The sequence below is a fragment of the Malus sylvestris genome, chromosome 17, assembly GCF_916048215.2.
Source record: "Malus sylvestris chromosome 17, drMalSylv7.2, whole genome shotgun sequence".
NCBI classification, from domain to species: domain Eukaryota; kingdom Viridiplantae; phylum Streptophyta; class Magnoliopsida; order Rosales; family Rosaceae; genus Malus; species Malus sylvestris.
This window is the reverse complement of record NC_062276.1, coordinates 8847391-8917094: the sequence shown is the minus strand read 5'-3', so window position 1 is coordinate 8917094 and position 69704 is coordinate 8847391. Positions and strand designations below refer to the sequence as shown.

At 38.2% G+C, this 69704-nt stretch overlaps 7 protein-coding genes, 1 long non-coding RNA gene and 4 other non-coding genes across 13 annotated transcripts; 7 read left to right on the top strand and 5 right to left on the bottom strand.

Annotated features, from left to right (window-relative positions):
- The first annotated feature begins 3466 nt into the window (after positions 1 to 3466).
- On the top strand, positions 3467 to 4303 carry LOC126612356 (uncharacterized). Its single transcript, XR_007619011.1, has 3 exons — positions 3467 to 3644; positions 3729 to 3826; positions 4002 to 4303. It is a non-coding gene; the product is annotated as an uncharacterized LOC126612356 (long non-coding RNA).
- A 12109-nt stretch (positions 4304 to 16412) lies between these two features.
- LOC126611755 (glucan endo-1,3-beta-D-glucosidase-like) lies at positions 16413 to 19545 on the bottom strand (the record flags this gene model as incomplete). Its single annotated transcript, XM_050280124.1, has 3 exons — positions 16413 to 16757; positions 17836 to 19158; positions 19263 to 19545. Coding segments are annotated over 3 exons (1647 nt in total), but the record flags the coding sequence as incomplete, so codon positions are not given.
- Positions 19546 to 21357: 1812 nt separating this feature from the next.
- Positions 21358 to 23157, top strand: LOC126612352 (small ubiquitin-related modifier 1-like). Its single transcript, XM_050280743.1, has 3 exons — positions 21358 to 21565; positions 22410 to 22559; positions 22755 to 23157. Exons 1-3 carry the CDS (start codon positions 21488 to 21490, stop codon positions 22821 to 22823), a joined length of 297 nt encoding a protein of 98 aa, XP_050136700.1. The 5' UTR covers positions 21358 to 21487; the 3' UTR covers positions 22824 to 23157.
- A 779-nt stretch (positions 23158 to 23936) lies between these two features.
- Positions 23937 to 29633, bottom strand: LOC126612351 (uncharacterized). Its single transcript, XM_050280742.1, has 10 exons — positions 28987 to 29633; positions 28749 to 28840; positions 28267 to 28408; positions 27898 to 28167; positions 27665 to 27812; positions 25794 to 26966; positions 25440 to 25678; positions 25271 to 25344; positions 24475 to 24581; positions 23937 to 24303 (listed from the first exon to the last, which is right to left on the bottom strand). The coding sequence occupies exons 2-10, from the start codon at positions 28811 to 28813 to the stop codon at positions 24275 to 24277; spliced, it is 2247 nt and encodes a 748-aa protein (XP_050136699.1). The 5' UTR covers positions 28814 to 28840; positions 28987 to 29633; the 3' UTR covers positions 23937 to 24274.
- A 5730-nt stretch (positions 29634 to 35363) lies between these two features.
- On the bottom strand, positions 35364 to 38553 carry LOC126612350 (AUGMIN subunit 2-like). The gene is made up of 6 exons (XM_050280741.1): positions 38314 to 38553; positions 37923 to 38048; positions 37730 to 37834; positions 36614 to 36682; positions 36224 to 36337; positions 35364 to 35897 (listed from the first exon to the last, which is right to left on the bottom strand). The coding sequence occupies exons 1-6, from the start codon at positions 38434 to 38436 to the stop codon at positions 35547 to 35549; spliced, it is 888 nt and encodes a 295-aa protein (XP_050136698.1). The 5' UTR covers positions 38437 to 38553; the 3' UTR covers positions 35364 to 35546.
- Positions 38554 to 38879: 326 nt separating this feature from the next.
- LOC126612745 (small nucleolar RNA U49) lies at positions 38880 to 38946 on the top strand. Its single transcript, XR_007619307.1, has one exon. It is a non-coding gene; the product is annotated as a small nucleolar RNA U49 (small nucleolar RNA).
- Positions 38947 to 39138: 192 nt separating this feature from the next.
- LOC126612743 (small nucleolar RNA snoR2/U65) lies at positions 39139 to 39292 on the top strand. The gene has a single exon (XR_007619305.1). It is a non-coding gene; the product is annotated as a small nucleolar RNA snoR2/U65 (small nucleolar RNA).
- A 72-nt stretch (positions 39293 to 39364) lies between these two features.
- On the top strand, positions 39365 to 39446 carry LOC126612738 (small nucleolar RNA snoR77Y). Its single transcript, XR_007619299.1, has one exon. It is a non-coding gene; the product is annotated as a small nucleolar RNA snoR77Y (small nucleolar RNA).
- A 54-nt stretch (positions 39447 to 39500) lies between these two features.
- LOC126612691 (small nucleolar RNA SNORD14) lies at positions 39501 to 39626 on the top strand. The gene has a single exon (XR_007619260.1). It is a non-coding gene; the product is annotated as a small nucleolar RNA SNORD14 (small nucleolar RNA).
- A 201-nt stretch (positions 39627 to 39827) lies between these two features.
- LOC126612349 (uncharacterized) lies at positions 39828 to 43938 on the bottom strand. 2 transcript variants are annotated; one of them, XM_050280740.1, is made up of 10 exons: positions 43449 to 43938; positions 42869 to 43022; positions 42566 to 42740; positions 42110 to 42225; positions 41881 to 41940; positions 41182 to 41320; positions 40736 to 40805; positions 40436 to 40619; positions 40255 to 40320; positions 39828 to 40113 (listed from the first exon to the last, which is right to left on the bottom strand). In XM_050280740.1, the coding sequence occupies exons 1-9, from the start codon at positions 43629 to 43631 to the stop codon at positions 40292 to 40294; spliced, it is 1110 nt and encodes a 369-aa protein (XP_050136697.1). In that variant the 5' UTR covers positions 43632 to 43938; the 3' UTR covers positions 39828 to 40113; positions 40255 to 40291. The 2 variants fall into 2 exon arrangements, with proteins under 2 accessions (XP_050136697.1, XP_050136696.1); XM_050280739.1 differs by having other exon boundaries at positions 40436 to 40507; positions 43449 to 43933.
- A 919-nt stretch (positions 43939 to 44857) lies between these two features.
- Positions 44858 to 48750, bottom strand: LOC126612348 (probable plastidic glucose transporter 1). Its single transcript, XM_050280738.1, has 12 exons — positions 48490 to 48750; positions 48250 to 48388; positions 47958 to 48158; positions 47727 to 47826; positions 47179 to 47291; positions 46950 to 47043; positions 46709 to 46865; positions 46278 to 46424; positions 46121 to 46194; positions 45867 to 45955; positions 45558 to 45672; positions 44858 to 45354 (listed from the first exon to the last, which is right to left on the bottom strand). Exons 1-12 carry the CDS (start codon positions 48731 to 48733, stop codon positions 45157 to 45159), a joined length of 1671 nt encoding a protein of 556 aa, XP_050136695.1. The 5' UTR covers positions 48734 to 48750; the 3' UTR covers positions 44858 to 45156.
- Positions 48751 to 55943: 7193 nt separating this feature from the next.
- LOC126612347 (endoglucanase 11-like) lies at positions 55944 to 59962 on the top strand. The gene is made up of 5 exons (XM_050280737.1): positions 55944 to 56362; positions 56454 to 56666; positions 56790 to 56990; positions 57148 to 57402; positions 59127 to 59962. Exons 1-5 carry the CDS (start codon positions 56150 to 56152, stop codon positions 59793 to 59795), a joined length of 1551 nt encoding a protein of 516 aa, XP_050136694.1. The 5' UTR covers positions 55944 to 56149; the 3' UTR covers positions 59796 to 59962.
- The last annotated feature ends 9742 nt before the right edge of the window (positions 59963 to 69704 follow it).

Below are 69704 nucleotides of genomic sequence, written 5' to 3'. Positions count from 1 at the left end.
CCCCTAAGTTCCCGAGTGAGGGAAACTCCTCGGTTGGGGACTTGCAAGATCCAATCCCTTGAGTAATCACGAAACTTCTAAGTACCGAAGTGTGGTCTGATCTTCATCTGCCCTTCTCTGGAAGTACCTTTCCTCCATCCGGGAATGGTGTATTTAGCTGATGAAGATGCACAAGGTAATGTATCAATTTCACTTTGAAGCTTACTTGTAGTTTCGGGCTTGGTCAAGTGCGATACAAACCCTATAGTAGGAGTCCCCCAAGTCGCCGAGCTAGGAGATCTGCCGAAAGAGGTGACAGACAAGGTAAGCAGTCAAACATCCAAGTAAGCAACCCAGGATCAGAGGTTTGACTTCGGCTTCCGGTTGATTGTTCTCCTTCTCCTTGTCTCTCATTCAACTGCCAGGATAAGGAGAAGCAAATGGATAAGAGATGATATGAGATACTTTTGCTTTTGAAGAAGTAACTTTCCACAGGCTTATTCTTGAACTGTGCTGGAGGGTTTTCTGGTGCCCTTCAGAGTATAAGGCCGACTCAAAAATTTGAGGGTCAAAACAAGTCCATCAAATCTAGAGTACGTTCGACCTTGATGATATGGGATACTTTTGCTGTTGACGGAATAATGAATGTGGTATGGAAAGGTGTCGTGCTGTAGTGATCTGTTTCAGCTCACCGTTGAACCTTCTGCTTCAATCTTTTGCATGGCAGAAGTGGTGTGCAACCTTTGCATTTAAATGGTCCTTCAGAACATTCCTTCATAGTGACTCATCCACGCTTGGCAGCTTCAGTGTAAAGAGCCAATATCTGATCAACTGTCATGAGGTATTTGCCGGTGGAATTCGTGACCTTGACAGCAGTTGAGGATGAGTACTCGAGAGCAATGCTAAGTAAGCAACCAGGCAAAGGCTCCAGGCAGTCAGTTCCAAATTGGAGGTTTGATTTCAGGTTCCGACTGACTGCTCTCTTTCTCCTTGTCCTGCAGGTGTGGACAAGGACAAAGACAAAGACAGGGAGAAAGCATGATATGGGATACTCTTGCTTTCGACCCTGATGATATGAGATACTCTTGTTCTTGGTGTGGCTTATTTGCTGAGGTATTATCGGGGGGAAATAAAGCTGAGTATTTCGAGAGGTTATGTTGAGGGTGCCTTTTTGAATGCGAGAAAGGGTTGAGCATTTTTGCAGGTTTGCCTGTCCGTTGAGGAGGGAGGTCAATGTATATAGGGATTTCCCAATAACAAGTAGTAATGCTATTCCTTTACCCTTCTTGGTCACAGCAATGTAGTGGGAGCTGCCAGCTTCACGTGTTTTAATTTTGTCAGAGCACTTTGAAAAAGTGGTATGTGGTATCTGGAAAGCTGATGTTACGTGTGAAGATTACAGACAAGCTTTATCTAAGGAAATCTGGCTCTCGAAGTTCTGAGAGTTGTGCCTCTTCGGTTTTCGAACAAGCAATCCCGTCGAGGATCTGACTCTCGAGATTCGGAAAGCGGTGCTACTCCGGTTTTTGATAAAGTAATTATGTTGGGAGTCTTTTCTCGAATGTGAGTAAAGGTTGGACGTTCTTGCCAACCTGTCTTGCCGCAAAACACGGAGGTCGACACACATAGGGACTTTCCAGTTGTCAAGCAGTGGTGCTGTTCCTTTACCCTTATGGGTAATAGTAGGGTAGCTGGAACTTCGAAATTCTCGTGCCTAAACTTTGTCAGAGATCTTTGACAAAGTTATATGTGGTACCCGAGGAGTTGATGGTGCATATGGAGAGCGGTGATTGAACAGTAAGATTCACGTGTTTTCTACTTCACCAGAAATCTTCGACAGATTGCCCGTAATTTCCGCAAAGCTGAGTGTGCATGTGACAGGTGCTGACGAGGCTGAAAAAGCAGGTGTTTCTTCGATTTCTGAGATCGGCCCTCGTGGTCTCTGAGCAGCCCAGCTTTTGAGAAAGCAAACGCCTCTTCGATTTCTGAAGCTCCGTCGAGTGCAGATTTTTATAGAGGCTGGCATTAAGTTCCACATCACACTTGAATCTCTACCAGTAGAAGCTCATTTCTTGCACTTCTAAGATCTTGATTTGTCTGACCTCTTCCCTCTTCAACACATTTGAAAATGTCTGGACCCTCCGACCGTCGTTTTGACTTGAACCTTGGAGAAGAGACAGCCACGCCTTCTCCAGACAACATATGGCGCCCATCCTTCATATCCCCTACTGGTCCTCTTACCGTTGAGGATTCTGTGATGAAGAATGATATGACCGCTGCAGTGGTGGCCAGGAACCTTCTCACTCCCAAAGATAACAGACTACTTTCCAAACGGTCTGATGAGTTGGCTGTTAAGGACTCTCTGGCTCTTAGTGTTCAGTGTGCAGGCTCTGTGTCTAATATGGCCCAACGCCTATTTGCTAGAACCCGCCAAGTTGAATCATTGGCTGCTGAAGTGATGAGTCTCAAACAGGAGATTAGAGGGCTCAAGCATGAGAATAAGCAGTTGCACCGGCTCGCCCATGACTATGCTACAAACATGAAGAGGAAGCTTGACCAGATGAAGGAATCTGATGGTAAGGTTTTACTTGATCATCAGCGGTTTGTGGGTTTGTTCCAAAGGCATTTATTGCCTTCGTCCTCTGGGGCTGTACCTGGTAATGAAGCTTCAAATGATGAACCTCCAATGCCTCCTCCTTCTGGGGTTTTGTCAAGTACTGAGGCTCCGGATAACCACCCTCCAGTGCTTTCTCTTTCTGGGGCTCTACCGACTGCTGAGACTTCCCCTAAGCAACCTTTGTGAAGGCTCCCTTTTGTTTGTTTATTTTGACTCATGTATATGTACATATTTGTGGCTTATCGAAAATATTAATAAATAAGCTTTGCTTCATTTCAACATATTGTGTTAAATACACCAAAGCCTTCTTCATAAAGTTCTTTGAATTTTTGCTTTTGTTGAAACCTATATTGTTGAAGCTTTGTGAGTGAAGCATGTAGTTTGAGGTAGTGTTCCCTTAATTTCCCGAGTGAGGAAAACTTCTCGGTTGGAGACTTGAAAAATCCAAGTCACTGAGTGGTTGTGAGACTGCCGAGTATCAAGGTGCAGTAGCATATAGTGGGAGTCCCCCAAGTCTTCAGGCGAAGAGAGTTGCCGAATGAGGTGTCTAGCTAGTAGTCAATGTCATGAGTAGGAAAACTTCACTTGTTTCTTTTCGAAGTGGTAACCCAGGGCTCTTTCTTCATATATTATTTTTTTGTTATGAAGATGTGTTAGGCCCAAAGAAGTGGAGGCCTAGGCCCTTTTTTTTTTTTTTTTTTTTTTTTTTTTTTTTTTTGACTCCCTCCCTTTTTCTTTGGAATGTTTGTACAGATATCTATAATGTGGCCTTTGTCATGATTTTGGAGGATGGGTGTATTCGAATCCAATGAGGGGTAGGGTATGACTCATTATCATGTGCCATGATTTTGTCTTCCTTTAGCTTTTCTTTTGCTTTGCTTTACCATTTTTGCTTTCCTTTAGTCTGCCTTTAGCTTTTCTTCAATATAACACCATTTTCTGTGGCTCAGATCGCAAAACCATCTTCATGAAAGTTGTTCCTTAGCTCGTGAACTACAACATATCCGAATTGGAGATCCATCGGAGCAGTACAACTCCAGAAATTCAGGTATGATGAGTGATTGTTCGTCATTTGTATATCAACGCGTCAGACTTGTTGTGAGCTTCCAAAACTCCATTTTCTCTTGCTCAGATCAACATACTTTCTTCATCGAAGTTGTTCCTTAACTTGTGAACTACAACATATCCAAAATTGAGATCCCTCGGAGCTGTATAACTCAAGAAATTCAGGTATGATGAATGACTGGTTATTATTTTTCTGTCAACCCGTCAGATTTGTTGTGAGCTTCGAAACTCCATTTTCTATTGTTTAGATCAGCATGCTTTCTTCATTGAAGTTGTTCCTCATCGTCTCTTTCATAACATATAAAAAATTCAGAATGAACTAATGGTTAAATATTTCCAGATCTTCGAAACATCACAGCAGCTTCGAAATCTGCAAGAATCCGACTGTCATGTTTGGAGCTTCAACACTTTAATTTCCGTCGCTCAAACAGAAATGGTTCCTTCTTGAAAGTTGTTCATATGCTCAAAAACTATAGGGTGTCCAAAATTCAGCTCCATTGGAGAAGAGCAGAGGTTGCAGAAATTTGATAGATGAAAGGAGGCGGAAGAGGGAGAGAGAGAAAAAGTCTCTTGGGTTGGATTTCTATTTTGGGGCAGATTCCAATTTTTGTAGCACCTTCATTATTGATGAATTGCTTGTAATTTTGTCCATTATGAAACCTGGGACTTTGGCTTGTTGTTGGATCTATTATAATATGTTTGGGAACATATATAAGTGAATAAATAAGAAGGAAGATTTTGGGCCCTTGTGGGTGTAAAACAAAAAATGTTTATGTTTACCCAAGTGTTTTTGTACAAGTTCAAGGGCATCTTGGGTTTTGTGAACAAAATTTGTTTATTTGGAGCAAGGTTTTGTGTTGAAGCTTTGTAGGTGAAGCTTTGGTGTTGAAGCTTTCTAGGTGAAGCTTTCTGGGTGAAGCTTTGATGGTGAAGCTTTGTAGATGAAGCTTTCTAGGTGAAGCTTTGATGGTGAAGCTTTGTAGATGAAGCTTTCTGGGTGAAGCTATGTAGGTGAAGCTTTGTAGGTGAAGTTTTTTGGCTGTGTATGAATAGATCTATTGTTTGGATATAAGCCATTGTTTGGTTGTTCCTTTCTTTGTATAGTCTTGTCGACACATACTTAGATTTTGTTTTGTGTTGGATATATCTGCTTTGAGGTTTCAACACTTGAGTGTTCCATTGCTATGAATGTAAAAGAGTGAGGGCCGAGTTGGCTAAATTACCTCTTTATTGAATTCATTACCAAATGGTCTTCATTACATAGGATGCCGAACGGCTGTAGCTTAACACTTGTACAATGTGAGTCTTATTTGTAATAGTACTTCAAGTGGTCAGCATTCCATGGATGGCCAAGGGTCTTGCCGTCGGAGTTTCTGAGCTTGTAGGAGCCAGGGCGACTGATGCCGACGACCTCGAACGGTCCGTCCCAGTTAGGACTGAGTGTTCCTTCACTCGGGACTCTATCACAGAGTAATCTTTTCTTCAGTACCCAGTCTCCCACTTTGAAAGAGCGAGGTTTGACCCTTGAGTCGTAGTAGTTGGAGATGCGCTGCTTGTAGGCGACATTCCTCAGGTGAGCCTGATTTCTGTGTTCCTCGACTAGATCCAGGTTGAGGGTGAGTTGCTTGTCGTTCTCACTCTGTATGTAGTTCTGGATTCGGTATGTTGCTTGCTCAAGCTCAACTAGGACAACTGCTTCTGTACCAAAAGCAAGTGAGAATGAAGTTTCTCCTGTAGAAGTCCGATATGAAGTGCGGTATGACCAAAGGACTTGGGGTACGAATTCTGACCAACAACCTTTAGCTTTGTCTAAGCTAGTTTTCAGAGTGCGCTTGATTATTTTGTTAACGGCCTCGACTTGTCCGTTAGACTGGGGATGGGCTGGAGAGGCAAAACATAAGTTGATGTTGAACTTAGAGCAGAACATCTTGAACTTCTTGTTGTCGAACTGCCGCCCATTGTCCGTGACTATCGCATTGGGAATGCCGAATCTGCAGAGGATGTTCTTCCATACGAAGTCTTCTATTTTTCCCTCAGTAATGGTTGCCAAGGGTTCTACTTCAGCCCACTTTGTGAAGTAGTCAACTGCAACGATTGCATAGCGGACCTTGCCTTTCCCTGCAGGCATTGGGCCGATCAAATCAAGTCCCCATTGGGCGAAGGGCCAAGGGCTGATCATAGGAGTGAGCGGCTCGGGAGGGGAGTGAGGGATAGTTGCGTAGCGTTGACACTTATCACATGAGCGAGATATTCTAATGGCATCTTGGTGGAGTGTTGGCCAATAGTATCCTTGGCGAAAAGTCTTGTGAGCTAGGGATCGAGACCCAGCATGATCTCCGCAGACTCCTTCATGTATTTCCCGAAGGACAATTTCCGCCTCCGCAGGTGTAAGGCATCTTAGGTATGGCAGGGTGAAACCGCGCTTGTAGAGTTGGTCATTAATGATCAGGTAGCGGGCAGACTTGTATCGAATCTGCTTAGCTTGGACTTTGTCAATTGGGAGGGTGCCATGAGCAAGGAATTTATAAATTGGGGTGATCCAACTATCTTCTTGTTGTAAATTGTACACCTCCGCGACCATGGTGCTTGGTTCTGCCAACAATTCGACATGAATTTTTCTCCCAATCTTGTCTTCCACTGCCGAGGCGAGGCGAGCCAAAGCGTCTGCATGACTGTTTGCCGCTCGAGGAACTTGGGTGATCTGGTAGTGGAAGTGCTTGAGCAAAAGTCGCGTTTGCGCAAGATATGCTGCCATGGAGCTATCCTTAGCATCAAAGTTGTTTGTGACTTGGTTGACCACTAATTGGGAGTCACTGAAGATATCAATTCGTTTAACCCCAAGGTGTTTGGCCAAACGCAAGCCTGCTAGAAGGGCTTCGTATTCGGCCTCGTTGTTCGATGCCTTGAATTTGAAACGAAGAGCGTATTCCATCGCCACTTTGTCGGGGGTAGTGAGGACTAATCCTGCTCTGCAGCCCTGTTGGTTGGATGAGCCATCAACATACAGACTCCATGCTGAGGTCGTTGATTCTACTTTCTGAGCTTCCGATGGTAATGAAGCTACTGCTTCAGGTGTAGAAGCAATGTCAACAGGATATGTGAAGTCGGCGATGAAATCTGCTACTGCTTGACCTTTTTCGGCTGGTTTTGGTTGGTAGGAGATGTCAAACTCACCCAATGCTATCGCCCATTTGATCATTCGTCCAGACGTGTCAGGACTCTGGAGTATCTGTCGAAGAGGGTGATTGGTAAGCACGATGATGGCGTGTGCTTGGAAATAAGGGCGAAGTTTCCGAGCAGACATGACCAATGCTAGAGCTAATTTCTCAATGTTGGAGTATCGTGTCTCCGCATCTTGTAGGGCCTTGCTAGCGTAGTAGACGGGCCGTTCGACACCACTGTCCATTCGAATAAGAACAGAACTGACTGCTGAAGCCGAAACCGATAGATAGATGATGAGAGTGTCACCAACTTCTGGTTTGGAGAGCAGAGGGGCTTTACCCATGTACTCTTTGAGGTTCCTGAATGCCTTGGCACATTCCTCCGTCCATGTAATGTACTTCTTATTTCCCTTGAGTGCTTTGAAGAAATGAGCACATCTGTCTGTGGCCTTAGAGATGAATCTGGTTAAGGCTGCCACCTTGCCAGTAAGGCTTTGGATGTCTTTTGAAGTTATTGGCTCTTTCATGTCGAGGATTGCTTTGATCTTTTCAGGGTTAGCTTCAATGCCTCGTTGGCTAATCATGAAGCCTAAGAATTTGCCAGAGCCCACGCCGAAGGCACATTTGTTGGGGTTCAACCTCATTCGATACCTCTTTAGAATGGTGAAAGTTTCAGATAGGTTGGTGATGTGTTGGTCAGCATGTTTGCTTTTGACTAGCATATCATCAACGTAAACTTCCATGTTCTTCCCAATTTGTTCGGCGAACATTGAATTGACCAGTCTCTGATAAGTTGCTCCTGCATTCTTTAGGCCGAAAGGCATGACTTTATAGCAATATAGTCCCCTGTCAGTAGTGAAGGCCGTGTGTTCTTGGTCTGAGGGGTTCATGAGGATTTGGTTGTATCCTGAATAAGCGTCCATAAAGCTCAAGAGCTCACACCCTGCCGTAGAGTCTATAAGCCTGTCAATAAGAGGAAGAGGGAAACTATCTTTCGGACACCCTTTGTTTAGGTCGGTGTAGTCAACACACATCCTCCACAAGACCTTTTGAAGCAAAAGACTTTCTTTGGTCGGATTTTTCCTAACAAGGACCACATTTGCTACCCATGTCGGGTAATTGACTTCGCGGACAATGCCTATGCCTTTGAGTTTTTCAACTTCTGCTTTCATTGCCTCGTATCGTTCAGCGTCATAAGATCTTCGCTTCTGTCTCACCGGCTTGATCTTGGGGTCAATACTCAAACGATGACAGATGACATCGGGAGAGATGCCTGGCATGTCCTCGTATGACCAGGCGAAGACTTCAGTGTTCTCTTTCAAAAAAGATATCAATGCTAACCGAAGGGGTGGTGACAATGTGGTGCCAATATTCACCATGCGGTCTGGATGATCTCTTGAGATAGGTACCTTCTCCAACTCTTCAGCAGGTTGGGCTTGCTGGGTGAAAGAGTCATCTCGAGGATCATCGGGTTGATTGTTGTTATCAGGAAGATCCAAGTTCGCTTCATCTAGGCTGGTCTTTGTGACTTGGTCATGTACAGACAGGGTTTCCTTGGGTCCGGGCAAGTATTGTTGCTTAACTGAAGTGTTGTAACATGATCGTGCACTAAGCTGATCTCCTCTGATGTAGCCGTTGCCATGGGGGGTTGGAAATTTCATCAACAGCATATGCGTGGATACCATAGCCTTGAGATCATTGATGCCTGTGCGCCCAAAGATGACATTGTATGCCGTTGGGCAGTCAACCACTAGGAAGTTAGTGGTAATGGTAGCCGTGTAAGGGCCTGTACCAATAGTAAAGGGTAAATGTATGCTCCCTAAGGGTTGCACGATATCACCGGAGAAGCTTATCAGAGGAGAAATCGAGCGATCGAGCAAGTGTTCAGCTACACTGAGTGCCCTGAAAGCTTCGGCAAACATGATATTGACCGAAGCCCCTGTGTCTACGAGGATTCGTCGAACATCAAAGTTGGCTATGTGAGCCTCCACGATCAATGGGTCGTTATGAGGGTAGATGATGCCTCTTTCTTCCTCAGGGTAGAAACATATCGGATCCCAGTTAGGCTTTTGATACTTCCCTCCCCTGATGTCTTCCACGTGAAACACTTGGTGACCAGGCCTCAGAATTCGTTCACTGTTTTTCATGGCCCTATTGGAAGATTCAGATATGGGTGTGCCGCCGCTTATGGAATATATGACATTCACCTGGCGTTGGTTACGGTTATCCCTTTGAGGGTGAAGAAGGAATTGATCAATTTTTCCTTCTCGTGCCAAAGCTTCAATACGATCACGGAGGATGATACATTTCTCGCTATCATGGCCGTTATGCTCATGGTAGCAACAAAACATGCCCGCGTTATTCGGGGGCGTGTAATCTGGGTGCCTCGGCTTTGGCTTTGGTATCAGGTGAGCTATGCTGGGGTAAATGGCCGCGCATGTGGCATTCAAGGGCGTGTATGTCTCATACCTTGGGGTAGGGGGTATCTTGACGCGGGTTTGACCCACTGCATTGACTGCCTGGGGGCGAGCGTTATTGTGGCGATACCCTTGGTTATCGGGATAGTGTCCCTTATTCTTTTTACTGAAAGGAGAGTGGTGAGGATGGAAATCCTTCCTCTTGCCTTGAAATTGATATGTCTGTTGATTCGGTGAAGCATTATGCAAGGCATGGGGAGGTGCCACTGCTGTTTGGAAAGTCGAGGTCTTCTCATTTAGGTGAGTCTGGCTTCCACCTCCCACTTGTTGATAAAGGATGGTTGTAGGGGGTTTTTCCTGATATGTCTTTGCCTCGGCGGAGGCATGGTTATAAGCCTGCGCCATCACCTCAGAGTAAGTCTTCCAAGTATTGGCATTGATCATGTATTTAAAGAAACAATCACGTAGGCCTGCCGTGAAGGCTTTGAGGGCAGTCTTGTCGTCTGCCTCGGCACACCGGGAGTATTCATGGCTGAAGCGGCCAGCATACATACGTAATGACTCGTCTGGCTTCTGGCGGATAGTGTACAAGTCATCTGCAGAGTGCAAGCGATCGGTTTGGAAAATGTGTTGGGAAACAAATAGTTTCCTCAATTCCTCAAATGAGTCTATCGTCTCAGGTGTAAGACGACAATACCAATTTAGAGCTCCACCAGAGAGGGTGGAGGGGAAGAGAAGACATCGCTCTTCGTCGGTGTGCATCCGGTATGCCATGGTGGACTCAAAGAGGTTAAGGTGCTCAATCGGGTCCTCTTTTCCAGTATAAAGTTGCAAGCCAAGCTTTTGCTTTGTCTTTGCTTGAAGGTGGGTGTTGAGGATCCTCCTTGTAAGAAGGCCAGGCCTGGGTTGGTTCCAGTCAGGTATTTCAGCCTGACGTTCAGCCTTCAACTTGTTTACTTCCTCAAGAAGTTGTAGGACAAGGGGGTCCTGAGCGGAGTTATGTGTCACTGGAGCTTTCTTTCGTAAATCTCCATCTCCTATTGGAATTAGGAAGGTTTGATCAAGGGCATGTGATTTTTCCCTGGACTAGCTGTACTGGCTTCCAGGGTATGTCTGTCGGAACACCTCTGAGTCCCCTGTACCCTCATGTCTCTCTAGGACTTGTTGCCCCTTCCCCAAATTGGTGGCCGGCTTGGGCCGTGGCAGGGGACCGAGTCTCTCAGAAATCCTTGGGTCATTAATCTTTGAGCTTATATGGATGAAATTCTCTCGACGTTGCTTCAGGAAATCCCGACAATCGCGAAAGACGGCTTTCGATCCTTCTGCCCCTTCAGCAAAGAGGTGTCTCCCTCCACTTCTCATGGTTCGGGTCGAAGCAACTGGGTTAAGAGAAGCCTCATGTTGATTATCAAGTCGAGGGGTAATCTGTTCCCTATCAGGGATATCTATGTCGAATGCATGTGACCCTCCATGTTGGAGGGCACCCAGTTGATGGTTGACTTCCACGGGGGCAACAAGCTCGCGTGTCTGAGCTTGCCTAGCTTCGTGGAGTGTCTCGAAGAGCTTCTCATATTGCTCCTGGAGGACCTCATTCCTCATTGCTATCTTGTTGTTCTGAGCTTCCAACTCATCGACTTTAGCTTGAAGAAGAACTCGTTTTCCTTCCTTCTTTCGTTGTTTCGCACTATGTGCAAGGGGGGTGTCATTCTGTGTGCTGTGGCTTCCTTCGCTTCCCATGTTGGAGAGGGATGCCTGATCAAAAGAAAGTGTACGAATGATAGAAACCAGCTTGACACAGCTGAAGAGAATAGGAATAAGTGTCGTTTCCCACAGACGGCGCCAAATGTTGATGCACAAAATCAGCGAAGACTTTGGTACAACAGAAAGTGTCAGGTTTTGTGACCTTCGCTTGGTTGCTTCGGTCACTAGTGAGGATAAGTACGTAAATGAATAGAGACAGAGAAGCAAACACAGGATGTACGTGGTTCACCCAGATTGGCTACGTCCACGGAGTAGAGGAGTTCTTATTAGTAGTGAAGGGCTTACACAAGTACAAAGGATCAAGCTCTCAATTTAGTGAGTTCTTGTGAATGATTTAACACAAATGGCATTAGGCCATATTGTGGGGGAATGACCCCTATTTATAGAAAAACTTGTAGCTTTGTCACATTGACATGTGTCATGTTATGATTGGTTCTTGATGTCGACACGTGCTGCGCTCTGATTGGCTTCTAATCTTGACACGTGTCGAGTAGTGATTGGCCTCCTGGTCGGAGGGGAACTCTTCTGGGTCCTTGACAGTATAGCGTTGGCCGGTGCTCGGTAGTTTCGGGATTAGTCAAGTATGGTACAAACAATTGTCGAATATTAAGCAAAATCCGACAGAAAATGATGCAGTGGCGAATAATAACCGTCATAAAGTAAAATAATAAAACAGTCAATTTCTGTCGGTTATAACCGCCACCATTAACTTAAAAACCACTAGAATATGTAAAAAATATTAAAAAAAAAAGATTCAAAAATACCGCCAGTAAATATCCGCTAGTATTTTCTTGATATCCGCCAGGAATTTATGTCGGATATAACCGACATGATTTTTCTAATATCCGCCAGTAATTAAATGATGTGTCGGATATAATTTATCCGACATAATTTTTTAATATCCGCCACCATCATCCGTTACTAAGGCTAATATTGTAGTAGTGTGATAGCCGATCCCACAGGTTCTATACATTACTTTATTCATCACTGTTATTTTATAGGAAGAATTTGTTACTCTTTTTTTCTTTTCAGATGCAGAGAAGTGCACTTGAATGGGCGAGCATACACCGTACTCACCACCAATTTACAGACACGTTGAAAGACCCTCATAGTCCCGTTAGAGGATTTTGGTGTAGACACATCGGTTGGATCTTCAATTATCGTTCTCGGTTTGAAAGTGTACCCAAATTCTTTATCTCTCACAAGTTGTTTGTATTTATCTTTCTTATCACGTAATTTGTCAAGGTGACGAGAGGTATCATCACATTGCACATCTTGTAAGAATAAACTAGAGACATCAAGAACAAGAATAATCTCTTCCCATGAACCAAAAGATCAAGCAATTAATTAAATCACAGTATTGACAAACACAAGAAGAACAAAGTATAAAACACACCTGATAGGAAACTAACCTACAGACATATTTATTGATGAAGAAGCCATTCCAGTACTCGCACAAACCTTATCCTCTCTGCAAATCTCAATGCTCTCCCAAGAATAGGTTATTGGTGCAAAAAAAAGTGTTACTTGTAAGCAATTATAATGTATATATCGCATACTTTTATTTATCTTGTATTTTATATTTATAAAATGTGACATGTGAGGTCAGTAATTTTTCTTCACACAATTCATTGCCACACTTGGGGACAAGAAATATGGGATACTGGTTATTTGTCGGGAAACAATTGGTACTGTATTGCAATTTGTAGCTTAAGTGCATTATCTTATTTAATTAAATAGGCAACAGTAAAGTTAATAAATATGTTTAATAGGTTAATTGGATTGCTGGCGTATGAAGAAGGTTGGCAGAGCACTCACCATGCATTCGAACTCTCAGTTCGGCATGGCTTGGAATGGTGGGCAGATTGAGCTGGTGAAGTGCTGTTTATGTAGCCTGTTTTGAAGGTCATGAATAATAAACGTTGTTCACATTGACGCAGTGTTTCATGAATTGGGGAACTCCTAATTAATATTTGTGCTGCCACGTTGTACTTTGATTTCAACTGACAAATGTTAAGGAGACTCTCAAAGTGGGATTTTTTTATAGATTTTCTATCACATCATAGTTTAACATTAATTCTTATGCTAAAATTATAAAATATTATGCTAAAACCATGAGGTGGCAAATCCAAAGAGTTCATGGAGAGTTTAGTATGGTGGTTTACTTCTCTTATCATGAGGATCTCGCAACATTTTTATTTAAACTTTCTCGTTCTCTCTTTTCAACTCTTCTTCTTATCATGTAATGTTGTACATTAATACGAAACGTCTATTTTTAAATTCACTCTTTAAAAATCAATTTTGGGTAAACCAACCTAATCTGACATCATTTAGTCATCTAAACTATTATCCAACATATATATACAAAGCATGTTATTTAGTTAAATACTAAAATTATAACAACATCAATTGTACAATTAAATGATTTATAATTTAATTACTTTTCGCAAAGTTGATCTTTAAGGTTGAACTAAAAAGTGAACATATTTGATTATTGTGCAACGTTGTCGAATGAGTATGAAAGTCAATATGATAGAAATAAAGAAGGTTGATAGCATCCTTCTTATTATCATCTATAACTATTTATACACCCAAAACTGGAGCGCTTACTAACACACATCCAATATAAACATGCCTTACCATTTATATGAATCTCAATATGTGTGTCCAAATTGCATCATTCATAAAAATTTCAGGCAAATATTCAATATTTACTAATTTTAATTTATATAACTTAGCATCCATGTGTAATCCATGCGGTGGGAACTTTTTGTATGCAACCTTACTTGAACAAAAGAGCCTAGCTAAACATGGAAACAACAATCATTTTACATGAAAGACCAAAACTTTTAATTAAGCACAAAACTGAAGCAAATTGTACATTTGACCAAAATTGATAAAATTAAAACTTCATTTTTTTATATATAATAACAAAACCCAAACTTGGATCCAATTTCATACTCCGTATCATTAACTTATACTATTTTCAATGTCGTTAATTTAAAGTCCTCTAATCCGATCTTCAATTCATACCATATGGAGTATGGAAGAAAAGTGCCCCAAGGGGGTCTTCATCAACCATGCGTGTGATTATTGCCAACAATAAGAGAATGCATTGTATCCTAGTGAGATCGGATGCAATCGAGTTGGGGGTGGCCCCTTGGCACATGGATCGATGTAAGAAAAATTGGTCACTTTTTGGGTTGTGTGAAAGGCAATCGTCGTTTGGGATATGTGCAACGTTTTGAGTAGCATGCATTCTGCAATTTTGTTGTCATGCTACAAATAAAAGCCGTGTGGAAAGGAGTGGATTGTCTGCCCTCTCATTTCTCTACTCTTCTTATCTCTTTCTATTTATATGATCAAAATTAAGTCACGTTAATATTTTATATTAATTTTTTTATAAAAATAATAAAACAAAAAGTAATATAAATATAAAGCGTTGATGTAGCTTAATCGAGACCACACAAAACAGGAAGGGATGAGAAGAGTATGGAAATAGGAGGGTAGACAATCCTCCTCCGTGTGGAAATGGTTTCACATGTGTTTATTCTCTATGGCTTTTATTTAAAGAAAACTAATGAAAAATATTTGAAAATTTTGAGTTTTTGAGTTTTAACGATAAGGATAAAATAAAAGGAAAACTAATGAAAATGTTTGAAAACTTTGAATTTTAACGATAAGAACAAAATAAGGGGTAAATCGAATAGTACCACGATTGACTTTTTAGTGTAAAAATGCGGTTTTTCGTTAAAGTGAACAGTCCCGAGAGCTTTTCGTTAAAGTTCCCTAAAATAAAAGTTAAAGTGAATAGTATCATGATTAACTTTTTAATATAAAAATATGATTTTTTTTGTTAAAATAAACAGTATAGGAAACTTTACGTTAAAGTTCGATTTTATTTATTTCGGGCCATCGCTAGGCCAGCTCATTCTACTATTTGTCTAACAATTAAACAAGTAAAAGTTTGAGTACTGCGCCATGCACATTGCTCCCACTGAACCAATGTATACAGCTAATTAGCTGTAAAATATTTATGGTTACTACAATAATCTTGTAATGCATATGTTACACGTGTTGTAAGACCGACCAAATACAAAGATTAAGTACTTAAAACTCACTAACGTTTTATTGTCATTATAAATTGGTGTCAACTTCTTTAAATGTTTCAAGTAAATACCTAACCGATTGAAATGTCACATCTAGTAAGTCCCGGTTAAGTTTTTGTTAAATTAATTAGAGCTTACTTTGTCTTCAAAATCAATAAAATGTCATGAAAGCATTGTCTCCATCAACTGACAGTCACCACCACCCCTTCAGGCTATCACCTCCAAAACCTAATGCACAATCACCAACTCCACCTACAACTCAAGCCACCAACATCGAAAGGGTCATGGAAGTTGCTAAAATAGTATGGATTACCATGATGCATCCACCACCATCTTCACAGCCCTACAAGAAGAACTTGAAGCTTCACGGGCTGAGAATCAGCGAATGAGGAAATCACATAACCAGAAACAAGTTCCTTGAAACCTTAATTGAATTCTTAACCCTCTTCTTTGTTAGGAGATTGCCCTCCTGATGTAATTTCAATTTGTGCCCATTTTCAATTCAATTCAATACCCGTTTGATGATTGAGTTACATATTATATAACGTATGTTTAAAATTAAGATTTTGAGGCAACCAATAGTAATGTTAACTATGATATACCCGATTGTCGAGTTTTGAATATAAACATTGGGATTAGGTTTCAGTGATCGTAGGTTGAGCTTGAAAGTGGCGAGAGCTTAATGTTTCCCGATATTCATTTTTGTTTTCTATTTTATTAGTGAATTTGTTCGTTTTCTTTCTTTTCATTTTTTCATCTTCATGCCTTTTATAAAGTTATTTTTATTATTATTTTATTGTCCATGTAAGCGAAAAAGCAAGATCTATTGTTGCCACATGTACATTTAACGAAAAAATAATCAGCGCTTAATGAATATGATATTTTTAATATGTTAGGTTACTTGTTTAAAATGTTTAATCAAATACAAATACTTGGTGTATTTAACATAGTTGGAGATTGTGAAATATGAAGAGAAATTTCACACAACGGTAATTTAAAGCAATTTCATGTTCACATAATATTGTACTGTTGATTTGAAATACCGCTACAATAACATACGTAAGCGAGTGAAATAAGTCATTCCCCCGAAAGACAAGACGAGAAACTGTACTTCCCAATAATGAATTCACGATCCCTATTCATCCAACCATACATTTGGAAGAATCCAAATCCAAATTATGTATCAGATGAACACATCCAATTATTCTTCACGTGACACACTGCCACACACAATTATCATATGCATGCAGAGTTCTCCATCATATTACTGTCCAACTCACGTCTCACTCTATTACTCCAATCATTAAATCCAAAAATAATAAGATTCTTGGAAGATTTAATTAGTCAAGATCCACAAGGTACATCGCCACTGGAATTAAACCAGGAAACTACTAAGTGTGTAATTATTAACATAATGGTTGACTTAAAACCCCTAAAACAGAAATTAACAAGTAGCCAAGCAACTAGTCCAACCAACAAATACGTACAAAAGCAAGGACCTCCCAAAAAATAAATTATAAACTAAACCCACAACTGCAATTAGGCTAAGTTTGGCCACAAAATTGCTAAACCATAGAGTTCATCGTACCCCCCCCCCCCTGCATTCTTCAGTTTCCGTATCCAGTGGGCAGCTCACATTTCCCAAACTCTGCAACAAAAAAACAAAGACCAAATTTTTTTTATATTAGTAAATAATAAGAGGAATTTACCAAACAAAAAGGGTTTTTAAACTTTAATTCTTAAAAAAAGAATTGAAACTTTAACTCCTAAACCCTAAACCCTACATATTCATTCTAGTCATTTTGTTTATTTTTACGGCTCGCGCACTTTCAATTTATGACCATCGACTGAATGATTTGAAAAAAGTTAATGTACAAAAATTAACAAAAGCGAGTGTAAAGTAAAATGAAATTTATAAATAAAATTACTCTATTTTTAATTACAATTCATATATTTTATTTAAAATTTGAATTTATTTATAAACATATTCCACAAGTGTACCAAAAATATGTTAAAATAAATTGATGACATAATCATTTATATCGAAATATATTTTGCAATTGACCAATATACCCAAAAGTTTGTAACAAAATATTTTTATATTAAATTAATCTATCAAAATATATTATATTAAATTAATGTATTTAAATGTCTGAAGAACACAGTATTGATAAAAATTATTTTACCTAACTACCCAAATAAAATAGAAAAGAAAAACTTCCGGTTCTGTTTATTTTAACGAAAAATCATATTTTTATACAAAAAAAAAAATCAATTCTAATGCTATTCATTTTATCATTATAATTAAAATTTTAAAGTTTTCAAACACTTTTAGATTAAAGGTAATTATTTATTAAATTAGAAAAAAAAATTAAACATCAAAATTTAACAAATAAATCAGGTGATACATGTATAAAGAACTAAAATTTGATTTAAAATTTTAATTCATTTTAATCTAAAAGCCTTTTTTTTTTAAGGTAATGTAAAACTAGAAACAACACAACCAAAAAATGGTCACGCGACCACCACTTGATGTCCTTTGACCTCACGTGCTGCACCACTTTCCAACATTTCGTGGACCAGAGTCAAGCTTTCACACGGAACTCAAAGGACTACAGTGTCCCCTTCCATCCGGCGTATTTTAGCAACGCCGCATATTAAAACTATAAAATGCGCCGGTATTTATATTAATTAAAAATACGAGAGGGAGATGATAAGATACGTACTGGGTGGTTGAGAGACCACGTAGGCTGCCCCGCCAAAATAGCACGTGCCGACCCCACGTGCCTTCTTCTGGTAGTAACTGTTGAAGGCGTACGAGGCGTGGGCCTCGAGGGTGTTAGGATCGTAACACGCAGACCCCGGCTGGATCTGATGGCAGTCCGCCCCGCCCTCACCGCAAGCGTAGTCTATACCCGCCTGCAGCTTCTCCTTCCCCGCCTCACCATTCGCCACGCACCACGTGTTTCCGGTTAAGCTCTTCGACAAGTCTCCTCCCCCGTTGACCGGAGCAGTCACCTGCTGGTTTCCTGATACCGGCGACCGGCTGTCGTGATAGTTCTTTAGTCCCTCGACGGTAAACGGTATGTCGTATACCTTGCGCTCGTTGGGGAAGAAGAGACCGTAGTTTCTCTCCGATGTGGGCCCGAATTTCTTGTCCTCGTTGAAGAGCGCGAAGAGATAGACGGTCAATTCTGCTTTAGGCCTCAACGGGGTCCCACCGCCGGTCAAGATCCGACGGACGAGGTTGCCGTTGTAGGCGGCTGCGTTCTCCACGCTCGCGCCTACTTCAACCGAGTCGCCTTTCGAAGGCCAGCCCGTTTCCGACACGACCATGTTGATGTCGTCGTACTTCAACGCCGACATGGCGGCGAAAACGGCGTCGATCTGGGCGTCAAAGAGGTTGAAGTAACGGAGACCGTTGCCGGCGTCTACGACTCCGGGGTTTTGGTGGAATAGGGCGTAGTCCAAGGGGATGACGTCGGAGTTTGACTCGTAAGCGAAGTAAGGGTAGCAGTTGACCATGAGGTAGGACCCGGTTTGACGGAGAAACTCAAGCATGGGCTTGAAAACGGGTTCCACGAGTTCAGGTCGGAATGACCCGGCGGAGGACGGGTAGGAGTTTTGAAGGGCGCTGAGGGCAATGGGCGAGGAGACTTTGATGGAGGACTCAAGCTTGAAGTGGACAAGGGCAGCGTGGATGTTTTTCATGGCGGAGATGAGGAACTTGGTGGTGTCGTGGGTGTCGACGAAGACCTCATTACCGACGCCGATGGCTTCGATCTGGGTGTTGGGGTGGTAAGCGACGACATTTCGCTGGACCCAGTTGGTGGCGTACGACTGCGACTTGGCGGCGGCTGAGAGGAGCTCATTGGGGAGGTCGACGGTGACTTTAATGTCAGATCCTGACAGGGCCCGGAGCACGGCCGGGTCGGAGTCGAAGACCTTCACCCGCTCCAAGCCTTGGGATTTCAGAAGCTGCACCACCTTGTACGCCGACGGCAGGTTGTCTGCGATTCTGCCATAGTTCACTCCCACCGAGCCCGCATCTGCACAAATGTAGCACAAAACGACACAATATCAGAACCCAAAACACCATTACAAGATGAAGATACAAAGAGAAAAAAAAATGTAATTTTCCTCGGTATTTTACCTGCTAGAGATGAAAAGACGGAAAGGAGAAGCACGACGGCGATGACGTGGCGTTCCATACTCTGGTTCTTGGAGAAGCAGAGCATTGTGAAAGGTGGGAGAGCTTCTTCTTCTTCTTCTTTCCTCTTCTGTTGATCTCTTCTAATTTTCTGTGGCGGAGGTTGTGAGTGACAGTGAGCGGAGCGAGGGGAGCGAGTGGATTTTATGGTGTTAGCGGAATAACGTGCGGATCGAGATGGCGGGACCCACGCGTTTGACGCAAGAGACCCTACGTGATGGAGAAATTTTTATTTGCGATAAGAATATGGATGATACGTAAGTAACAGGGTAAATTTTATTTTTTAAGTTATTAATTTTTTAATATATATATCTTATTATTTATATAAAAACACGTGATATATCATCTTGTGTGATGGTTATACTGAAAAATCTCTACTACGTGATGGGTCTTCCTCTCACATTGTCCCACAAACTCGACCGTTTTAAGCTTCACCGAATTAGGAGGGGGATTCTCTCCCCTTTTATTCTTATCTTCATTCATTTCTCTTCCTCCTCTCACATATTATTTTTTATTTTATTATCTTTATAAAAAAAATTAATACAAGATATTAACTTAATTAAATTGTAATCATTCAAATAGAAGAATAGAGAATCCACCTCTACCTAATTAACTCTGCCGCTGCGTATGCAGATATTAAATGGTTTGCTTGCTACTAATGTGCGTAGTACGCTCCTAGGGTTCGTCTAATTTTATTTATTTTGTTGTTAAATAAATGGTTGTGTCAGCTTGTTAAATAAATAGCTGGAATTTTGGATCAGAAAGACGAGAAATGATAGCTACATTCTTTATTTACTACAACATCATATTTAGATTTCCATCTCTTTAAAGAGGAGAAAACAATTAACGAACTAGGGTTATTTATTTTTTTCAAATCCGAAGAAAACTAGTTAAAAATTACACTTTATTTATGTCCACAATCAAACAGATTCATAATTTATAAAATATTGAACCTATAACCTCCCGTTTTAGGTCTCCATTTTCATTGTAACGGAAATAATGAAGAGTGTTGAATCATGATTCATAATAACATAGGATGCAATGCAATGGGGTCCATGGGGATTGGGGGAATCGATGTTTGGGGAAAATGAAAAAAATAAAAGAAGAGATGATCTCATCATGTTTTCCGAACGTTGGATGGTACAAGCAAAATGAGCAGTGCTTAACGGGAAAGGCAAGCAACAAGCCAACAACTAGTTCATCACTTTTTATGATTAAAACATTTATGCCGTTGTGAACCGACGACTTTTTGGGTTTGTGTTCGTGGCAGAATTCATTGCGTAAAAGTTTGATTTGTGAGCAATGTCAAATTGAGGACATTCGCGATAGCTAAATATGCAAATGGTTTAATTTGTAATTTTTATAGAATATTGAAAGAGCTGAAGAGGGATCATATCTCACCTTTTAAATTGACAAATTGAAATCAATTTTATTTAGCGTTCTCTCTAACTTGAGTTCCATGCCTAGCGATGCATCAAAATCCACTTGAGGAAATATCAGTTGAACCAATTTCTAAGTCGACATTTTTTATACAACATGTATACTTAAATTATGGGTGGAAATTTTAGACTAAGTTACACAATGAACAAAAATAGTACATTAGTATCGAACTTATGATTTCTCAATTACAAGTAGATATACCAAACAATTTGAATTTATGATAGAGTTTATTCGAACCCTGATACACGAGTACGAACTTTGTACCATGAACAACTGACCAACAATCACAGCAAATGGCCCAATGGTAAGGGAGCAAACTGCTATGACTCCTAATAAATAAATAAAAATTGGATGTCTCGAGTTCTATACTCCGAACTAACGAGTTTGCTTAATTGTCGTCATGAGCTGGTGAGTCTGCTTGACCAACCAACTTACTTGTTAACAAGATTGATGATCCTTGAACCAAAAGATTATCGGGCCTCGTGGATCTCGAAGGCCCTATTTAAATAATAACTTGGGCGTTTGAACTTCAAAAGGCCCATCAGCAACCAATCAAACTCTAACACGTATACGACCTCTATTGCGCGGGGTCACTGAAAAGAACCGTCGGTGGTAGCGCCGCAGCGGGTACAAAAATCACGGAGAGGAACCCTAATTTTGCTTTGTTTTAGAGCGAGAGAGATACAGACTGCAGAGGAGAGAGGGAGAAGAAGAAGAAGAAGAAGAGGATGTCGACTCCGCAGCAAGAAGAGGACAAGAAGCCCAACGACCAGGCCGCCCACATCAACCTCAAAGTCAAAGGACAGGTCTCTATTTTTCACCATCGTACTTTACCCATCTGTATACAATTTAGATTTTTTTTTTAATTTTTAACGTTTCTGGTTTTGATTGTGATATTCGATTCGCATGGGTTTTTTAATTTTTGGGTTCTGAAAAAAAATTGGGGTTTTCCCAAATATGCCTGATTTTTCCCCTATTTTTTTGTTCTAAGAAATCAGTTTAATTGCTCCGATTAGAGTTTTACTGCTTTTTTTTGGAAAATTAATGGATAAATTAATTGGTGTTAATCAATTTGAACAGGGATTAGTGAATTAGGCTGTGTTTGCTGCCTTTTTATTCGTATATTTGGTGTCTGCCATCTGCTCTTGTGATTGTGTCGATATCTTATTACCTTTTGTTCTTGTTAAACTAAAGTTGGGTTTTTTCTATGATCATGACGGTTTCGCCCAGAAATCAATTGGTTTTGTGGTCTTATGATTTTGCAATATGCTTTTCATTATTTTATGCAATCGTTTGTGATGATAATGGAGATGTATTTAGTTCAATCTCTGTTGTTTGTTTTTCTGTGCGATTGACGATTTAGTGCGCAAACTGCTTATTTTGCATGATGGGTTTATAACATCACCGTTGAACGCTTGCTGTTGCATTCAGTACCTTATTTATTCGTCCTTCCGATGAGCATTCACTTCATTGTATTTTGTTCATTTCACTCCGTAGTTGTGACAGAGTTTGAGGCTTCCTTGCTGTTGATTCCGAAGTCATTGAATCATAATCTTCAGATGTTTTGTTTGAGTGGTATATTTTCAAAACAGTTTGTAGTCACGAAAAGTGTGATGAGCAGATGAGTGATAGTTTTGTATTTCGTTGCAGGATGGGAATGAAGTGTTTTTCAGGATCAAGCGAAGTACTCAACTGAAGAAGCTTATGAACGCATATTGTGATCGCCAATCTGTGGAGATGAACTCAATCGCCTTCTTGTTTGATGGCCGTCGTCTACGAGCAGAGCAGACCCCTGATGAGGTTCCCCTCTCCCCTCTCTCACATACGCACCTGCTCTTCCAATCTCACGATTGCAAACACTTGTGCATTTTGTGCTCAGTTGCTCATTTTCTGCATATATTATAAACTTACGATTGCAAACACTTGAACGCGCATTTGCACTTATGTTTTTCTTATTCACATGCTAAATTGTTTGTGGTTTTTTTCTTGTTCCAGTTGGAAATGGAGGACGGTGATGAGATCGACGCCATGCTGCACCAAACTGGGGGAGCCGTACAGATTTGATACTACCATGCTCTTAGTGGAAGGTAGATATTATTATCTATGATTGGAAATGAAGTTGTTCTATGAATCTTCGGTTGTCAAGTATTACGAGTGAGTTTAGTTTTGTACAAGACCTTTCGTAGTTGTTAATCAACTTTGATTATGTTGTATGTGGGATTTGGCGTCGAAGTTTTTAGTTTTCTTTTAAATTTGGATCCAGATTATAATTTTAAGTTGGTATGTCATTGTCCCAATGAACAGACATGATTGCGAGATTGTTAAAACACATAACATCGTGTTATTGGTCGGGATGCAATGCTATCGTACCTGGATGCGAGACTATTAAATGATTGAATTTAGTCCAATTTGAATTTTTATCTCCCATCTTTGAATTGGTAAATAGATTTTTAATGGTTTCGACCTGTATCTAACTAATATTGATTAGTTTCGAATTTATAATCCGATTAGGATCCTTAGATTTAAGATTAGTTTGATTATGAACCAGCTACATTTTCTATACCGGAATGAGAATCAATTCACTTCTAAACTTTTTCTTGTGTACCCATAAGTTTCATAAGGATTCGACGTAACCAAAGAGTGCCGGTTGTCGACTACCTGACGTCCTTCCCCTCCTCCTTTATCCGGGCTTGGGACCGGCAATGTAAGATAAACTTACACAGGCGGAGTTTGTGTACCCATAAGTAATCGGAAAAATATTTTCCCCTTGGACCTGTCCTTACTTTTCCTATTTCTAAGTTTTCCATTCCTTCCTTACTGAGGGCAAATGTTGCTTTACTGCAGTAGCGGAAAGCAATCAAGCATGTGCAACCTGATGCAAATTTAATTGATCGATTTTTCTTTTTCCTAACAACTAACCATTTAAGAGTATCTCCAAAGAGTCAAAAAAGTCCACATCAGCAATAACAAAAAAAAAGAAAAGATAGCTTTCGTGTTTTTGAACCGAAACGTCAATTTCTACTTGGCATGCCGGGAATTGACAATAACGATGGTTGTCAAATTTAATAGCAACTTCAAGTCTATTTTTAGCAATTTTTACCATTATGATTATTTTTTGTTCTATCGCTCTACGAAAAATATTTATCCATTCCTCATTCTATTTCTATCAAGTAAACATGCCCTAAGATTAGTTTTGATTACAAACCAATTCAGATTCAAACATGAATTAATCGAATGAACATTATATACACTGAACTAATAGTTTGCCCCCTACAATTCACATGTAGAAACAAGACCGCAAAGAATTAAGAATAAAAAAGAAACCGAGCTCTTCCTATGGTATGTATTCAGACATAGGTGCTACATGCACACAACAGAAGCACCCGCATCAACTCCTACACTTTACACTATGCCGCCGTCTTTATGTTCTCTTGTTTGGCCGAAAGCATTTCACACATTGTCGAAGGTGGTGCCCCTTTGATAGTGTTATCCTCCAAAAGCCGTGGAAAAACTATTCAAGGTTGTTTTTCCTTCTTACTTCGAACTGCAAAGCCAAAACCATGATAATCGGTTAAGGAAATTTAGAACATGTGCAATTGTTCGTGCGTAGTAATATCAGCAGCAATTATTGGTGCAGCAATTCTCTCTCTGCGCTCCAAACTTGTGCAGGGACGTGAAATTCATCATCTAAAGTTTCCCACATTAGAAAACTAACCAAATTCCGAGTCTCTGCTGCGCCTATAACGTCTTGAAACTTCACGCTGTGATCTCTGGGTTCGGTCCAGGAATCTTTGGGTGAACTCTTGTATATGATTATAAATGCTGTAACCATCACAAAATAATCATAAGCACGACACAATCTTACATAGGTCTACAAATAGTTATCATGCTGAATTATCAGTGACTACATAGGCAAACCACCTAGTTACTCGCACAGGTTTTCCAAATGAATAGAGTTGAAATCTCCCCTCGGGATCTCCTATCTAGACTTCGTTTCCATATTGTTACCTAACCTTTAGGTCAAAACTATTGCGAACATAATGAATCAGAATTGGGGTGGTCAGCTCCGTTAAGAGTGGCAGATACGAGAGATCACCTCCTCAAAGGGTTGTTCAATTGGGAAGCTTGGTACCATGGAGAAGACTACTTTTGCAATATCCAAGGATTGAGGATAACAACAGAAGTTTCCCCATGACTACTGCACAAATAATCTTGAAATCTTACATTTGACTTCTTCCCAGGTAAGAAAGCTAATATTTAGCATAACCCCAGAATCTGGAAGGACAGGAACAATGCCTGAGGAGCATGGATCGGAGTTTTACATTTGACTTGGTAGTTTTATTGTCTCTCAAACAACTAGTAACTTAACGACAACACTGTTCTTAAAGGAACTTTGTACTGATTAGGTCTAATGATGGCCTAAGAAACCACGGCAAATGTGTATGCATCCCAGAGCAGAAAAATGAAGATCACTAAACAAGATATTCACGCTAAAGAAAAGAACAGCATACCTAAGGCGATGCCTGTTACAAGCTGCGAAGAATGCAACAAAACCATTTAATATACTCCTGACAGCTCGGAAAACCTGAAGCCCAAAAAGAAGAGAATGGTGATCAATAAAACCATCTAGCTGACATTGTTAAAAAGTAGAAACAACATTTATACTTTTTAACTTCCAACCTGAGAAAAGAGGTCATTCCAAAGTGAACGCCATATGGAAACTTCAACCGTTTTCACAGTTGCCTGGGAAGCTGAAGCAAACTTGAATATGCTGCAAATAACTTGCCAGATATCTCGAAGTGTATCATATATGCATGCACCAATAAAAACTATAACATTGGCTAGTGAAAGGACCATGCGAACCGGAGCATAGAGTACTTCCCATAGAATCCAAAATATAGGATATACAATGGAAGTTCCTGCAACAAAACGCAAACAAGAGTACATGCACTTAATAGAAGATTTTTAAAATTGTACAACGCCATTGACTATTTGAATCAATAGATGGGTAATCCAAAGAATTGCATGACCTACCAATGCTCCAGATGGCTGACAGGAGAAACCATATTGGAAACACTAAAACCTCAATCAGATTCCCGACTAGACTGCATGAAGATCCAATCAGAATCCAAATGACTGAAAAGAGGCTCTCTAATACATCAATAAGCATGTTCCATACTGGAAGGAGGAATCCAAAACACTCCACAAGAGGTTCTACCAATGGCTGAGCTAGAACTGAAAAAAAGGATCGCGTGGTACTCCTGATTGCCAGAAACCACTGAACAACTTTCTGAGAGTGGTGTAGAAATAGCATTGTTCCCAAGTACTTAATCCTTGATATCATCGACCAGGTCTCTATCCAATCAAATAGAGGCCCACAAAGACGAGATGCAGTTGCCTTGAGAACTGGAACATTTTTGTATAGGTCATAAAATCCAATTAAAACAGTGACAACTGAGATCAGCACATACAATGCTCTTGCCAGAGGGCACATCCATGGGCGATAGATATGGCAAAACCCAGGGTATGACTGAAGGAAGATAACCCAAGATGGAAGCCCAGCCTCAAGCAAAGTCAGCAACCGGAGATCAGACATTATTATTTCTCTTAGTTTAAATGGGAGGTCACGGTGATTGAACCTGAACAAAATCAGCACATCCCTGTACTGGGTAGATTCAACAGCATCTTGACAATCACTAGTATAGGTATTGACAGTTACAGGTATAGCTTCTTTGCTGAACGGAGTAGCTTTAACAGCACCTTCAGAATCACTGATATAGGCCCTCGCAGTCACCGGTATCTCATCTTCAGAATCACAGGTATTGGTCTCAGAGTTTTGCATTTCATCTCCACAGTAACAGGAATAAGTCTCAGAGTTTTGCATTTCTTCTTCAAAGTAACATTTATACGTCTCAGAACTTTCAGAGTCACAGGCAGGGCTTTGCACTTCCTCTGAATAAGTATCTACTTCAACTCCAGCACTAATACACGCTGTTATTTTCCTTCTCTTATAGGGTCCAGTAGGTGGAGGCGATGAATGCGGTACACCGGCCCTATTTTCACAGATATCAGAATGAACACTAAAGTTGCGACTAAGGCAGTGGAGAGAATCTTCCCCAGTGGGCAGATTATTGTGACAGATATTGTCATCAACAACCGCCATAGTTTCTGTCTCTGGAAACTCTTCAGCATCATAGAAAACTTCTCCTGGAAATGTTAATAAAAATTAAATGAAATCATAGAATCCTCATTTCAACTGGTAGTAGAAGAAACACAGTAGTTTCAGCAGCCATCACGTAGCACAGTACAACACTTTGTGCAGATACAGAAATTCTCCAAATATATGTTTATCCAAATTTCCTAATAAACCAACAAAGGAAAAATGTTCAAAAAGAACTTCTCGAACTTCTCCTTGTGAGCTTCAATGGATCCCAAGTCCCTATGCTATAAGAAGATTATCCATGTAAATTAAACAGTGTCTCTAGATCATCTCACATTCTAGTGGCTTCCATTCCTGCTGGTGTTAGAATTTTATAACCTTTAAATCATCATGCATATCACAGAATTTCACTCTCAAGCAAAATCATACAGATTCAAGCAAAGATGAATACTTCACGCCTTGCGGTTCAGTGCACGGCAGAGTTATAATATTTTTTTCTTTAAAGGAACATATATCGCGAAACAATTAAGCTATAGCAGCCCCAAATAAATTTCCAAATTTTTACCATTTTCAATGCTGCACTATTTGTTTTGACTAACCAAACATGACCACTAAAGACATCCCCACATTCCGACTACAGGTACAGAAATCTCATGCTCATATGCCAAAAGAAAAAAAGCCCATGTCATAAAGTTATTAACATGAAGACCACAAAAATAGGAATCATGAGGGCAAAGAATACTACCTAAGGAAGAATTCAGATGCTCTTTCAATTGTAGCTGCTCAGAGATTGTTCCTGAGAACCACGAAGATATGCAGCTTGCAGCTTGAGCAATACTGTCAAATTCCCATCTTTGCATGGATTTAGCCTCTATAGCCAGCGACGTATCAGTCTGCAAAGAACACATGAACCATAGAACACGGGCACTTACAAAGGACTACAAACAACTGTTCAAGGATATAGAAAGGGGGTGATACCTGAAGCTCATTGATGTAATTGATACCTCGAACATTGCTCCATGCAACTTCGAATACAATAAAACCATACAAGGTCCTATGTAACTCCCTTCTTAGAAGCAAAGATCTCTGCAGCTTCTTTACAGGTAACAACACCTTCTTCTGATGCTTGATTAATGAGAACCACCTAGCAAGCTTCTTTGGTTTTGCAGTCTTTGGTCTGGGGCAAGCATCATTTCCTTCTGTTCTCACCTTCCGCGCCTTAGTGTTTGCAAAAGGAGACAACCTTGACTGAAAAATCAAACCAATATAAACTTTGATTCTCCGTAAAGTAGAATTGAAAAACAAATAAGTTGAACATCAATAAGAGTGTGGTGACTATAGATTGACCTTGGTAACCATCAATTGCCACAAGTGTGCTGACCGCGAACCTAGGTCGCCCAGCCATGGCCGATTGTCCACCAAGATATAGAATTTCTTGCTTTCGAGGGCCAGGAAAAGGCTAAGATCCGAAAGATAAGACTGCAAGTCTCTGCAATCACAAAGCACAAACCACATCACTTCATTATTCACACAAAAAGAACAAAAAAAACCCGAAACAATGTTTCAGAACATGAAAAAGCATAAGGTTTTCTCTGTATTTAGCAATACTAAACTACAATCTTAACAAATAAACACTCACCAGAGCTGAAAATTTAAAGAAAAAAGATTGTCATGCAATTAAATTTCTCATAAAACCCAATTCTCGCACAGAAAAACTGTGCATGTAGGATCAAAACAAAAAGGGCATTTGAGAATTTAAACAAATTAATTAAATTAAAACCAAAGAATAAAAATTGAAGTAGTAAATGCTGAATTTTGAAGAAAGTTACCCAATTTGCAAACCGGTGAGGGGGAAAATGCAGCGGGCAGCGTCACCTTTCCCCATCAAGTTCATGCTTTCTGCCCAATTCTTCACCAATCACTGCTTCCCACAATTCACAAATGATTAACAACCCAGAATCCAACATACAAATACACAAGGTTATATGTCTATGCTTCTTATATGGAAGCATGCACTGAATGCATTTTAGAGAGAGAAAAAGGGTAGAGTGAGAGAGAAATGAGGACCTTGTTGATAAAGAAGGAAATTCCGTGGAAAGAAGAGAAAGCAATCACCGGCGAACTTCATAACAGAGGGCAAAGGCACGCCGGAAGAGAGAGAGAGAATGGGGGAGTCAACGTGGACGAATCAACGGCGGAGGGAAGAAAAACCCTTTACCCTCCGGAGATTTTCAGAGCAAAGATTTCATCTTTTTTTTAAATTATTAAATTTCATTTTTTTTTTCTTCTTTTTTGGGGAGATTTATGAGTTGCTTGGATTCGAAGGCGACGAGGACGGTGTCGTGTCCGAAGGAGGAGAGGAGGCGGGTCGACTCGGCAGGGACACGTCCGTTGGGGGGAGTTTATGAGGAGGATGACGGGAGCAGCCGGGGAGATGGGTACAATGGTAAATTCGACCCTCCTGCGGATCTCATGTGCTTCCCGCCACCATTATCTCTCTCTTCAGTAGCTGTCGTTTGGTGGAAGAGAGAGATAGAGAGAGAGAGAGACAGACAGACAGACAGAGGACAGAGAGTCAGAGAAATTTCTAAAAGTGAAGAGAACGGGATAAGAGGTGCCGGAACTTCGAGGAAACCTGGGAAATAACCGCGCGAGCTGTTATCGCCTGCGTAAGTTGTTTCTCACTTTGGCCCTTGAATTTTTATGAGTTTTAATTTTGTCTCACTTTGGTCCTTTTGTGAAAGTTCATTTGATTTTATACCCAAAATTAAGGCATCTGTCATTTCGACTTTAAAACAATGATATGACGCCAAATGGCATCATCTTGATTGTCCACGTGCCAATTGTTTGTAACATATTGGTTGAGTTGTTGAGTTTGTTGCTTAATTAGTTGTATTAATTATTATTATAAATAAGAGCTTAAAGAAAAATGTGTTGTCGTTGTTGTAATAGTTGTCAATAAGTAATATAATACTTGTTGTACATTAATTGAAAGTCGAAGTGTGAGTTCCTATCAACATATGGTGTGAACGGACATACTAATTGAACTTAAAAACTAGTATACATTGACAGAGAAACCAAAGTGACATAACAATAAAAGTTTGGGGGTTATAAAGTTAAAAAGAGCTAAATGGAAGGACGGAAATGGGAATGGCTGCAATACAAAGGACTAATACAGAATTTGGGACTGAAAATTGGGAGTCAGACGATTGGACTCATAGGAGAGAGAAGTAAAAGCGCGTATACGGCGGTCGTAGTTGTTTTTTGCTGGTAAAGTTGTGTACGTGGGCGTACCGTGGTGGTCCTATATAAAAGAAAAGAATCCATATCTATATGTGAGTAGGGTGCCTTCGTATATTCTCTCAATTTCAGCTCTTATCTCATAGAAATTTTTAGTTGTGACAGGAATATGAATGGTACACCATATGTTTTTATGTAAGTGGTGGAAAATTTTAATTTTTAAGTTATTAACATTTTAACACATATATGTTATCATTTATATGAAAACACGTGGTATACTATCTCGTGTGACAGTCATCCTAAAAAATCTATCCTTATCTCATCCATCATAATTGTTTGTTTGCATGCTTCACCATCAATTTTAATGAAAGCTCCCTTTCCCAAAATTAAAGCTTTAATTGCGTGTAGTAAAGACTTTATTTTTCAAAGTAATTTACAATTCAAGGGAAAATCTGAACTCAAATCTTATATAGATTTTCGACCATTTGAGTTTCAATACGAAATTTAAGTTCAAGAAAAATGTTATTCAACTAAGTAAATAATAAGATTTGAGTTTTAACTTCAACAATCTCCGATACACATTTAAATTGTCAAAACTCAAACTTCAGTGAAAATATCCAAATTTTAAAAGCCAAAATATACTAATATAAAGTCTTTGAATTGGATGAGAAAACCAAAAATACTCAACTTCACCACCCTTTTTGGAATCAAACACAATGCGATAGGTCTTGAAGATTGTCATAGGTTAAGATAGTGTGTCATCTCAAGTTTGTATCCTCCCTCCCATGAATTAGAGAAACTTAAAATTGAATATCGCATTGAAAAGTATAAGGAAAAAAAACTTTGCTCTTAAGGCAAGAGAAGGCACACTTACCAACAAAAAATGCAAGTCAAGATTTCCGAGTAAGGTAGTTGTTGATGCATAAAATCACCAAGGATTGAATATTACGCCTTTCACTTAATTCTTTGAGAGATGAAGGAGGACCGGATCTCGGAAATGAGGAGCGCCGGTGCGGTGGTTCCGGCTATGTACGCTTTGATGCTTAAGTCAGTCTAAGCATGAAATTGTAGCCTGAACTTGTAGCCTTAAAGATGCATATATCCGAAGTTGATCACAAGTCTATTGCTATGTCCTTGTTTGTTACAAACTGTTGTGGAATTGTTTTTACGCTGAAATTGAGTTCTTTCCATTCTAGGACTCTTAAGTGATTTCTGTAGCCACATCCATTTGGTCCAACGATGAGCTCCTAGAATTTGTCCGGCCAACTTAATTAATTAGTGGATGTCTACGAGATTAATTTATATGATATGAATATATTGTCGTGCATGGTATCATTTTAAGCCAATTATACAATGTCATAGCGTAATTTCTCTTTATACACCATTATGTGATCGATAGAATACGCCATTAATCTACCCGGTAATGTAAGTGTGCCACATCTACAACCCTTGTACTTTGGTTAGTGCTTAAAATTTATTCTATATGATACATATGAAAAATGGGAGTGAAGTTTACTTCACCACATATCAGAGAAATTCTTGAATTTTTGTTAAAATCAACAAAATGTATCGATACATCCGACATATAGATATATTTGGAGAAACTCTCATATTTGTTTAAACTAATGTTTTTTTTTTTGTTGATGTCTAAAGTTAAACTAGTGTTTAATATTCTCTAAAATTTTATTTTAAGTTTTTATGTTTAAGCAAATTTTTACTAATGAAAACCAATATCAATATCAACATTTTTACAAATTTACAAATCAATATTTTTATCAATACCGATATTTTAAACACTGGTTATATCATAAAGTGTTTTCACCTTTAACTTTTGGCTTAGGCATGCGGCCTTTCTTGGCTAACGTATGGGTCGTGGCACCTTAAACTATCCTTTGATGGTGCATGACCCCACCATGATCAGGAATTTCAATGATTAACAGCAGGATCCGGAAACTCCTTGGCCTCATTTGAACGGAGGATTCTTTATTTTCCTAATCTCTCAACCTTTCTATTCTCTCTTATTTAAACAGTTACGGTTACGTTATGTCAACATCTTATATTACTTTTTTTATACAAATAATAAGACAAAAAACAATATGTGAGAGGAGAGGATGAAAGGGGATGAGAATAGGAGGGTAGAGAATCCTCCTTCCATCTGAACCGAACAATCTGTGATTTCGTGGTACGGACAAACCAATAAGGATCCTCTCTGAATATTTTTTTGTAAGAATTCTGGAGATCCGTGTATTGTATTCGTTCATCGTATATCGTGCGGTCAAAAATTATTTTAAATTTTATTATTTAAAATTGACTATAAAAAATATCTGACAAAAACTGATCGCATAATATACAATAAACGAACACAATTTATTGAGGATCAGGAGAGGATCCAAATTCGGAACGAACAATCTGAGGTTTAGTTGTAGGGCCCAGGCAGGAGTTTGAACCTAACCGTTGATTTGTTTAGGTAAAATAATAGAGCAAGGACAGAGATGCAGTGTGTACACAAATCGTGTGAAGTTCGTGTGCGGGGGATGTCGATAGTTTCGTAGATGGGGAGGCAAGTGGCTCTATAAATCCTCAATTTCTTGAAGAAAAAAAATATACATCAAAGGCAATGCATGATGCATGTTATTGGAAGTTGGATGATGATTCATCATTTCTGTAACTTGATCTGTGTTCGCAAAACTAAGGAACTTATCTACATTTGGAATGTACTCGAAGTGTGAACTTATCAGAGTAAGATATGTGTCAGTGTGTTATTGGTTTGAATACTGTTAAGATGTATGTAAGTCTTTCTTCAATTTAAAATGGACATTAGGCTTTTTAATCATCGTGAATGATATTTTGTATGAAAAGGGTATGTTCATGTGTGCTGGTGCATCTTTTTGCTTTCTGGTTGTCAAGTCAAACAGATAACATGATGAAAGAGATATTAAAAGAGGTTCACGACAAGAAATGAGTAATTTAATGCAATATTTAAAAAAAATATGTTCATGCTACGGAGTATATACTCTCTTGGTTGTCTGTCTAAATACGTGACGAGTCATGTGCAAGGCCCTTTCATGTTTGGTTGGGTCATCTTTTGATATAATAATTTCATTATATAAATTTAGTTATTTAAAACATTTAATATTTGAGGGTCAGTTTAAGAATCCGTTTTAACAATGATGTATAGAAGTTGCAATTGCAATCAAATCTGAGCCGGTAAAATGTAATTTACTCATTAATATGGATTAGTAATTGAAAAATATCATAAAAATTCAGACTCTATGATAACTCTAACTCTAAGCAAGTTTGGTGGTGGCACTTTGTTATGGTAATTACGTTTCGATTGGGTAGTGGGCAGGTTGTTTTGATGATTTGATTGGCTGTCATATTTCGCACACTTGGTTAATCTAATATTATGGGAATCTTGAACGCTGGGAAGTTCATTTCTTAGCTGCGAAGGCAACAATATTAATACTGTTAGATGACATTGATATAATCTACATCGTTTTCAATTGTTTTGAGTAGAGCGATAGAGTTAATGAGTTGGATAATTAATTGTTAAGGGAGGAAGAGTCAGTGGAACCCGTATTAAAATGTATAGATATAATTACTTTCAATCATTGCAGTAAAACGCATCTGCACAATTTTATTTCAACATGTTGACTACTTGAGCATAATAAATTTGGCTTCAATATTGCCAGAGCTTGCATTTTATTACACGACACATTATACAACTCTGAATTTATATAAATGGAAGACAGATGTGTACACAACACCTCATGCTATTAGAACTGTGGCAACGTATATTGGGATCAAGGTCATCTCAAGACCACTCAGAGTCCAAGAAATATACATGTAAATGTGTTCCGATGAGCCTTTGAATGTTTGGTACTAGTCTTTTTGTACTTATCGAGTGTTTTATGTAATGTTTGCTAGGTATATCTCGACAATTTTCATGGACATTACTCGACAAATTCTTTCAATATCACTCATCAGATTGCTTCAGCATATGTCGATATTTGTTGACATGTATACAATATGATTTGGCTGACGACTACAAGTCCACCAAGTATTTGACAAAATTCTTCATCGGTAAAATGTAATTTCTCTTATTAATATGGATCAGTAACTGAAAAATATCATAAAAATCCAAACTTTATGATAACTCTAAGCAAGTTTGGTGGTGGCACTTTCTTATGGTAATTACGTTTCGATTGGGTGGAGGGCAGGTTGTTTTGTTAATTTGATTGGTAGAAATATTTCACGCACTTGGTTAGTCTAATAATACTGGAATGTTGAATGTTGGGAAGTTCATTTCTTAGCTGCGAAGGCAATAACATTAATACTGTTGGATGACGTTGATATAATCTACATGGTCCTTTTATTGTTTTGAGTAGAGCGATAGCGTTAAAGTTAGTTAGATAGTTAATTGTTAAGGAGAGAAGAGTCGGTGTATATCGAAATGGTACGAAGGTACATATTCATGATTGTTTTTCGTCACTGCAATAAAGCACTATCTGCACAATAATCATATCTACTTGTATGATGACATATGACGTATGTGTCCTAAAAATTCTCTCTTTTGAGGATCGTAGATGTGAAAGGTGCATGCAAAGTTGGCAACATTTAACGCGGTGGAGTTATGTTCAGTTGTTGCTACAGCCTAGACCACATTGTCATTGAGATGTTGATCTTTTAATTTTCACAAACAAACTGCCATTTGTATTGTAAGTAATCAAAATAAAATGTGTACTTTTCCTCCCTATTGAAAAAAATATTGCATGTATAAGAGAAGCGTTTAGGAAAGGCATTACTCGATTGCTAAGAATAACCACTTCCGTTTACGCAATGTTTAAATTCTCTAACAATTTCTTTTACATAATAATAACGTGATCAGTTATTATGAATAGAAATGGTAGACGACATTATCTGCGTTATTTAAGTAGTAAATTCAACAACGGAACTTTGCTCTTACCCAACACAGGTAGCAAAACTATAGTGCCTAAAAAGAGAGAGGGGCCACGAGGACGTTCCGGAGTCTCACTGGCTCTACTGTTGAGAGTTGACTGAATAGAGCCGCTGAGAACTTGCTGGTGTCTTCTTAAAAGTCCTATATGGCATGGTCAAAGTATAACGAAATTTAGACATGATCATTTGATTTAACGACATTCTGTGACGGCCCAACAAGAGTAGGGGCAATAAAAGAATACAAATTTGAAGGCATAACTCAAAACATTTCGATATAATAGAAAACATATGTATTGCTGCACAAACTAAGTTACTGTTTCAAGGCGTAAAATAATTTTACGGGAATTGTTTTTGCTGATGCCTATACAATTACCATATCACACAAACACATACAGAGAGTCGCAAGAAACGAATGTCAGTTATTTTGACTAAACACCGTTCTTTTTAACTGATGGAGGCCATGACAATCTCCGGTGGCTAGTTCCATCTACCTCACTGTGTTCATCCTCGGCTTCTTGGTGCTCAACTTCAGCCTTCCTTGAGCTTCTGATAGCTAAGTCATCAAAGCTTGGTTCAGTTCTCCAAGGAGGTGGAGTTACACATTCAGAATCACCTGGTATTCTTCGGGAGGATTGCTTGCCTGGTGTTATAGGCGAAGGCGCATCAGTATGACCAACTCTGAGATGCTGAAGTGTTGAAAACGATTCCCTCATGGCAGACATTGCTTCAAAGAACCGTGTGCATGATGCTAATGCCACAGGAATTGGACGAAGCATTTCCTGCATCAGTTAAACAAAATGAAGATCACATCATGCATACATAATTTCCCCACGTAAAAAGTTTTACAACATCTGCATTATTAATTCGCACGTTCTGCTAACAGTACACGGTAGATCAGATATCTAAACAACTCCTTCGGTGCTATTATCAGCAAATTGCAACAGTATCATACCCCGCAGTTGCCAACAATTAAATGTCTTATAGCTTATAAACCAAGCAACATCAGGAATATTATCAAAATTGAAGCAAATAATGTGGAAAAAGAACTATTGCTACATGCATTCTCAGTAATTTAGAAACAAACGAAAAGCTCCTGCAAACATACCCCCCAAACCGAAGGAGGCTCCTTAAATGTCTGACTCCACTGGAAATCTGCAACTGATGCTGTCAAGGCCCCATAATCACTAGCAGCCTTCATCAATAATTCGGAGAATTGTTTCTGCACAGGCCCAAGCAAAAGATTCCAGAAACATTAAGAAAACAGTTCTTTCACATGAAATACAAATAGCCCTGTAGTGATTAATTTTTTCCCAACAATTGTTTTGAATCTTTTGATCAATCTAAACTCCCATAAAATATGACTTGGATTTAGCAACAAACACTCTTAGACTGGTCGAAACAAAATGGCTCATGTATAATCATAGCATAGAATGTAAAATACAAGACAACCTACATGAGTTCAAACCTAAGAGATTTTATACTGCTGAATTCAAACCTGATACTCTGCTTCTACTGGAATGCAATCGAGTGAATAAGGTTGTTGAAGACGGGCTATGATCCGATCCTGCCAGTGATTTGAAACAAAATAAATAAGGAGGTATTATTCAGACACAAAAATAAAGGGGGTGTTACTGAGAATTAAACATGCATATGAATGATGACAACTGCATATGTAAGTGGCATAAAAAAGAAACTCAATGAATGATAGACTGTAAATTTGCTCTTCTATGCCACCAAAATTCAATTTTCAAAGAACATGATAACCAAAGCATCAGTCTACAACATTACATGCCTGGAATATATCTACTAAAGCATATTCTTGATAGGAAAACCAGAAATCGCTTCGAAAGAGATGCTATAGTCCATTTCTGGCCAGGAGGACAGTGGCGGAGCCAGAATTCTGAATGAGGAGGGGCCTTTCACAAATATGTGTGTGTGTATATATATATACATGAGTGTGTGTAAAAAGTTGAATTCATAACATGTTGACATATGCAATTTGTGTAATCCTCACAAAACTGAAAAAATTCTTTTAAATTCAATACTAAGAAGAAAAAATGTAAAACCCCAAACAACCAAGTAAGAGGTAGGTTGTGGAAGGCTAAAGAAAATACAAAGAAGTAGAAAAAGGACAAGGGGGAGAGGTCTGCAAATAAAGAAGGTGGGTTGCTTTAGAAAATTATAGGGTGTATATTACTGTTAGGTTAGAGAATCGAACCAGAAGTGGTGTTGCTTTTTCCATTTAAAATTGCACATCTCTTTTAAAACTCCCCTACCAAACTTATCGTTTCATTAGACAGTCGAAAAAATTTAAAATCAAAACTTAACGATGTCGTTTGCTTCATTTTCTTCTATAAGGTTCACACCTCATATGAAGTCAGGATGGGCCAGGGACTACCCTAGTCCCTTGGTGGCTCCGCCCCTGCAGGAGGACTTTGCAACTATTACAGACATTGTATGATTTGACAAAGAATGCACAGTGGACAGAATATGCAAATGATAATGAATCTTAAATCATTGTATGATTTAACAAAGACAAACCAATCCAATCATAACCCCAATGTACAACAAGAACAAAGCAACACACAATGATGTACCACAACAGATTTACCTTATTCTGAATCACATCTTTCAGTATGGTAGTAATCCTGGCCAAAGTTTCACACTTCTTTTCCATTTCACTCACATGTGTCAAATGCGCTACGTTTTTATCATCCTACAGACAATATAATCCCAATTCAGTGAAAACAGATAAGATAATCTCACAAACTCAAAACACGAAAAAAGGGACTCCAACAGCTCACCTTTCTCCCTTGGAGTTCAACTTGCAGATCTGCTATTTTTCTCTGAACAGAGGTAAGGTCCCTCAAAACCTTTATCAAGTCATCACCCTTTTCACCAGTACTACTGGACAAGTTCTGAAGCTCTTCCTGCATCACAAAAAATTATTCAACTTTTCTGAAATTCAAAGCAAGAAGCTTCCACATTACAAAATTAACCAAGTAATCAGCTTTCCTCTTCCACCAACATATAACAATTTAATTACAACTGGGTTTTCAAAATTAAGCTCATAAATCTGAAAAATGTACGAAAGCTAAAACATGGGGAGTAAAAGCTCATAAGTCCAAACGAGCCAAACACTGAAATTGAACATGGAGGACATAGAAATGTGCAAAAAGGAGGGCGAGGGTTTACCTGGGTAGGAGGAGCGGCGACGGAGAAGCCGAGATCCGAAGCGATGGCGAGGGCGTCGGCCATGCCGCCGATGCGCCGCAGCGGCTTCTTCCCCACCCAAGTGCTGTCAGTCCCCATCGACATTGCCTCACCACCCAAACAACCGCCTTACGGCAACCACCACAATTTGGTTTGGCTGGTCTTCTCTCTCCACTAAGTTCTTGCTTTCAGAGACAGCAATGCGCTGAAAATTTTCAAACCTGTTTGCAACATATGCTCTCTGGCCGGCCGGGTGGACCCAACTGCAGGACCCGTTCTTCAGCCCAATTATGAGGCCCAATAGTTATATCGGTCGTATTAGCCCAAATAGAGCCCAACCCGCTAAAACAAAGCCCATACAGGGCAATTAGGGTTTTACAAACATCTTCACCTTCCCTATATAAACCCCTCTCGTCCTATCAATTCACAAATTGCTCTGGTGGTTCTCTCTCTTCCCGCAGTCGCGCCTCTCTTCCCGAATCCCAAATTTGTGTTTCGGTCAATTTCTAGGGTTTTAGGGTTTTTTATTTTTGCTTCTTTCCGATCGATCTCAATGAGGAAGAATGCCCAAAGTGATAGGAAGTGCCGTATGACACTTTATACAGCGGCGGCCACACGCTAACGGAGCCCGCCTCGTTCTCATCCCCCAATGATTGGTTCGTTGGCCGGGAACAGGCGTGCGGCTCCGGTGTGCCGCCGCCGTGTGTGATTTGGAACGGGATTCTGAGGGTCTTGAATTTTTCCGATTACTGCAATTAATATTTAGTTTTAATTATTTTTATTTATTTTGTTTGATTATTTTGAAAAGGTTCGATGCCACGACGACGGTAGCTAAAATGGCCTTGACCGACGTTGCTATGATTGAACCGAGAGCGAGGATCTTCTGTTTCGCATTCTGATAGGAACCTGTGGATCCTAATCTTTTACCGGTCCACGGAGCCGATTTACTGCGATTACATTTTTAATTTTCTTGAATTTTTGTTAGATTTTGATTAAAAAAAAATTATTATGTTATTTTAGAAAATAATTTGTTGAGCCTATGAGGATTGTTATTTTAGTTGGAATTACCGACTGAATTTTATTGATGTCAAATAACTGGCTTTCTGAGGCTTAAAAGTTTTTAATTAAATGGTTGATAATTTATTTAAGAAATATAAGAGTATTTGATTGGTCAGTGATGATAAATCCGAAGGCTTGTTTCTCAAGAACATTCGCAGTGGCCGCCTAAGAGCTTTCGCCTTTCGCCGGGCTTGAGAGCTTGTGCTGTTTTTATCCTTCCTTGGATGTCTGAGATCATAAATTCTAAAATAATTTTACTTGTATTTCACATTAGGTGAAAAGTGGTCGTAGGAAGTGGTTCCTAAATCTGAAAACCCTTGTAGAAAAATCGTTTGGTAAGAAGTTTTTTAGGGACCCGGCCTCTTTGCCCCTCCAGTCCCATATACTCTTAAGTCAAGTTAATATTTTATATTAAATTTTTTATAAAGATAATAAGATAAAAAATAATGATGATATAAAATATTGACGTGATTTAATTGTGTCAATGAGTTGCAAATGAAGATATTTGCTTTTGCTAACTTGTGCTTAACTATTTAAGCGAACAAATGGGTGTCAGGCGTACAGTTTAAGAATGAATAGGAAGACCCGTCATTCCGTATCTTTATCGGGTCCAAAATACATGGTGCAACTGACAGAAATGAAAATAAGCAGACATCCGATAATTCGACCAAAGGATGGAGCTATCCTTGATGAACCAATGCCCCATAACTGTGACAGGGCAGCCTGAAACAAAGCAAAACAAGACTGCATTGCGTGAATGAATCGTCGGGGGTGGTTGAACCAAAATTTCTTCACACTTTCAATGATTTCTCAATTAGTAATCAAATCATGCGAGTGGTAATTACATTCAAACAGGGAACGTACCTCCATGTATATAACATTTGCAACTTTGCCGGTTTTCTCAAGCTGCAATCCGCGTGCCAAGAATACCTGAAATCGAGCACAAAAGTTCACACAAGTCCACAACTGCTGGAGCATTATCGGATAAATAGAATTCCATTAACCAGAGCAGCACAACGGGTAAAAAGAGAGTTCAAAACAGCACCTCTGCAAAAAAGGCCAGAACACCAAGTAGAATCATAACTGAAAAGGAATGCAAATCTGGGAAAACAAAATCCTGAAAAAAGGAAAGGATAAATATTTAGCACAACCCAAAATGTACATAACATGTAAAAGCAATAACCTGAAAGCACTGAAGCTACATATGACTCCCGGGCCGTGATGAACTCCTAGGTTTAAGTTGCTAGACTATCAGTGATAAGTGATGCATTTAACATGGAGTGTGGTAGAATTGAAATGATGAAAAAAAGAAAGAACAGTACAGCAACCATGACATCAACCTTACCTCAAGGGTAAACAAACAAATTGCTGCTGAAGCAGGACTCGCGAGTAAACCAAATGAAAAGACTGTCAACCTGAAAATTGAACAGAGTATTCATCTAGGTAATTTTATCTCACAAAACTTCTATATAGCTCCCGGATGCAATGAAATGTTTTTCTCCCACTGGATTATACTATTATCTTCATTTTAGCGATGCAACGTAACAACATGGAACCTAAACAGTTATAAACATCTTCATTAAAGGCTATCCTCTTTGTATAAAACCATCAGGAACTGAAAAGTGAATCAAGCTACATAAAGGGTCTTGAACACAATGGGACAGTATCAGTATGGCCAGTGTCAATAGTTTGGCAGATAAAAGAGAGCACATTACCAACCATTTCATAATTTCATGAAGTTTGAATAATTAATCAAGTGAAGGATAATAGATAAATGCAGAGAATACTTACAGTGGCTGATCAGATGCCTTTGATCCAGCCTTTGTAAGGCAGTAGCTGATTCCACCAGTTATGGACGAAAGTAAACCGGCCAAGACTGCAAAGATATAGCTGCTTCCCCTTACACTTGTATTCTCTCCTCCATTTTTATCTAATTCTCATGCATAATTCAAAAGTTAGTATTCCACAATGCAAGGAAGACTGAGAGCAATAGGAGGAAACACCAAAAATTTACATTACTGTATACAAAAAGCCCATTTGATTAGATTTTGTAACATTATGCTGTGAGCAGGGGCCATAACTGAAGAAATGTAAGTAACCAATATAGTTGTTGTACTAGAGGCTTTTACATGACCATTTCTTATACAAACATTCATCTAAAGACATGCATTAAAATCTCTTGATCACACATATGAGCTTAAACTTTTTTTGTCAAAATATAGGAGGATTGAGAAACAAAACTCACACACACTTTCTTCCTCATGTATAAGAAATTATATATGCCCTTGGTGGACTACTATATCAGAGTAGTTTTCTTGCAGAAAAGTGAAGAGACATGATAAGCTGGGCAACAGCATATACATCCGTGTGATACACCCAAAATTTTTTTCTTTACCTTTAGACAGACAGAAGAGTTATTAAACTGTTACTACATATGAAAGCATCCACATCCAGTGTATAATATAAGATTATATTAACCCATTTTTGTACCTTGTGCGGTCAGCATTTGTCGATAAATGAAGAGCACACCAAAGAAACTGCATGCAAGACCTGGAAAATGAATGACAATTGACAAAGACATCACTCCCTGACTATCAAAAGGTAGTCTAAGGAACTTTTCTAGAAGCTAAAATCTTCACATGAAAAAAAACATATATATGCAACATTATCTCCAAACTAGAGTGAAAGGCAATGATTATAAACATTATTTACTACATACCTCCAACATCTGAAATTTTATACTTCTCATGTAGAATGATTCTTGCCACAACCGAAGCCATTATTGGAGTTGTGAAGCTCAAAACAATAGCCTGAGGCAAAGGTAGCCTTTGAATGCTGAAATGAAAAATGAGCCAACTTCTGGTTATTTATGCGGTGTTTTCCCATCACGAATCAAGTTGTAAAGGGCAGAGCTCACAAGCTGCCTAAAAAGAATTTCAAACATACTGTAGTGGACAAGAATAACATCTCACAGATAACAAACTTAAAATACAAGTTAGCCAAATATGTGTACATTTATATGGGTAAAGAACATGCCATTTTCACTCGGGCAGAATGCAGCATGGAAACTGTTAATGTCAACGAGGCAGGTATCATGCCATGAATACATTGACATCAATGAGTGAGTAAATAATCCTACCAAAGAAACATAAAAAAAACACACAAGGTGACATACCAATAAATGAAACACATCAGTGAGAGATATCCAGTAAGGGCTCTGGAAATCAAAAGATTTTTTACATTTGCCAGCCCAGATATTGGCTGTCCACACTTTCTCAGCCACACAAATGACAATACCAAGATAATCGTACACCTTGTAAATGCAGCCTCAAGCAAAGGAATGGACTGAACTGCCATGATAAAACAGATATATAAAATATAAACGAAAAGGAAGACAAGTGAAAGAGAGAGGAGACATACAGCGAAAAAATGTTGCGACTTGCAATTCAGTGATGAATAGAATGCAGAACTTACTAACCAGAAAAAACATCTGCAAAAACTTCCATGACAAAGTAGATGGTAGATGAGATGGCCATACACATTAGACCAGAGTATCTCGATCCACTCCATACCCACAAAACAAATTGAGCTACTGCGGACGTCTCCGTTTCAAGTGCTTTCCGTACTGTATCCTGTACACAGATACACAATATCAACTATCAATCAAATCAACCAAAAACCACCATTGCAGAATTTAATATTACTGTACTTTCCCTCCAAAATGACAACACAATCATTAGATTATTAAGACGGAACCAAAACCGATCAATCGCTCTCAATCACTGAGGCATTAAACTACATAACGATCACCAGCATTTTCAAATTTTCACTGCTTTTGGATTTGGAGTACTAGAAAACTAAAAGTGCAAAATTTCAAATTTTAAGTATATCATAGTTTCACTTCCTCAATTTTCAGAGCAACCAAACAGGGAAAGATATTGAAACCCTAGAAATGTTAACATCCGTATACAATTCAAAATCATCCTAATCATCAAAATTTGAAATTTAAAAAAAAAAAAGAAGAAATTTTGGAATAAATTAAAGTGAGGGAATCGTACCTTAGATGTTTTTCGAGGATAAGAGAGGGTGAAAATATTGATTTTGGCCTTCTCCGGCTGCGTCAAGAGCGGGGCAATCTCGTCAGCGACGGCCGCGCCACCGTCATCCCCCGATGGTGATGCGTCGTGCACGATCAGCTCCACCTCGTGCTCTCCGTCACTGGTCTCCGCCGACGACGACATTCGCTTGCGCCCGAAATCTCCAGAAACCCTAGAAAAATTTGGCGGCTTCCGTGGCGAAGAAACTCCAATCTCGGCCGGACGCAGAATAAGAAGAAATGCCGAATGCTAAAGTCTAATGCAGTGTGCGTTCGTTCGTTGGAAAGCGACGCGTAAACGGTCAAGTTGGTCCCAACGTACACGTGGCACGACCGGAGTGGGCCCAGTGGGGGAGCTGAACTCTCACGCTGACTTGGACGTGATCGACAGTTGGAATTTTCCCGGGCATCGCCCGCCATCGGCCTTTTTTCTTTTTCTTTTTTTTTCCTTTTTAAAAAATTAAATAATTAGAGCATCCTTTTTAGAAAGATTCTTTTTAGGTCAATATCGTGTTTATAAAGGCTAATCTCAAATTTAATATTGGTGAAAACGGAATTTTTAATTTGAACATAAATTCTAACAAAATTCATTACAGAGGCTTAAATTTTTTTTTTTTTTTTTAACCCACGAACTATCTTCTAACTGTTATATCACCATGAGGATTATTAATCTAATTAAGCCATTATTTTAAATTAGGAACTCGAACTTGAGTTTAAAGAGATGAGTAAATAACAGAGAGTGTGACATGAACACGATCCGATACACTAAATATATAAGCGATTCGATACTTAAAAAAAAAAAATTGACCACTTATATTATGGTAGTACTAAATTCATGTTCCCAGCACAATAACAAATCTCCTAAATTACAATCATAATTCACAATTGTATACTGACTCGGTCGTGAACAAACTTAAATGCTTTTCGGTAAACTTATTCTCCTGTCATGGAATGAGTAAGAATTCGAACTCAAGATATTTTCCAATATCAATTCCACATTAAAATAACTTGTTTAGAAGTACTTTTAAAATGATTAAAAGTATTTTTAGTGAAAATACTTTTGGATTTTAAAAGCGCTTAAAATGCTTCATGCAATAAGCAAATATCTGGTGCTTCTTGGATGAAAAACTTTATATACTTTTTGGGGACTCGCTTGCATCTTACTAAGGATTGGTTTCAAAAATATTTTCACCAAAAACGCTTTCAATCATTTTAAAAACATTTTCAAACAAGCTCTAACTCAATGAGATGTGGTATCTTCCTGGTTTGGAGACCATATATAAGAATAAGACAATGACTCTTTCACTTTCTCAGGGTTACTGGTGGTCTGTGGAAGCGATATAGCCATATTAGGTATATGCACATATCACATTCAGTTCAAAAATGTCAATGTGTAAACCATGAAAATTGACTTCCAATCAACACCAAACCGAAATATTCGACTGAATAATTTGACGCGTACTAAGTATTCGCCATACAGAAATTAGCGGGAACCGAACTAGTATGAAATCGAGTAAAATGGCCAGCTTTAACAGCATGTATGTGTAGTGTGATGTACAATATCAGATCCTAGAATCCTACACACCTTGCCCGGAGATTGGAGACTGAAACATCAAGAGTTACCGCCTGAAAAACTCCATCGTGGAAACTTCAACGTGATCTTCGATCTCTCACTTGTCTCTAGCCCTGAAATCGGAGGTTAGTGACATTTCTATTTCCTCAAGGGAGCGGCCTTTAGTTTCAACGATAAAGTAGTTTGCAAAAATTGCTGTCAACAAGGAGACTCCACCGAAGGTACCATAAACTGGAGCAACGCCGAGTTTCTCCACTAAGTCGAGGAAAAACAGACCCACCAAAAAGTTGCAAACCTGAATCACAAATTTAGCATGAATTAGAAGAAGAAAAAAAGTAAACATTTAAAGGAGGACCAAATGCAAAACATGATTTGGAAAAGTAGGGAAATAACCTGGCGCTCTTAACCGTGAGAACACATTAATAAATCATAGAACAAAAAGAAAAAACAGGACATTTATTTTAAATATTAACCAAGGAACAAAATTCAAGGGCTCACCCAATGCGCAGAAAAGCTGAATCCCATAATCTTCCCGCGTGACCTGTTGCTGCTAAGTTCTGGTATGATAAGGCCTGTCACTGGGCCAGCTCCTATTGCAAAGGTGAATATGTACCTACAAAATTGTGCGACGAGAAAAAAAAAAAGTAGAGTTCTCTTAAGAGCACAAAATGTGCCTATCCGAAAGCATAAACAGAGGAGGCGGACATCAGCAAATGAACTCTTCATAGTATTTTGATGAGTTAAATGTACCTGACTACTGGTTTATGGAAACTATTATGTGTGGAATCATACAAACTGCATACTTACATGACTGTTCCAAGTATCGATAAGTTGTGACTTAGTTGCTCATCTAACGGAAAACTGATGGCATAGACCACAAGAAACATCGAAAGTGCCTGCACAGACACAGAATTTCTTACTTAGTCATGGGTTTGCTAATATGATTCCGTGTTTGCATTTCCAACTCATGAAACACAGAATCGCCCTCCTATTAATGTTAAGGACTATATGCATGGTAACTTTCTAATCGTCTCCAAGCATTAATTCCAAATACAGCTCACCATTCCCAAGTAACTTCCAATCAAAAGCTTCTGCCTTCCCTGCTTATCAATCAAGTACAAAGCACAAAGTGCCCCTGCCATGACCACAATTGATGTGGGTGAGAGGTTCTTCAAGAAACAACCATCATTCTACAAATACGTAGAGCCTATCTCAAACCTGCAAAGTTCGTAACTCCGATCAACAAACTTGCCAAAGCGCTACTTGTGATTCCAACATCTTTGAAAGTCAATGATGAAAAGTAAAGAACTCCGTTTATGCCTGCAAACTGTTGAAGTACAAAAAGGGCGCCTCCAATGAATGCAACTGCAACCATGCAAAAATTTGTCGATAAGTGAGGATTTCTACAGTTTGAAAGGAATGATTTGAAAGCCAGCATATAATTCAGAGAAAAATATTGCATGTACAAATCAAAGGAGTTTCCAAACATAAAACTTCTTATATTTACCAATCACCCTCTAATTAAGAAAAGGCCATTTTTTATCATGTACAGAAGGTGATGCTAAATGCAAGTGCCGCAAGTTTTATACGATGTTCGACACAAAGATGCCGTTAATGCTGACATCCTAAGTCCGCCACCTTGATACAACCTCTTGAGTTTGGCTCCTTCAAAAGTTCAAACCAGCTGCTGTCCAAATCACTACCATCATTCTTGATAACTGACTGAAATTCTTCAATCGCCTTTTCAACTTCAGATGCTCCCCAAACATTTTTGATAACTTCTTTAGCATTGTCCAGTCTCCCTACCTGCACAAACAACATATTAAAGCTTGAGGAACAACACACCTGAAAATAAATTCCATACTTCTACAATAAGAGAGAGAGTCTTGCCTTGCATAGCCAACGGGGGCTATCTACAGCAAACTGCATTCCAAGAGCGAGGACAAAACCAGGGACACTTGCAATATAAAGCATCGTCCTCCACCTAAAAACCGGATACGCCAAAACATTTTAATATATAGGCTCAGATATTAAAATATTCTTGATAGCATTAAATGGTCCAGTCATTGTAAAAGCTAAAAGTAGTTCTTCAAAAATCCCTGCATAAACCGAACCTCACCAGTGCGGATCATTTTCAGAGGGAATTCCAAGAAACAGTGATGAAATAATCCCAAGGCACGTTCCTATTTGACACAAGGTTCCCAATGAACCCCTATATTTTGTTGGAGCAATCTGCAAGGTATATGGTAGGATAGATGAGTGAACTTCATTCCAGATATGCAATGCATGTGATGCAGAGAAGAAGTATTATCGAGTATAACCTTCAATCTTCTAAACAAGAACGGGGCATGTGTCAAACCCATTAAGAAACTTTTTATAACTTTCTAGCAAGGACTAATTTACGGCTGTATTGTGTACCTTGGTGTTAAAGCTCAATGAGAACTTAAATAAGGTCCAGAAAAGTCTATGCTAGTAGTGGTGATTTATTAGAACGAAGCAGTTTGGTCAACTTTCATGAGTTTCAATTTCACCCAAACTCTTGATGGTCCATAGAAATGGAGCATTTACTATCGCTGAAACATGGATTTCAACTACATAGTATCATCATCTTGGAAAATTTGCGTGAACAAAATATGCAAACACAACTAAACCAATACGAAGAATTACCTCTGAGATATAGATTGGTACAAGAACAGTGTCAACACCAATGCCAAGGCCAACAAGAAACCTTCCAAAAGTCACTTCATCCAAGGAATGAGCTTGTGCACTGTCACGAAACGAAATGAACCAATCATCAAAAAGTTTTAAAATGCACACTAGCACGATACAAATGCCGATACCAACATGGACACAACGTCGAATACGGCATCTCAAAACTCGAATATCAACTTGAATTACCTTATCAATGCACCAAGAATGAGAGGAATAGTGGCAATCTGAAAAGTCCTTCTACAACCAAGTTTATCAACAATTGTGCCGCAGCATAGGCTTCCAAGAAATGCACCAACAATGAAAATGCTAACTACAAGTCCCTCCAGAATCGAATTCCCTTCGAAACCGAGTTCTCGGGCAATCGAAACAATCGGACCATTCATCACCCTGCACAAAAACAAGCCCACCCAACTCATAACTAACAAAAAAGATTGACACTTTAACTACAATTGCAAGTTACAGAGACTCAGAGACTGACCCAATGTGATAACCGAACAGAAAATTCGACATGGAAGCTATAAACACGTGCGGAAAAGCAGCTAACCATCCCAAATCCAAACCTTCAACTTCCTCTTCTTCTACAACTTTCTCTTCTCCTACATCTAATTTCTCACTATCTGCAAAATAAATTTATATAATTACTAAATAAAATTACAATAATTACAGTTTAATATTCGGATTAGTATAATTCGAACTGTATAAAGTGAGAATCGAAGACCTGAATTCTGAGTCCCTAACTCGGCGAGCTGCTTCTTTTCCGCCAAAACTTTGTACTTGTTAAGGCGGAGCCGGACGCCGACGGGTCCGAACCGAAACGGTTTCGGTTTCGGAAGACAGGGATACACGACTTTCGGGTTCGGACCCGCGGTGGAGATCGTCGGAACCGGACGGACCGGCTGGTGATGTACGGTAGTAGCCAACCACATCGGATCAAGGTAAGCAGAGAGTGAGACGAAGTTCATTTCTGGAGGAGCGTGATCATCCAGATATTTTCAGTATCACGTGATCAGCACGTGATTCTCAAGCGGACAAGGGGCGGGACCGGGACCCACAAAGGAATGGAACACGTGGCGGACCCTATCGCATTTTGTGTTTCGTGTAGTCTTCCAATTGGATCCCCAGCCCAATTTGGGCCGGAGTCCTAACTTGGGTCGATGTGATCATCTGGACCAAAAGTATTAACCCAACAGCAGCTAGATATCATATCAACGGACCAAACTACGTTAGGGTTCATCTGAGTCTGGTAACTTGGTAAAGTGGATTTGTAACTAAATAAGGCGTAAAGTGATTGGTTGTAAAATGCAGAAGTTACGTGGATGAAAAATTCATTATCATCTCATGCTGATGTCAAATTCCCGCTTCCTTTTGTAATAATATTAATCGCGGATGTTTGACATCATCACCATTATGTCATTCTCATTTGATAACAATAAAAGGAGATTATAACGAGGATCTTCAGGAACATCTAGACCATACAAATCAAATTTTTACCAATAAAATATTCACAAAAGGAACTTATTAAATTATATACAATTGTGATCATGTTAACGTCGAAAGCTAAGTCATCTTCAACCATCTTTTTTCTCGAAATATATGAAATTTGCTTCATTAAATGCTAACTATCCCGATCGACTTATCAAATGTTACAAGAAACAGATCTCCTTTTAAGAATCTGTATCAAATCTTCTTCTTCTTCTTCTTTTTTTTTTTTTTTTTTTTTTTAAATGGACAACTGGTGGCAAGTTACAGTTATTTACTCATTTTGGGCCCGGAAAGGCTATAGGGAATTTCACCATACCCATAGCCACAGTCAAGGAAACTCACCAGCTTGGTATTAAATCTGTATCAAATCTTGAATCTACTTCAATCTCACAGATATATCAATATTTGGGAGTAACTACATTTCACGCCCTTTAAGTTTGGAGTGTTTTCAAATTGGGCCGTGAGATTTTAACTATTTCACATTACACCTTAAGGTTTTAAAACTGTAGCAAGTTATGCATTTTACCTAACGAATTATTTGAGTCTTCATTAAATTATGACATAGTGAGCATAGAATCCGTAATTGGATTGACATGTAAGTCACATTTGTACTAAATTGGCTGAAAAATCATCAATTTAATGGAGAATTAGCTGTATAAGCAAAATGTGTAAAGTGATATAATTACAAAACTTTAGAGTACAATGTGAGAAATCAAAACCTTGTGGCCCATTTTGAAGATCACTTTAAACCTTAATGGTGTAAAAATGTAACATCCCACATCGTCCAGTGGAATGGATCCTATAAGCCTTATATGTATATTCTCATCTTTACCTAGCATGAGGCCTTTTGGGAGTTCACTGGCTTCGAGTTCCATCGTAACTCTGAAGTTAAGTGAGTTCGCACGAGAGCAATCCCATGATGGGTGACCCACTAGGAAGTTCTCGTGTGAGTTCCCAGAAACAAAACCGTGAGGACGTGGTCGGGGCCCAAAGCGGACAATATCGTGCTATGGTGAAGTCAAGCCCGGGATGTCTACTAGGACTCCTAATCGAGCTGTGCTGGCCGACACATGAAGGGTGACGAAGCCATAAAGTATGATGATGTGGAAAAATGTGAATAAATTTAAACCTAAGAGTGCCTAAATACCAGAATGCGTTGGTGAGCGGAAATTTTCACACGTGACGTTAGAGCATAAGTAAGTACAGTAGAGTGAATTAAGAATCGTACCCTCGAAATAATCTCCAATACTAAGAATCGCCACGAATCTTCGATGATAAGAAAGCTGAGCAATTAAAACCTGGAGGGTGAAGACAAAACAAGGGTGAATGGTCCTGAAAATGAAATTTTAATAGAAACCATATAAAACATTATAACCCTTCGCTACAACACATGTATAGTTTCCAGAAAAATCATAAATATACCACAACACAACATCTCTTCAGCAATATCAATAATCATGTGATTAATAACCCATACTAGCACGCAAGTCAGAGTCACCTATGGTGACTTGTACGACTTACCCATATCTTATCACATATGCTAGTTCATCACATATTTGATCACATATGCTAGCTTATCACATATTTCATCACATATGCTAGCTTGTCACATATCTCATCACATATGCTAGCTTATCACATATCTCATCACATATGCTAGCTCACATATCTCATCACATATGCTAGCTCATCACATATTTCATCACATATGCTAGCTTATCACATATTTCATCACATATACTAGCTCATAAGTTGGAGTCACCTCTAATGACCTGTACGACTTATCCATAATTCAATAAGTATACCTGCACACAAGTCGGAACCACCTAAAATGGTATGTACGATAGGATTGAGTGTAAATAAATACGCTCAAGTGCTATGATCACATGAAGACTGTGCGAATAATCGTGGGTCACCTACAAGTCGGAACCACCTATAGTGGTCTATACGACAGGACTGTGCACCTACCTTGGATCCAAAGTGAGCGTAAGGTGAGGGAGGTGAACATCACGTGAAGGACTGTGCCATGGCCACGGGCGGAAGCACTAACACCAGAGTGCATGTTTATGAGTTCTAACTGTATCTATTGTAACATATATGATTCATGGGCAACCAGTACAACAGCGTCGGAGTTGCCTATCATTGCAACCTATACGACAAGGTCGGAGTTGCCTAAACATACATGTAGTCATACCATAGCCCCTTCATTTCAGCTAATACCATAAACTCACCTGAACTTACCTGAGTATCTTGTGTTCACCTTTGCACTTCAAAGCATTCATAATAATTGGGTGCAGGTAATATACATATAGATAAACCATGATGAAATATGATACTCAACCACGTTATAGCATTTCGAATTATATACATACATACATACATATATATAATGTGGCATAAAAATGCATAAGCTGTAACGCTCTACTCCCGAATTATTTATTTTGGGAATAATTATCGGTGACCAACCCAACTAGACACTAGTTTAATTAATTATCATTACTTACACTTCCTTACTTCAAATTCTTGATCCTTTACACATTGATTTATGACCAACATTTAACCACCAAATCATAAGGTTAAATCTCATATTTTCCACCAATATCTCTCACACTGCTCAATTCCCTAAACAAGGCCATTGTCTCAATTATTGTATGGCTGCATCTAATGTCTCGTTAGACTGCCTACGTACCCTAAACAAGGATCAAGCCATTCGTAGTTCACATTAGTACTTCAAAGCATTCACAGTAGTTATATGCAATAATCAATTCATAAACGTTTGTGTCAATCTTATATATATATATATATATATATGATAGAAGAGAAAAGGCCTACTCACCTCAGGTCCGTGCTACGACTTCTTCACATGAATATCAAGACATCATGAACTATCGTCGCCTGTGGCCAATTATCAAATCATGTCTCAAAGTTTTTACCAATAGAGTACATAATTTACATAAAACATATCCTCAACGACCTTCAAGAAAAATTTGAGATCCATTGACTAAGTGTCAACCGTCGATCGAAGATCGATGGTTGGGTCCACAATCCTGTAAAACTCAATCCGAAAGATCCACTTCTTGGATTTCCAATCCGTAACTTCTCATGACACAAAAAATACTTCTAGAACAAAATACTTAAGTTTCATTACAATCCAACGGTTGGATCTCCGCCAATTTCCAAAACTGATTAGCGGTTAACGTTTTATTTTATTAACTTACAAATCCAATTCGGGAAGATCCATAAGTCGGATTCTCAATCCGTAAGTTCCTACATTCTTCAAATATTACGTACTACAATGTAACAAAGTTTGGTGATGATCCAACGGTTGGATCGTCGATTCACATAAATACCTATTAACGTTTCGTAGAGAATTTAGGTTCCGACGATCAACCTACGTCATTCAAATATCAAAACTGAATTCAAGATATTTAACATAGCCTAAAAATAGCATTGGTGGCCCACTGGCCACGCGTCGCCGCACACGCCATCGTGGGTGGCGGTCGGCCGTCCCGACTCGCTAGAAAATCCAATTATTTCCAAAAATTACCAAATTTCACAGAAATGAAGATCTCAATGAGTAGAGCAAGTTTTATACCTGTGGCCAAGTCCAATTTAGCCGAGAAGGGCCCTAATTTCATCAAACCCATCGGAAAACCCTAGAATTTGGGTGGCTTCAATTCTCCCTCCTCGGTGTTCCGCCGCCGCTATAACTGGTTGGGCTTTGTTCAGGGGCTCAAGGGGAGTCTAATGGTGGTGGAGATCGAGGAAATTCATTTCATAAATGATGGATTTCGCCACCATGCACCGCGCACCCCTCCAGTGCTATCTCACGAAAACATGATCAATTCGTGTTGGTTTATGGTTGAATATGGAAGAGGAGATGATGCTGAGTTGATTTCTAGATGGTGGGTGGCTGAAATTCGCCGGAGGAATGGTGCAAAACCATCATAAAATCACACGGGGTGGCCAGGTTTTGAAACGGGTCGCGCGAGTCGAAGGGGAACCCGGCCAGTTCCTCTCCTTCTCTCCTTCCTCATTTCCCTCCCGTCTCTCCCTCTAATTCGTCCCCTCTCTTTTTCCCCTTCTTTCCTGATTGGTGGCAACGCCCATCTTCTCCCCTTCTCATTTGCTGCCATCAGGCAGCCCTCCTTCCTTTTATTTATTTATTTTTTTCCAACCACAACCCTTAAAATAATAACAATAATAATTCATACGCGTCATGAACTAGTGATCAACGGAAATCAATACCCTCACCTCTAGAGTGTTCTCGTAAATTAAAATTTTAAAATTTATAGAATAATAAAATTTGGGACGGGTTGTCACAGTGGGGACCCGGGCCGGGATGTGACAAAAAATGTGGTTAACCCCAAATTCATCTTAACATAGCAAGTTTTTGAGGAATCCATCATAATTAAGATCTACATTTTCTATCCTTTCGAAACATGTTTAAAGTTTTAGGACTTGACTACCATACTTATATTGATAATTGTATTAATTACCATCTCAATGGTCAGATGATAATTGTATTAAATACACATATCACATAAATTATATCTAACATTCAATAATAATTGTATTAAATACATGTAAGTATTATAAAAAATACCAAAATTTTATTAGGTTTTCACAATATAATTTTTTTTTAATATATAGAGTAAACTGTCAATTTAGTCCCTGAATTGTCACCTAAGTGAAAATTAGGTATCTGAATTATTTTTTTGGTAAAATAAGTCTCTGAATTCTTTAAAAACTGCTAATTTCATCCCAAAAATTATACTCGAAGCTATTTTATTCAATATTTCGTCAACTTAAGTCACATGACACATTTTAGAAGGTATTGCCACTATTTTCTTGCCTATAAGCCCTTAATGTTGCTTATAGGTTGCAAATTTAACGTCTAGTGTACTCTTCAAAGTTAACTCCATATACTATATCTTCGAAGAAAATAAGTCCTTATGAAAAACTATCAATCTACTCTCTAAAGTGTATCACATGCAAGTCACGTGATTTAAATTGACGAAAAATTGAATACAATATCTTCGAATCTAACATTAGGAATATAATTGGCAAATTTTATTATTTTGATGTCTAATTTTTCCAAAAAAAGTTTAGGGAACTATTTTACTCAAGTAATAATTTAAAAACTAAATCGACAGTTCACCCTAAATATATATAGCTACTACATAATTCGGTCCCGAAAGATGCACTGTCATGCTGTCGTGGAGACATCACCAACTGATCCCGTTTTGAAAAAGAACAGAAAAAAACCACTTTTAATTTAGATGTTGCTAGTTCCGGCGGGAGGGAAGGAGAGTCAATTGGAGTCATCAGTCAGTCGTGATCACGCTGCACATTTCAATGCTTTTCGTCGGAACCTTCGTTTTTCTCTTGCTGAGGTTGAAATCAAAATTTGATTTTAATCACTGTTTACGTAAATTTCCCGCGCTGTCGGCGAGGGAGCATGCGCAGGTCCACTGCCAGTCGGTGCTTCCGTTTGACCGGCTCAGCCGGTTTTGCTTTTTCGCTAGTCCAGTCACCGCAAATGGAGGAGCTTAACTGTCCTCCACGTGGAGGTAGGTCGACCGACAACAAATTTGGGCAGTCAAAACGGGGGAGTTGCACCCACATACCACTAAAGGCCAATTAGGCATTAGCAACTGCACTACCAGATTTCCGGAATTCCTCTTCTTTTTAGGAACATGCTCACTTTTCTTAATTCTTGTCATCAATTGTTAAGCATTTTACTAAACAACATGATTATGATATGATATGGGATTACTGTACAAGGCCACCACCATCATTCTTGATTGATTGTTGTAATCAAGAACAAAATCAATGGCATGCCCTTTATTTTCTTATTGTTAAGTATGCTTCTTGTAATTAGGAAAATCCTCCCCAAAGTCGTAAGACCATTTATGGTGACAACTTGGCACTCCCATCTCCAAGAGACCAATACGTCCAAGACCCACAATTATATACTTGAAGAGAAACTTCTAAGCTACAAACCCTGGCCCTGCACAGCAGTATTTTACACCATACACATGAATGTATGGATCTTACACAATCTAATCCTCTGACCCAAGAATCTTTAGAAAAATCATGGGCATCTGAGCCACTATCTAACATACTTTTATGAGACTTTAATCATGTGTCGGGATACTTAAACCAATTATATTATTGGTGTATTACCCATCTTCAAAAACCACACAAACCCTTCCCATAATCTATATGCCATATGATCATTTGTTTTTTCTTGTTGCCGTAGAAAAATAATTACATCGATAGACAGTGAATTCGGACATCATATTTTAGCGCAAAGTAAAGATGATTAGTAGTGCGGATTCATGGTCTAAAAATATAAATATTGTATCTTTTAGGTTTTTCAGACAATTTTGTGTTGCCTGATAGATTCGTAAGAACATTATCTTTTATCTTATGTTGGTAGACAGTGTCGTAGAAATATTATTGTTTCTCTATAAGAAATCTTAAGTACAAGTGTTTGAACACGTCATTCGTATAACATCTCTTCACAAAAACTTAAATCTCTTATATTTTAGTCTCATTTGAGTTTACGATGATTAACCCTAGCACGAGAACTGCCCTAATCAGAAAGTCGTACCGAAAGTTTCTCCTTATTCTCTATATATGGTACAAAAAAGAGAGTCAAGCCGTTGCAAAAATCACGCTAGTGTTGTGTGGGACTATAAAGTCGCTCTCATGTGAAAGTCACATGCACAAAGACACCTATCAAAGCCTAAACACACAATTTAGTAGACACAAAGTTAGTTTTCAAACTGACAAAGTGAGCTAGCTCACTTTTCCCATCCTTCCCTTCACTCCTTTGGAGAAAGAAAAAAAAAAACTTCAGAGAAGGGAAGAAATTTAAAGACTTAACAATGGAGGAGAAGAAGACACAACGGCAGCATCATCATCTTCTTCTTCTTCTACTCACCTTCAACATTTTCACCACCGCCAGAGCTTTCAATTACAGTGATGCCCTCACAAAGAGTCTCCTCTACTTCGAATCGCAACGCTCCGGCCGCCTCCCGTACAACCAGAGAGTCACCTGGCGTGACCATTCCGGCCTCACCGATGGCCTAGAGCAAGGGGTACGTTAATGTCCTAAAAATGGTATATTTTAGTAAGTTTGTACCAATAAAAATTTAAAGTATGAATTTATCGGATATATTTTTTGTGTAGGTGGACTTGGTAGGAGGATATTACGATGCCGGCGACCACGTCAAGTTCGGACTGCCGATGGCATTTACAGTGACGATGCTGTCGTGGAGTGTTATAGAATACCGGCAGCAAATTGCGGCCGCCGGAGAATTGGAACATGCAATGGAGGCGATCAAATGGGGGACTGATTATTTCATCAAAGCTCACACTAGTCCCAATGTGTTATGGGCAGAGGTACATATAATTTTCATACGTTTAATGACTGTAATTAGCAGTTTCACACATTGTTATTAAATCAATTATTTAATTAGCACCAAACTGTTTGAGCACATTTAATATTCAGTTCATTATTCCTAGGTGGGTGATGGGGACACTGATCATTACTGCTGGCAACGGCCGGAGGACATGACCACATCAAGGCAAGCTTACAAGATAGATGAGAAAAATCCCGGGTCGGATCTTGCCGGAGAGACCGCTGCTGCAATGGCGGCCGCGGCCTTAGTGTTCAAGAAAAGTAACCCACATTACTCTCACCTCCTCCTACACCATGGCCAGCAGGTACAAATTTAACTTAATGTTGACAAAACTTACACATAATCAAATGTCATTATGATAATATTTTAAATTATTAACACATTGCTACACGAAAAAGTTAAACATGAAACTGTATGCAATTGACTAAAGTAGGTTTGTTTTTTATTCGATATATGCGTAGTTGTTTGAGTTTGGGGACAAGTATAGGGAGAAGTACGATGGGAGCTTGGGAGTGGTGAAGAGCTACTATGCGTCGGTGAGTGGGTTTAAGGACGAGTTGTTGTGGGCAGCTTTGTGGCTATACAAAGCCACCGACAATGAGGAGTATTTGAAGTATGTAATTAACAAGGCTCATAGCTTTGGTGGCATTGGTTGGGCAATTACAGAGTTCAGTTGGGACGTTAAGTACGCTGGCCTTCAACTCCTTGCGTCAAAGGTAACTTCTCAACTTCTCACCTTATATCTCAAAAACAGAACAATCTATCATATTTGCTGATCACGTTTCTTATTTAGAAAATAAAAAAAACGTCTAAATACATTTGACATGTTAATCTGGTTTTTCATGAGTGTTGGTGTGGAGTTCGCTACCAGAGGCGAGTCTCACACGTTTTTCTTGATCGTAATTACCTCAGTTTTACTTTATTGCTGGTTTTTTTCTTTGAACTTTTCTTTTTGATTGTGGTCTAGTTCCATAGGTGCCACAAATTCTACTCTCTTCAAATCTTTTTGGGAATTAGCTTTTCTAGCATTCAAATTGAAATGATAAAACAAACTTTTACATCATGCTTTTACTTTATTAAGTTCGTCATTAGATGGAGTGAGCCCAAATTAAGGCACATAACTAGGGTTTTTAATTAAGCACCAAAAATAAAAGGGAAATTCATCTTCTGCAAACAAAACCATGTGCAAAATGATGCTTTGCATGGCAGTACTAAGGAAAGTTCTGCCACTTGTCATAGCCTGAGTGGTTGATAGAACGTACAAAGGTCATCCCCGCGATGCATGAGTAGTGTTTTGCACTCTAGTAAAAGATGGGAAGATGAAGTCGAGATCTTCTACAGATTTTTGTGTTTTGAGTGGAAGAATTTGAAGATTTGGATAGTTAAAAAGTGAGAGCGATTTAAATTCTAAATATGTGTGAGGTGGCCGATGAAATTAACTAATAAGAATTGCAAAGTTTAAAATAAATGGTCCACACCGGTCTATCAGCTTGGAACACAAAAATTGAGAGCAAATCACAATTCGGGGAGGTGATATTGTGCAGTTAGATCGGTAGATGTCATCGTGGAGTGGAGTAAAGATCGCTGATCTAATCAGTTTTGTATTGAATCTTAAAGTGGAGCCTGATGTTTGCATGGGGATGGCCCACTTCTAAAACTGAGTGGATGTAGCTCGTTCATTTATGTCTCTTCCTAGTTTGAAGAAGCACAACCTCCCTAAACTTTGTTTATCTAGAGACCCACCCACATGTGTTGAAAGGGAGACTAGGTGCCATAGGTGTCCTCATATGATGCACGAGAAAATTAATCTATCGAATGTATGTGGAGATAATCCTATAAGAGAAGAGATAAGTATATAGTTGTATACAACTAGTGACATAATATTATGAGTAAATGTAGCTAATGGAAGATTTTCACAACTGTAAAATTGCCCTCACATGCAAGAGTATTAATTTAATAATAGAAAGTGATTAAGTGGTTAAAACCTTTACATATGCAATTGCGGTGTTATGTTCAAGTTAGATTTTCATACTTACATGGTAATAGAAATGTGTCAAGTGTTTAATAACATTTATTTCTGCATCTACAATTCTGTGTCCATTTGACTCGAGTTTTGATATTGTCGCATTTACCATCCTTAAATTTCAAAATTTAAGAAAGTTAAAATACTCCATATATAAAAGAGTACAACGGAGTTTGTTTACAAGAAAAAAAAAGTAGTTGTGTTTAAAAGTATTCACTTTCTCATTTGCAGTTTTGTTTTTTAATAAGATTTTCCTTAATTCTAAAGTGCTTAAAAATAAAAACAGATTATGCGGTTACAAGCTTCGCCCACGTATCCATGATTCTGTGTTCGAGTTCATCACATTTACAACCCTTTGAGCGCTTTTTAGTAGAGTACATTGTCTCATATGCTCTCTTTTTTCTTCTTCTTCCGCAGTTGCTTTTAGAAGAAAAACACATGAAACACTCTCACATACTAGAGTTGTATAAATCAAAAGCAGACTACTACATGTGCTCATGCCTAAACAAAAATACTGCCACCAAAAACGTGGAACGCACACCGGCAGGCCTACTGTACGTAAGGCAATGGAACAACATGCAGTACGTTTCAACAGCTTCGTTCCTCCTAACAGTCTACTCAGACTTCCTCGAAACCTCGAACCAAAAGCTCAGCTGCCATGGTGGAACGGCAGGCCATGAAGAAGTCCTCAGCTTTGCTAAATCGCAGATAGATTATATTTTGGGCTCCAACCCTTTGAACATGAGCTACTTGGTGGGATATGGACCAAAATACCCTCGGAGGGTGCACCACAGAGGAGCGTCCGTGGAATCATATCGGGAGAACAAAGGGTTCATTGGGTGCACACAAGGGTATGATAATTGGTACGGCAGGGAGGAGCCAAACCCTAATGTTTTGGTCGGGGCTTTGGTTGGAGGGCCTGATTGCAAAGATAATTTTGTGGACAGGAGGGATAATTACATGCAGACTGAGGCCTGCACTTACAATACAGCACCATTAGTGGGGGTTTTTGCAAAGTTTTCAGAATTGGAGGTCCAAAAGAATGTGGATCAGGGGCAAACTTTGGATTTGGTTGCTTCTTATTAGGTATATGATATTGTGGTGGGAAAGAGTGCTGGGGTTATAACTTGTAATCCCTTTTTTTTGGCTTTGCCATGGTGGCTGAACGAAAGGTGTTCTAGCTAGCCCATTTTGTGCCTTCATTGTTGTAATATCTAAGTGTTTATATAAGTATAAAGGAAAAAGTTTAGTCACGCCCACCAAACTCGTGATCTTCTTCTGATTGCGCTCCTCGACTTCTGTTTGGTTTTGATGTAAGATATTTCTGAAATCATAAGAACAACAACAAGACATTAGGTCACGAATGCAATAATAAAATTGACATGAAAAGGAAATAAACTTATCTATAGAAGAGGAAGACATGATGCTAGGGTTCTAGGAAGGGTCTTCTCCACTTAAGCAGTCATAAGTGAATAGGGTTAAGCACAAAACAAGGATAATTATTGTGAATGCAGGGACCTCCTAATATACTGATAATTATCCATGTAATTCGGCCTATCAACTGATTGCATGGGATATTCCATATCAATCAGGGTATCATAATAGTCCTAAATGGTAACGAATTCTTTGTCAAGTAATTAAGGTTTTCATGATTAATTGCACTAAATAAGGACTCCTAAACTGTCACGCCCCGACCCGCGAATAAAGACTATCCACAAGTTAGGGTGTGAGCCATATCTTAGCTATAGAAATAAATTTTACAACTAAGATATGGTGGAAAATAAAATAAAATTATAACAATTACACCATTCATCAACAAAATCTTACATAAAAATTTATTGAATACACAGCAGAATAACTATAGTGCACAAATTAATTCACAACAAAAACTACTAACAAAATAATAATTAAATTGTAACAAATATTAGTATACAAAATTAATTCATAACAAAAGTACCAACTAAAATAATAATTGAAATGAGTAGCTCTTGAAAATACATAAAATATATGCAATGAGATGCATGAATGTACTCACTCCCTTCTAATCCCGTCAACACATACCTAAGGTACCCAAGCCTGCACGTCCCATACCATGCTTATACCACTTGGCTCCGAGTATGTTAGAATATGAGTTAACTCCCGTTCATCCCTTAACCCAATTTTTATAATTAAACTCTCAGTTTCCACTTTATTAAACATGCACTTCCACCGACGCCCATATGTATACTCAAGCCCTGCACCCTACGCCTGACATATACACGGTTCATTATTTTATATTCAAGGCAAAATTTAGCCCTTTAATATCCTCACAACTTAAACACTTTACACAAGTGAGCACTTGACACAACACAACTCTTTTTCTTGCTTTGCAAAGCATATGTATATATCATGTTCACATAGATATCAATACTCACACTTTATCTAACAAACCTGCAACTTCAACATAAATCAAATTGATTAGTAACAAGGGTAATATAATCATAATATTAACAAAATAATAATCTATAATTCATCATATAAAATGTTGCTCATGGACCACTCCATATATATTTGTTCATCATCTCGTCCATCTTGGTTGGGCAACCTGTTTTTATTAGAAAAGAATAGACATCCATGTTAGAGAAAATAATTGTTAGAGTGAAATATATGTCTCAAAGGCCACAATGCATGAAATTATGTCTCTAGCTTTTCCCTTTCCAAACATCATCTTTTATTTTTATGTTAGCCCACCACTTCTACTTCTTCTGTAATATAGCTGAAACTATCAGCTGTTTGAACTGGGATATAAGTCAGCACATAGATTTGATTGTCGGGTTTTTGGATCTGTTATAGAGGAGATGATAAGGAACAACTTTTGTGAAGGAAGTGTTTCGATTCGAGTTACGAAAAATGGGGTTTTGGTGCTTAGAACATGGTTGTCCAGTTTTCTGCGGGATTAGAGACAGGAGTTGGTATTTCAGACATATTGGACGATCACACCGTTGGATGTTTCTGAAATTTTGATATATCATGGTAGAGAGACAGACGAACAACTCTCATAAAGGAAGTATTATAATAAAATATATGGATGATGGTGTTTTGATCTGTTAAATAGGCTGGACGAATTTATAGTGTAGATATTTTTCTTTTGATAGATGAAAATGGTAGTAGTTTGATGGAGAGATTTGTTGGATAAGGTCTCATGTATTTTCTGGGATTTGTCTCACACTTTTGTACATCCACTACTACAATATTAGCTTTAGGTGGCGGATGATGGTGGCGGTTTTAGAAAAATCTTGTCGGATAAATTGTATCCGACACATCATTTAATTGTGGCGGATATTAGAAAAATCATGTCGGTTATATCCTACAGAAATTCCTGATGGATATTTACTGGCGGATATCAAAAGAATACTGTCGGTTATATCAAAAATCTATGTGCTTACTTCTTTTTTTTTTCCCCAACATGTGCTTAATTCGTTCGTAGATAAAAAAAATTATCTTTTTTTGTTTGCTTTCTGTTCTCTGTGTACATGTTTTCTTCTTAAGCTTCACTTCAAACCAAGTCTTTATAAGAACAAGACTTTCTTTGAGCCAATGCTTTACTTAACTACGAATTTATTTTCATTTTTCAATCAAGCTATTTCTAGTAAGTACAATTTTTATTAATTTTTCTTAATCCTCAATGGACATTTTTCTTAATCCTCAGTTGTAAAAAATCATTAAAATCGAAGCTAAAATAACCATTAAATTGTGAATTTTAATTTATAACTGTCGAAAACTTTCGTCTCGTTACGTAATCTCTGAATGTTTGTTTTTTACGATTTTTTACGTATGTGATCTTGTAGTATCTACAAACAAGTTTGACTGTTAGATCATGGAAACTAGTTTCGTAAAATGTATAAATTTGCCTAAATTTTGAAGTGGGAAAAGTAATTTGTGCTAAATTTTTATTTATGTTTTTCAAGTGTTTATCAGACAATATTTAGTTTATGCGATGACATTTTCATTATACAATTTTTTTTTTTCTTTATCGCATATTTTACATGGATTATTATCTATTAAACAAAAAATGTAAAAATTATCTATTAAACCAAACAATTATTTATTTAATTTTTAAAAACATATTCTATTTAAATACATATTATTTATTTATTTATTAAACCAAACAATTATTATTTTATTTTTTAAAATCGTAACAAAATTTTGGGGGGGGGGGGGAATTTAAAATTTTGGGGGGATTTTTGCCACCATTTTTTTCTGTCGGTTATAACTGACATTAATGAAAAGTTTCTATCAGTTTTTATTTAAAAAAAATATTTCTGTCAGTTTTAACCGACAGTAATGAAAATTTTCCACAATATAACCCCTCCATCTCTTCTATGTGCCGATGCTTCTCCCTTCCCCATTTTCTCCTCTCCTAATTTTCTTTGTCAACACAAGCTCATTTTCTTTGGCATTAGTCTCAAGCTTTGATTCCACAAAAGGGGATATACTATTTTGAGCTTCTGCAACAACACCATATGCATGAGACTTTGAGCTTTCAGATTGCAACTTGATTCGCCTAACCGTAATCGCAACCTTCGTGATGCGCTTGTACGAAGGCGAATCGTCGACGTGCTTGACGCTATACGAACATGGCGGTGCCCCGGCGGTTTTCGAGTCCCAAGAATGCCTTCAATGGAGGCACTCCGACTGGTACGCTTCCTGCTCTCGAAGCATGTCCGGCTGTGAAACAGCTGTGCTCAAAGATTGTACAAGGTCGCTGGAGGATCGCATTCTTTGCGCCCTTGACTTCATCATTCCCTTTCCTAGTGCGCTCTAGAACCTCTCTTTTTCTCTCTCGCTGATATGACAATAAATTGGGGCTTAGTATGATTTTCTTTCACGCAGGTAACGGTGGTGGAATTGAGGAGGTTAGAGTTGGAATTGTTGCTGTTTTTTATGGTCATAATGGTAGTGAAGCTGGTGATATGGCTTCCAAGCTGTTACTTGAGTATTTCGATCTGCATATGCATTTTCTTGTTGGTGCTTCGTATTCTGCTATGTTAGAGAATGCTGCCTCAAGAACAAAAAGATTGTAGATTTTTTTTATTAATATATTTTCTGTCGGTTTTATCCGACAAGAATTCTTTTATTTATTCTTATAATAAATTTTCTGTCGGTTATATCTGTAGGGAAGTGACTCTTATGACTGAAAAACTATACAAAATCATTTGGTCATTTTTGTTTATCTAACATTTGACAGAAATAGAAAACTTTACGAAATGTTTTCTTATTGCAACAAAAACATATAAATTCCATAATCATCTTTGGACAGAATCTGATTATATTAGGTTTTCACAGCTAAAACATAAAATACAAGGGCAAACGTATATAGTTTCAACACTTTTGAGCAGAAGAAGTATATACAATCTTGTCAATTCCATGTTTAACCGTTCATTGATTTATAGTTGGACTGAATAAGAAAACACTTTTGAGCAGATTAATTATCCATCAATAACATATAAATCACAAGTTTAATTTCTTGAGCAACAAACACGAATTAATAAGCAAAACACTTTTGAGCAGAATATACATATTAACCCTTCTTGAATTTCCTGCAAGATTAGTTGCATATATAAAATATAAACAAGTATGAAATAGGCTAGTTGAATCAGTAAAGATCAAATACATAATTTTTTTTTATTTTAAAAAAAGTAGGTTAGAATTAAAAGTTCAATAAAAACTTATGTAATGACTACAAATTTTATTCTATTTTAGTGTATGAGAGAAGACTCACATATGTGTTAAAGATTAGGTCATAAATTAAAATGAAACCTAATAAGAGAATCCAAACTCAAAATTTATGCTTTAATTCTAAAACAAGGTCGATTAAAATAAACACTTAGATATCTCAATAACATCAAATTTTCAACAATAATTTTAATCCAATTTAGAACTCAAAGAAAATTAAGGCAAAAGATTGGTAAATTTACCTACTCCTTCTCAATTCTGCAAGATTCATCATGGAAGTAGTCGAGTTGTGGAGGATTGAACCAAACACAAATTGCATGATTGTTACACCTTTGGGCATAAACTAATCATGCAAAGAAAATACATGCATAGCTAGCCAAAACATAAAATACACAAAATACATATAGCTTCAATATCTTTGGCCAGATGAAAATATGTTAGAAATACTTTATGTTGCTATAATATTAATTTTAGGGGTGGGCACTTAGAACTGAAAACCGAAACCGAAACACGAACCAAATCGAACTGCACCGAACGGTTTGGTTTTGCGGTTTTGAAACGGTTTCGGTTTTGAAACCAAACCGCAACATAGAAAACGGTTTGGTTTCGGTTTTGGCTTTTGAAAACCGCACCGAAACCGAATCGCAGCGCAAATATTAATAAATATTTAATTAAATGTCCATATTATATTTCATGTTTTAATTGGTTGTTTGTTAGAATCCATACACTTAGTATGAGACTCAACCACACTAGAATATCATCATTCATCACTTTCTTTCGTTCATTAACTTGAAGGACCTTTGTTATTTTATACCGTCACACACACATATATGTACAAGGGTGGACTAATCTTGTTATCAAGAGTTGAACAATGATCTAATGAAGTCCACTTATTTGAAGCATAATATCACATATTCTAGTGTCAAAGTTTCGCTCACGTTTAATGAATTCAAATTTATTCAACTTGTTTTATGATAAACATTGTAAGGGACACCTTTTTGTTGCACAAACATGTTTTAACATCACAACTGCATGCAACATGCTAATTGTTTACATAACAAATGTCTTATTCCTATTGCTATTGGAAAATGCTTATTAATATGTTAAATTGCAAATTGTACATTTTTTCTTAAAAACCAAACCGAAACCGTTTGAAACCACACCGAACTGAACCGCAAAAAATTTCGGTTTCGGTTTCACTCAAAACCGCACCGAACCAAACCGTGCCCACCCCTAAATAATTTATAGTTGGTAAATGATTTCCTGAAATTCCATTTGGGACAAAAGTATTCACCATATAAATTAGAATTCTGATTTTCAAAATAATTTTTACAACAATAGATTAAATCAGACACAAAAATATGTCGTTATTGACATTAAACAATAAAGTTCTCAAAAAATGAAACATGATTATTCAGTTATATAGAACACTAAAAGTAATATTCATTGCAATAATAGAAGCAACTATCATTTCATAGAGAAATAACCAATAATCAAAACTTACTTGTTCATTTGCATACGCACTATAAGGATAAGTGTCAAAAAATGCAAAATTGAATTAATCCCAAATGAAAACACTATATTTGCTCAGAAAATGAAAACACTATAATGATGCATAAAATCCAAATTTGGAATTAAATATATAATTAATTCCTTTTAATGAGACTTTAACGGAGACACGACTTTGGCTGTTGGTGACAAGATTATAATCATACCCCCATAATAATTATAGTTTGAAAAGATTATAATTTAGCATGATTAATTTTGAGAAAAGTTTAGGCAAAAGTAATTCACACCACAATTGAAAATCCCAATTCGAACCAACTGAAAGCAATTCATAATAATGTAATTAATCACACTTCAAAATTATGACGGCAAGCAGTCCTTCATAATACAATAATTTGTTTATATATACGTAAGTTGCCAAATAGTTTCACCTATCGGTTCATCAAAAACAAACAAATTGGGAATGCCTTTTAGAACATGTTAATTAACAATAGTAAATCCAAATTTTAAAGCATGAAATCCAATACAATATTCATCCTGAAACCTCACATCTGCAAGGGTTAATTCGATAATTTGACAAAACCCTAACAGAGAACAACCCAAAATATAAGCAAACTAACCAAAAACTTTAAAAAATTTAAAGGCTAGATTTTGCAACACAATAATTGGAAGCGTAAATTCTCAACTTAATCAATTTTGAGATGAAGAAATTAAATACGAAAATAAAGGTTGATTGCCCATAATCAACGACACCTTTATCTAATTCACAATTTAGTTGGAATCAAAAGCTTAATTTTAACTCAACCAAATTAGGTAGACTAAATTGCGAGATTTCACACCTTTTCGGAGAGAATTCTTACTGAAAAACACCGAATATATAAAAAAAAAAACTGTTGTTGAGGAGTTTTGTGAGAGAGAACTAAAAACCTCACACGCAAGGGAGATGACCCCATACTGTTTTAATGCCATATCTCACCCTTTAATTAACCCGAACCCTAAGCTTGTTGTGTGGCTCTGATACGACATGTAAGATATTTCTGAAATCATAAGAACAACAACAAGACATTAGAATCACAAATGCAATAATAAAATCGACATGAAAAGGAAATAAACTTATCTGTAGAAGAGGAGGACATGATGCTAGGGTTCCAAGAAGGGTCTTCTCCACTCAAGCAGTCGTAAGTTCCTTTGCTAGTGAATAGGGTTTAGCATGAAACAAGGATAATTATTGTGAGTGCAGGGACCTCCTAATATACTGATCATTATCCATGTAATCCACCTATCAACTGATTACATGGGATATTCCATATCAATTAGGGTATCATAATAGTCCTAAATGGTAACAAATCCTTTGTTAACTAATTAAGGTTTTCATGATTAATTGCACTAAATAAGGACTTCTAAACATAACCAAATAAGGCTCCATAATTTTCTCAACTATTAACTCGGATTGACCAAGTTACTTGTATGTCAATAAATGGCGAGTACATGTCCTTTGACACTCACAATTTACATTTGATCGTCTCTAATCTTTTAAAACATGTCAATTTACCTTTGGTAGTCAAATTCCTTGTACTTTCTAATAGTTGTTGTTAAAAAGTCCCACATCAGTGGGGTGAAGAAAACCAAATGGGTTTAAATATGATTATCCTACTCTAACTAATACTGAGGCATTTTGTGATAAAACCCCACACCTGACGGATTGGGCAGGTGGTAAAGTTGGGGACAATATCGTTGTCGTTAAAGTGAGGTGGGCCCGGTGATCCAAAAATCCAACATGGTATCAGAGCCCACCGTTTCGGGCCCATACAAGCCAATGAGCTTATGTGCACCCATAAGGAAATAAGTATGAACTCTTAATATAGAGACGACCGCTGAGTTTCATTGAAAACAAGTGGGCCCAATGTGAGTCGACCTCTGAGTTTCAATTACCGATGTGGATCTCCATGTGTAAACCACTAAATAGGGTTACACATGAGGGGAAGTGTTAAAAAGTCCCACATCGGTGGGGTGAAGAAAACCAAATGGGTTTAAATATGATTAACCCTACTTTAACTAATACTGAGGTCTTTTTGTGGTAAAATCCCACACTTGACGGATTGGACATGTGATAAAATTGGAGATAGTATCGATGTCGTTAAAGTGAGACAGGCCTGACGATCCAAAAATCCAACAGTTGTCACCACTTGAATGAACAAGGATAACAATCATAACATCAATTTGACGGAAATATTCACATACTACTTAAAAGCATAGGGAAAATATAGCTCCTCAGCAAATAATTAGGATAAAGTTACTGCTCTGAATGAATGTATTCGAGACTGTGAAAAGTTAGCAAGACTGGATAAACTAGTGAATCTGTATATACATAAAACGAAAATCTGGGATGAAGAGTAATTAATTAAGCTAATGAGTTTACAAAAGCAACAGATCCTTGGATAACATATTCTGCAGCTCCTGCTATATATGCTGAAATGTTGACAGTAAACAAAATGAAAGAGGAAAGTAGACTTCAAAATTTTAGGAAATTTCGAGGAAACAAAATTGGAGTAAGTATGGTTTTCTAGATGGGCTTATTTTTAGCTATGCTTATTGGAACTCAATTTTCATTCCACTTTATCTCCTGTTGATGCACAAAATCAATGAGGACTTCGGTACAACATAAAGTGTTAAGTTTGTGACCTTCGCTATATTGCTCCGGTCACTAGTGTGGATAAGTAAGTAAATGGATAGGGACAGGAAAGCAAACTCAAGATGTACGTGGTTCACCCAGATTGGCTACGTCCACGGAGTAAAGGAGTTCTCATTAATTGCGAAGGGTTTACACAAGTACATAGGTTCAAGCTCTCATTTAGTGAGTACTAGTGAATGATTTAATACAAATGATATTAGGAAATATTGTGAGAGAATGATCTCTATTTATAGGAGAGAGTTTCTAGACTTGTTCTGACATTGACACGTGTTGTATTGTGATTGGCTTGACACGTGTCATGCTATTATTGGCTTCTGATGTCGACACATGTCGCTCTGTGATTGGCCTCTCGGTTGGAGAGAAACTCTTCTGGGTCCTTGACGGTATAACGTTGACCGGTGCTTGGTAGTTTCGGGATTGGTCAAGTATGGTACAAACATCTCCTAAAACTCAAAAGTCGTTACTTTACTCTCTGAAACTCAACATTCACTCCAATTTGGCTTGTTTCAAGGAGTGAATTGTCTGAGTTTTGAATTTTAGGAAGCAAAAATTTGCTTCCTAAAAATCCAGTTCCAGGAAGTAAAGTAGCGAATTTTGAGTTTCCGGGGGCAAAGTGAGATTAAAATCGAGTTTCAGAGAGTAAACTAGCGACTTTTGAGTTTCAAGGGCAAAATCCCTTTACAGAAAGAGTTTCAGTCGTTCATTTTGTTTCTTCATGATTTATAAATATAACCACTTGAGGCCCCATCAAGCAGTGCTCAAATCCCTTTCGAGTGGTTAAAATTGTACAAGGATGAAAGTTTTGGCTAAAAGCCTTTTGCATCTACACAATCTGGCTACTTTTGCTCCAAAATTTGCCAAAGAAAAAGAGAGTTAGGTATTACAATGTCCCAATCTTAAACCGAGTAGAACTAAATCAATTTGGCACAGGTCATATAAAGTATATGTGGTTTCTTTTCGATTCCTAAACCCGAAATAATTATTCCATCTGTTTCTTTGACTTCCTTTGATACTCCGTGTGACCTTAAGTTATTGGCAACTTCTCAGTTTTAGTACATGTGTTTCCCTTAGCGAAGACGCTT

What these genes read in the sequence shown, in the direction of transcription:
- LOC126612349 (XM_050280739.1), bottom strand. Translation starts at nt 43,631, where the DNA reads ATGTCGTCGTCGGCGGAGACCAGTGACGGAGAGCACGAGGTGGAGCTG. An exon ending in ATCCTCGAAAAACATCTAAG is followed by an intron (nt 43,023 to 43,448) that starts GTACGATTCCCT and finishes ATCTGTGTACAG; the next exon opens with GATACAGTACGGAAAGCACT. An exon ending in CTGATGTGTTTCATTTATTG is followed by an intron (nt 42,226 to 42,565) that starts GTATGTCACCTT and finishes TTTTCATTTCAG; the next exon opens with CATTCAAAGGCTACCTTTGC.
- LOC126612348 (XM_050280738.1), bottom strand. Translation starts at nt 48,733, where the DNA reads ATGAACTTCGTCTCACTCTCTGCTTACCTTGATCCGATGTGGTTGGCT. An exon ending in GTTAGGGACTCAGAATTCAG is followed by an intron (nt 48,389 to 48,489) that starts GTCTTCGATTCT and finishes TTTATTTTGCAG; the next exon opens with ATAGTGAGAAATTAGATGTA. An exon ending in TCTGAAAATGATCCGCACTG is followed by an intron (nt 47,044 to 47,178) that starts GTGAGGTTCGGT and finishes TCCGGTTTTTAG; the next exon opens with GTGGAGGACGATGCTTTATA.
- LOC126612350 (XM_050280741.1), bottom strand. Translation starts at nt 38,436, where the DNA reads ATGTCGATGGGGACTGACAGCACTTGGGTGGGGAAGAAGCCGCTGCGG. An exon ending in TCGCCGCTCCTCCTACCCAG is followed by an intron (nt 38,049 to 38,313) that starts GTAAACCCTCGC and finishes TTTGTGATGCAG; the next exon opens with GAAGAGCTTCAGAACTTGTC. An exon ending in TTGAACTCCAAGGGAGAAAG is followed by an intron (nt 37,835 to 37,922) that starts GTGAGCTGTTGG and finishes TATTGTCTGTAG; the next exon opens with GATGATAAAAACGTAGCGCA.
- LOC126612352 (XM_050280743.1), top strand. Translation starts at nt 21,488, where the DNA reads ATGTCGACTCCGCAGCAAGAAGAGGACAAGAAGCCCAACGACCAGGCC. An exon ending in ACCTCAAAGTCAAAGGACAG is followed by an intron (nt 21,566 to 22,409) that starts GTCTCTATTTTT and finishes ATTTCGTTGCAG; the next exon opens with GATGGGAATGAAGTGTTTTT. An exon ending in CAGAGCAGACCCCTGATGAG is followed by an intron (nt 22,560 to 22,754) that starts GTTCCCCTCTCC and finishes TTCTTGTTCCAG; the next exon opens with TTGGAAATGGAGGACGGTGA.
- LOC126612347 (XM_050280737.1), top strand. Translation starts at nt 56,150, where the DNA reads ATGGAGGAGAAGAAGACACAACGGCAGCATCATCATCTTCTTCTTCTT. An exon ending in CCAATGTGTTATGGGCAGAG is followed by an intron (nt 56,667 to 56,789) that starts GTACATATAATT and finishes CATTATTCCTAG; the next exon opens with GTGGGTGATGGGGACACTGA. An exon ending in TCCTACACCATGGCCAGCAG is followed by an intron (nt 56,991 to 57,147) that starts GTACAAATTTAA and finishes ATATATGCGTAG; the next exon opens with TTGTTTGAGTTTGGGGACAA.
- LOC126612351 (XM_050280742.1), bottom strand. Translation starts at nt 28,813, where the DNA reads ATGAACTTGATGGGGAAAGGTGACGCTGCCCGCTGCATTTTCCCCCTC. An exon ending in GGCAATTGATGGTTACCAAG is followed by an intron (nt 28,168 to 28,266) that starts GTCAATCTATAG and finishes TTGATTTTTCAG; the next exon opens with TCAAGGTTGTCTCCTTTTGC. An exon ending in TGTAACAGGCATCGCCTTAG is followed by an intron (nt 24,582 to 25,270) that starts GTATGCTGTTCT and finishes TGATGGTTACAG; the next exon opens with CATTTATAATCATATACAAG.